Genomic DNA, 70,694 nt, shown 5'->3' with positions numbered 1-70,694 from the left:
AGCAGTGCAGAAAACAGCAGCAGGACCAGCGCAGTCGCCGACGCCTACGAGCAGAGCAGAAAACAGCAGCAGGATCAACGCAGTCACCGACGCCGATGAGCAGTGCAGAAAACAGCAGCAGGACCAGCGCAGTCGCCGACGAGCAGAGCAGAAAACAGCAGCATGATCAACGCAGTCGCCGACGAGCAGAGCAGAAAACAGCAGCAGGACCAGCGCAGTCGGCGACGCCTACGAGCAGAGCAGAAAACAGCAGCAGGATCAGCGCAGTCGCCGACGCCGATGAGCAGTGCAGAAAACAGCAGCAGGACCAGCGCAGTCGCCGACGCCTACGCCTACGAGCAGAGCAGAAAACAGCAGCAGGATCAACGCAGTCGCAGACGCCGATGAGCAGTGAAGAAAACAGCAGCAGGACCAGCGCAGTCGGCGACGCCTACGAGCAGAGCAGAAAACTGCAGCAGGATCAGCGCAGTCGCAGACGCTGATGAGCAGTGCAGAAAACAGCAGCAGGAACAGCGCAGTCGCAGACGACGATGAGCAGAGCAGACGCCGACGAGCAGAGGCGAAAACAACAGCAGGACCAGCGCAGTCGCTGACGCCGATGAGCAGTGCAGAAAACAGCAGCAGAACCAGCGCAGACACCGACAAGCAGAGCAGACGCCGACGAGCAGAGAAGAAAACAGCAGCAGGACCAGCGCAGTTGCCGACGCCGGCGATCAGAGCAGAAAACAACAGCAGGACCAGCGCAGCCGCCGACCGCGACGAGCAGTGCAGAAAACAGCAGCAGGATCAACGCAGTCGCCGACGCCGATGAGCAGTGCAGAAAACAGCAGCAGGACCAGCGCAGTCGCCGACGAGCAGAGCAGAAATCAGCAGCAGGATCAGCACAGTCGCCGACGCCGATGAGCAGTGCAGAAAACAGCAGCAGGACCAGCGCAGTCGCCGACGAGCAGAGCAGAAAACAGCAGCAGGATCAGCACAGTCGCCGACGCCGATGAGCAGTGCAGAAAACAGCAGCAGGACCAGCGCAGTTGCTGACGCCTACGAGCAGAGCAGAAAAAAGCAGTAGGAGTTGCGCAGTCGCGGACGCCAACGAGCAGAGCAGAAAACAGCAGCAGGATCAACTCAGTCGCCGACGCCGATGAGCAGTGCAGAAATCAGCAGCAGGACCAGCGCAGTCGCCGACGCCTACGAGCAGAGCAGAAAACAGCAGCAGGATCAACGCAGTCGCCGACGCCGATGAGCAGTGCAGAAAACAACAGCAGGACCAGCGCAGTCGCCGACGCCTACGAGCAGAGCAGAAAACAGCAGCAGGATCAGCGCAGTCGCCGACGCCGATGAGCAGTGCAGAAAACAGCAGCAGGACCAGCCCAGTCGCCAACGAGCAGTGCAGAAATAGCAGCAGGACCAGCGCAGTCGCCGACGAGCAGAGCAGAAAACAGCAGCATGATCAACGCAGTCGCCGACGAGCAGAGCAGAAAACAACAGCAGGACCAGCGCAGTTGGCAACGCCGACAAGCAGAGCAGAAAACAGCAGCAGGATCAGCGCAGTTGCCGACACCGATGAGCAGTGCAGAAATCAGCAGCAGGACCAGCGCAGTCGCCGATGCCTACGAGCAGAGCAGAAAACAGCAGCAGGTTCAACGCAGTCGCCGACGCCGATGAGCAGTGCAGAAAACAACAGCAGGACCAGCGCAGTCGCTGACGCCTACGAGCAGAGCAGAAAACAGCAGCAGGATCAGCGCAGTCGCCGACGCCAATGAGCAGTGCAGAAAACAGCAGCAGGGCCAGCGCAGTCGCCAAGGAGCAGAGCAGAAAACAGCAGCAGGACCAGCGCAGTCGCAGACGCCGATGAGCAGAGCAGACGCCGATGAGCAGAGCAGAAAACAGCAGCAGGATCAGCGCAGTCGCTGACGCCGACGTGCAGAGCAGAAAAAAGAGGCAGGAGATGCGCAGTCGAAGACGCCAACGAGCAGAGCAGAAAACAGCAGCAGGATCAACGCTGTCGCCAACGCCGATGAGCAGTGCAGAAAACAGCAGCAGGTCCAGCGCAGTCGCCGACGAGCAGAGCAGAAAACAGAAGCAGGATCAGCGCAGTCGCCGACGCCGATGAGCAGTGCAGAAAACAGCAGCAGGACCAGCGCAGTCGCCGACGACTACGAGCAGTGCAGAAAACAGCAGCAGGACCAGCACAGTCGCCAACGAGCAGAGCAGAAAAAAGCAGCAGGACCAGAGCAGCCGCCGACGCCGATGAGCAGTGCAGAAAACAGCAGCAGGACCAGCTCAGTCGCCGACGCCTACGAGCAGAGCAGAAAACAGCAGCAGGATCAGCGCAGTCGCAGACGCCGATGAGCAGTGCAGAAAACAGCAGCAGGACCAGCGCAGTCGCCGACGCCTACGCCTACGAGCAGAGCAGAAAACAGCAGCAGGATCAACGCAGTCGCAGACGCCGGTGAGCAGTGCAGAAAACAGCAGTAGGACCAGCGCAGTCGGCGACGCCTACGAGCAGAGCAGAAAACAGCAGCAGGATCAGCGCAGTCGCCGACGCTGATGAGCAGTGCAGAAAACAGCAGCAGGACCAGCGCAGTCGCCGACGCTGATGAGCAGTGCAGAAAACAGAAGCAGGACCAGCGCAGTCGCCGACGAGCAGAGCAGAAAACAGCAGCAGGACCAGCGCAGTCGCCGACGCCGATGAGCAGAGCAGAAAACAGCAGCAGGATCAGCGCAGTCGCCGACGCTGATGAGCAGTGCAGAAAACAGCAACAGGACCAGCGCAGTCGCCAACGAGCAGAGCAGAAAACAGCAGCAGGACCAGCGCAGTCGCAGACGACGATGAGCAGAGCAGACGCCGACGATCAAAGGCGAAAACAACAGCAGGACCAGCGCAGTCGCCGACGCCGATGAGCAGTGCAGAAAACACCAGTAGGACCAGCGCAGTCACCGACGAACAGAGCAGAAAACAGCAGCAGGATCAGTGCAGTCGCCGACGCTGATGAGCAGTGCAGAAAACAGCAGCAGGACCAGCGCAGTCGCCGATGAGCAGAGCAGAAAACAGCAGCAGGACCAGCGCAGTCGCAGACGACGATGAGCAGAGCAGACGCCGACGAGCAGAGGCGAAAACAACAGCAGGGCCAGCGCAGTCGCCGGCGCCGATGAGCAGTGCGGAAAACAGCAGCAGGACCAGCGCAGTCGCCGACGAGCAGAGCAGAAAACAGCAGCAGGACCAGCGCAGTCGCAGACGCCGATAAACAGTGCAGAAAACACCAGCAGGACCAGCACAGACGCCGACGAGCAGAGCAGACGCCGACGAGCAGAGAAGAAAACATCAGCAGGACCAGCGTAGTCGCCGACGCCGGCGATCAGAGCAGAAAACAACAGCAGGTCCAGCGCAGCCGCCGACCGCGACGAGCAGAGCAGGAAACAGCAGCAGGATCAGCGCATTTGCTGACGCAGATGAGCAGAGCAAAAAACAGCAGCAGGATCAGCCCAGTCGCTGATGCCGATGAGCAGAGCAGAAAAAAAAGCAGGATCAGCGCAGTCGCCGACGCCGACGAGCAGAGCAAAAAACAGCAGCAGGAGATGCGCAGTCGCAGACGCCGACGAGCAGAGCAGAAAACAGCAGCAGGATCAGCGCAGTCGCTGACGCCGACGAGCAGAGCAGAAAAAAGAAGCAGGAGATGCGCAGTTGCAGACGCCAACGAGCAGAGCAGAAAACAGCAGCAGGATCAACGCAGTCGCCGACGCCGATGAGCAGTGCAGAAAACAGCAGCAGGACCAGCTCAGTCGCCGACGAGCAGAGCAGAAAACAGCAGCAGGATCAGCACAGTCGCCGACGCCGATGAGCAGTGCAGAAAACAGCAGCAGGACCAGCGCAGTCGCCGACGAGCAGAGCAGAAAACAGCAGCAGGATCAGCACAGTCGCCGACGCCGATGAGCAGTGCAGAAAACAGCAACAGGACCAGCGCAGTCGCCGACGCCTACGAGCAGAGCAGAAAACAGCAGCAGGATCAGCGCAGTCGCTGATGCCGACGAGTAGAGCAAAAAAAAAGCAGTAGGAGTTGCGCAGTCCCGGACGCCAACGAGCAGAGCAGAAAACAGCAGCAGGATCAACGCAGTCACCGACGCCGATGAGCAGTGCAGAAATCAGCAGCAGGACCAGCGCAGTCGCCGACGCCTACGAGCAGAGCAGAAAACAGCAGCAGGATCAACGCAGTCGCCGACGCCGATGAGCAGTGCAGAAAACAACAGCAGGACCAGCGCAGTCGCCGACGCCTACGAGCAGAGCAGAAAACAGCAGCAGGACCAGCCCAGTCGCCAACGAGCAGAGCAGAAAACAGCAGCAGGACCTGCGCAGTCGCTGACGCCGGCGATCAGAGCAGAAAAAAACAGCAGGACCAGTGAAGTTGCCGATGGCGACGAGCAGAGCAGGAAACAGCAGCAGGATCAGCGCATTCGCTGACGCAGACGAGCACAGCAGAAAACAGCAGCAGGACCAGCCCAGTCGCTGACGCCGATGAGCAGAGCAGAAAACAGCAGCAGGATCAGCGCAGTTGCCGACGCCGACGAGCAGAGCAAAAAACAGCAGCAAGAGATGCGCAGTCGCAGACGCCGACGAGCAGAGCAGAAAACAGCAGCAGGATCAGCGCAGTCGAAGACGCCAACGAGCAGAGCAGAAAACAGCAGCAGGATCAACGCTGTCGCCAACGCCGATGAGCAGTGCAGAAAACAGCAGCAGGTCCAGCGCAGTCGCCGACGAGCAGAGCAGAAAACAGCAGCAGGATCAACGCAGTCACTGACGCCGATGAGCAGTGCAGAAAACAGCAGCAGGACCAGCGCAGTCGCCGACGAGCAGAGCAGAAAACAGCAGCAGTATCACCGCAGTCGCCGACGAGCAGAGCAGAAAACAGCAGCAGGACCAGCGCAGTCGGCGACGCCTATGAGCAGAGCAGAAAACAGCAGCAGGATCAGCGCAGTCGCCGACGCCGATGAGCAGTGCAGAAAACAGCAGCAGGACCAGCGCAGTCGCCGACGCCTACGCCTACGAGCAGAGCAGAAAACAGCAGCAGGATCAACGCAGTCGCAGACGCCGATGAGCAGTGAAGAAAACAGCAGCAGGACCAGCGCAGTCGGCGATGCCTACGAGCAGAGCAGAAAACAGCAGCAGGAGATGCGCAGTCACAGACGCTGATGAGCAGTGCAGAAAACAGCAGCAGGAACAGCGCAGTCGCCGACGAGCAGAGCAGAAATCAGCAGCAGGACCAGCGCAGTCGCAGACGACGATGAGCAGAGCAGACGCCGACGAGCAGAGGCGAAAACAACAGCAGGACCAGCGCAGTCGCCGACGCCGATGAGCAGTGCAGAAAACACCAGCAGGACCAGCGCAGTCGCCGACGCCGGCAATCAGAGCAGAAAACAACAGCAGGACCAGCGCAGCCGCCGACCGCGACGAGCAGTGCAGAAAACAGCAGCAGGATCAACGCAGTCGCCGACGCCGATGAGCAGTGCAGAAAACAGTAGCAGGACCAGCGCAGTCGCCGACGAGCAAAGCAGAAAACAGCAGCAGGATCAGCACAGTCGCCGACGCCAATGAGCAGTGCAGAAAACAGCAGCAGGACCAGCGCAGTCGCCGACGAGCAGAGCAGAAAACAGCAGCAGGATCAGCACAGTCGCTGACGCCGATGAGCAGTGCAGAAAACAGCAGCAGGACCAGCGCAGTCGCCGATGCCTACGAGCAGAGCAGAAAACAGCAGCAGGAGATGCGCAGTCTCAGACGCCGACGAGCAGAGCAGAAAACAGAAGCAGGATCAGCGCAGTCGCTGACGCCGACGAGTAGAGCAAAAAAAAGCAGTAGGAGTTGCGCAGTCGCGGACGCCAACGAGCAGAGCAGAAAACAGCAGCAGGATCAATGCAGTCGCCGACGCCGATGAGCAGTGCAGAAATCAGCAGCAGGACCAGCGCAGTCGCCGACGCCTACGAGCAGAGCAGAAAACAGCAGCAGGATCAACGCAGACGCCGACGCCGATGAGCAGTGCAGAAATCAGCAGCAGGACCAGCGCAGTCGCCGACGCCTACGAGCAGAGCAGAAAACAGCAGCAGGATCAACGCAGACGCCGACGCCGATGAGCAGTGCAGAAAACAACAGCAGGACCAGCGCAGTCGCCGACGCCTATGAACAGAGCAGAAAACAGCAGCACGATCAGCGCAGTCGCCGACGCCGATGAGCAGTGCAGAAAACAGCAGCAGGACCAGCCCAGTCGCCAACGAGCAGAGCAGAAAACAGCAGCAGGACCAGCGCAGTCGCTGACGCCGGCGATCAGAGCAGAAAACAACAGCAGGACCAGTGAAGTCGCCGATGGCGACGAGCAGTGCAGAAAACAGCAGCAGGATCAGCGCAGTCGCCGACGAGCAGAGCAGAAAACAGCAGCAGGATCAGCGCAGTCGCCGACGCTGATGAGCAGTGCAGAAAACAGCAGCAGGACCAGCGCAGTCGCCAACATTGATGAGCAGTGCAGAAAACAGCAGCAGGACCAGCGCAGTCGCCGACGAGCAGAGCAGAAAACAGCAGCAGGACCAGCGCAGTCGCCGACGCCGATGAGCAGAGCAGAAAACAGCAGCAGGATCAGCGCAGTCGCCGACGCTGATGAGCAGTGCAGAAAACAGCAACAGGACCAGCGCAGTCGCCAACGAGCAGAGCAGAAAACAGCAGCAGGACCAGCGAAGTCGCAGACGACGATGAGCAGAGCAGACGCCGACGATCAAATGCGAAAACAACAGCAGGACCAGCACAGTCGCCGACGCCGATGAGCAGTGCAGAAAACACCAGTAGGACCAGCGCAGTCACCGACGAGCAGAGCAGAAAACAGCAGTAGGATCAGTGCAGTCGCCGACGCTGATGAGCAGTGCAGAAAACAGCAGCAGGACCAGCGCAGTTGCCGACGAGCAGAGCAGAAAACAGTAGCAGGACCAGCGCAGTCGCAGACGATGATGAGCAGAGCAGACGCCGACGAGCAGAGGCGAAAACAACAGCAGAACCAGCGCAGACGCCGACGCCGATGAGCAGTGCGGAAAACAGCAGCAGGACCAGCGCAGTCGCTGACGAGCAGAGCAGAAAACAGCAGCAGGACCAGCGCAGTCGCAGACGCCGATAAACAGTGCAGAAAACACCAGCAGGACCAGCGCAGACGCCGACGAGCAGAGCAGACGCCGACGAGCAGAGAAGAAAACAGCAGCAGGACCAGGGTAGTCGCCGACGCCGGCGATCAGAGCAGAAAACAACAGCAGGTCCAGCGCAGCCGCCGACCGCGACGAGCAGAGCAGGAAACACCAGCAGGATCAGCGCATTTGCTGACGCAGATGAGCAGAGCAGAAAACAGCAGCAGGATCAGCCCAGTCGCTGACGCCGATGAGCAGAGCAGAAAAAAAAGCAGGATCAGCGCAGTCTCCGACGCCGACGAGCAGAGCAAAAAACAGCAGCAGGAGATGCACAGTCGCAGACGCCTACGAGCAGAGCAGAAAACAGCAGCAGGATCAGCGCAGTCGCTGACGCCGACGAGCAGAGCAGAAAAAAGAAGCAGGAGATGCGCAGTCGCAGACGCCAACGAGCAGAGCAGAAAACAGCAGCAGGATCAACGCAGTCGCCGACGCCGATGAGCAGTGCAGAAAACAGCTGCAGGACCAGCGCAGTCGCCGACGAGCAGAGCAGAAAACAGCAGCAGGATCAGCACAGTCGCCGACGCCGATGAGCAGTACAGAAAACAGCATTAGGACCAGCGCAGTCGCCGACGAGCAGAGCAGAAAACAGCAGCAGGATCAGCACAGTCGCCGACGCCGATGAGCAGTGCAGAAAACAGCAGCAGGACCAGCGCAGTCGCCGACGCATACGAGCAGAGCAGAAAACAGCAGCGGGAGATGTGCAGTCTCAGACGCCGACGAGCAGAGCAGAAAACAGCAGCAGGATCAGCGCAGTCGCTGACGCCGACGAGTAGAGCAAAAAAAAGAAGTAGGAGTTGTGCAGTTGCGGACGCCAACGAGCAGAGCAGAAAACAGCAGCAGGATCAACGCAGTCGCCGGCGCCGATGAGCAGTGCAGAAATCAGCAGCAGGACCAGCGCAGTCGCCGACGCCTACGAGCAGAGCAGAAAACAGCAGCAGGATCAACGCAGTCGCCGACGCCGATGAGCAGTGCAGAAAACAACAGCAGGACCAGTGCAGTCGCCGACGCCTAAGAGCAGAGCAGAAAACAGCAGCAGGATCAGCGCAGTCGCCAACGCCGATGAGCAGTGCAGAAAACAGCAGCAGGACCAGCCCAGTCGCCAACGAGCAGAGCAGAAAACAGCAGCAGGACCAGCGCAGTCGCTGACGCCGGCGATCAGAGCAGAAAACAACAGCAGGACCAGTGAAGTCGCCGATGTCGACAAGCAGAGCAGGAGACAGCAGCAGGATCAGCGCATTCACTGACGCAGATGAGCACAGCAGAAAACAGCAGCAGGATCAGCCCAGTCGCTGACGCCGATGAGCAGAGCAGAAAACAGCAGCAGGATCAGCGCAGTTGCCGACGCCGACGAGCAGAGCAAAAAACAGCAGCAAGAGATGCGCAGTCGCAGACGCTGACGAGCAGAGCAGAAAACAGCAGCAGGTCCAGCGCAGTCGCCGACGAGCAGAGCAGAAAACAGAAGCAGGATCAGCGCAGTCGCCGACGCCGATGAGCAGTGCAGAAAACAGCAGCAGGACCAGCGCAGTCGCCGACGCCTACGAGCAGAGCAGAAAACAGCAGCAGGATCAACGCAGTCACCGACGCCGATGAGCAGTGCAGAAAACAGCAGCAGGACCAGCGCAGTCGCCGACGAGCAGAGCAGAAAACAGCAGCATGATCAACGCAGTCGCCGACGAGCAGAGCAGAAAACAGCAGCAGGACCAGCGCAGTCGGCGACGCCTACGAGCAGAGCAGAAAACAGCAGCAGGATCAGCGCAGTCGCCGACGCCGATGAGCAGTGCAGAAAACAGCAGCAGGACCAGCGCAGTCGCCGACGCCTACGCCTACGAGCAGAGCAGAAAACAGCAGCAGGATCAACGCAGTCGCAGACGCCGATGAGCAGTGAAGAAAACAGCAGCAGGACCAGCGCAGTTGGCAACGCCTACGAGCAGAGCAGAAAACTGCAGCAGGATCAGCGCAGTCGCAGACGCTGATGAGCAGTGCAGAAAACAGCAGCAGGAACAGCGCAGTCGCAGACGACGATGAGCAGAGCAGACGCCGACGAGCAGAGGCGAAAACAACAGCAGGACCAGCGCAGTCGCTGACGTCGATGAGCAGTGCAGAAAACAGCAGCAGAACCAGCGCAGACACCGACAAGCAGAGCAGACGCCGACGAGCAGAGAAGAAAACAGCAGCAGGACCAGCGCAGTCGCCGACGCTGATGAGCAGTGCAGAAAACAGCAGCAGGACCAGCGCAGTTGCCGACGAGCAGAGCAGAAAACAGTAGCAGGACCAGCGCAGTCGCAGACGATGATGAGCAGAGCAGACGCCGACGAGCAGAGGCGAAAACAACAGCAGAACCAGCGCAGACGCCGACGCCGATGAGCAGTGCGGAAAACAGCAGCAGGACCAGCGCAGTCGCTGACGAGCAGAGCAGAAAACAACAGCAGGACCAGCGCAGTCGCCGACGCCGATGAGCAGTGCAGAAAACACCAGTAGGACCAGCGCAGTCACCGACGAGCAGAGCAGAAAACAGCAGCAGGACCAGCGCAGTCGCTGACGCCGGCGATCAGAGCAGAAAACAACAGCAGGACCAGTGAAGTCGCCGATGTCGACAAGCAGAGCAGGAGACAGCAGCAGGATCAGCGCATTCACTGACGCAGATGAGCACAGCAGAAAACAGCAGCAGGATCAGCCCAGTCGCTGACGCCGATGAGCAGAGCAGAAAACAGCAGCAGGATCAGCGCAGTTGCCGACGCCGACGAGCAGAGCAAAAAACAGCAGCAAGAGATGCGCAGTCGCAGACGCTGACGAGCAGAGCAGAAAACAGCAGCAGGTCCAGCGCAGTCGCCGACGAGCAGAGCAGAAAACAGAAGCAGGATCAGCGCAGTCGCCGACGCCGATGAGCAGTGCAGAAAACAGCAGCAGGACCAGCGCAGTCGCCGACGCCTACGAGCAGAGCAGAAAACAGCAGCAGGATCAACGCAGTCACCGACGCCGATGAGCAGTGCAGAAAACAGCAGCAGGACCAGCGCAGTCACCGACGAGCAGAGCAGAAAACAGCAGCATGATCAACGCAGTCGCCGACGAGCAGAGCAGAAAACAGCAGCAGGACCAGCGCAGTCGGCGACGCCTACGAGCAGAGCAGAAAACAGCAGCAGGATCAGCGCAGTCGCCGACGCCGATGAGCAGTGCAGAAAACAGCAGCAGGACCAGCGCAGTCGCCGACGCCTACGCCTACGAGCAGAGCAGAAAACAGCAGCAGGATCAACGCAGTCGCAGACGCCGATGAGCAGTGAAGAAAACAGCAGCAGGACCAGCGCAGTTGGCAACGCCTACGAGCAGAGCAGAAAACTGCAGCAGGATCAGCGCAGTCGCAGACGCTGATGAGCAGTGCAGAAAACAGCAGCAGGAACAGCGCAGTCGCAGACGACGATGAGCAGAGCAGACGCCGACGAGCAGAGGCGAAAACAACAGCAGGACCAGCGCAGTCGCTGACGTCGATGAGCAGTGCAGAAAACAGCAGCAGAACCAGCGCAGACACCGACAAGCAGAGCAGACGCCGACGAGCAGAGAAGAAAACAGCAGCAGGACCAGCGCAGTCGCCGACGCTGATGAGCAGTGCAGAAAACAGCAGCAGGACCAGCGCAGTTGCCGACGAGCAGAGCAGAAAACAGTAGCAGGACCAGCGCAGTCGCAGACGATGATGAGCAGAGCAGACGCCGACGAGCAGAGGCGAAAACAACAGCAGAACCAGCGCAGACGCCGACGCCGATGAGCAGTGCGGAAAACAGCAGCAGGACCAGCGCAGTCGCTGACGAGCAGAGCAGAAAACAACAGCAGGACCAGCGCAGTCGCCGACGCCGATGAGCAGTGCAGAAAACACCAGTAGGACCAGCGCAGTCACCGACGAGCAGAGCAGAAAACAGCAGTAGGATCAGTGCAGTCGCCGACGCTGATGAGCAGTGCAGAAAACAGCAGCAGGACCAGCGCAGTTGCCGACGAGCAGAGCAGAAAACAGTAGCAGGACCAGCGCAGTCGCAGACGATGATGAGCAGAGCAGACGCCGACGAGCAGAGGCGAAAACAACAGCAGAACCAGCGCAGACGCCGACGCCGATGAGCAGTGCGGAAAACAGCAGCAGGACCAGCGCAGTCGCTGACGAGCAGAGCAGAAAACAGCAGCAGGACCAGCGCAGTCGCAGACGCCGATAAACAGTGCAGAAAACACCAGCAGGACCAGCGCAGACGCCGACGAGCAGAGCAGACGCCGACGAGCAGAGAAGAAAACAGCAGCAGGACCAGGGTAGTCGCCGACGCCGGCGATCAGAGCAGAAAACAACAGCAGGTCCAGCGCAGCCGCCGACCGCGACGAGCAGAGCAGGAAACACCAGCAGGATCAGCGCATTTGCTGACGCAGATGAGCAGAGCAGAAAACAGCAGCAGGATCAGCCCAGTCGCTGACGCCGAAGAGCAGAGCAGAAAAAAAGCAGGATCAGCGCAGTCTCCGACGCCGACGAGCAGAGCAAAAAACAGCAGCAGGAGATGCACAGTCGCAGACGCCTACGAGCAGAGCAGAAAACAGCAGCAGGATCAGCGCAGTCGCTGACGCCGACGAGCAGAGCAGAAAAAAGAAGCAGGAGATGCGCAGTCGCAGACGCCAACGAGCAGAGCAGAAAACAGCAGCAGGATCAACGCAGTCGCCGACGCCGATGAGCAGTGCAGAAAACAGCTGCAGGACCAGCGCAGTCGCCGACGAGCAGAGCAGAAAACAGCAGCAGGATCAGCACAGTCGCCGACGCCGATGAGCAGTACAGAAAACAGCAGCAGGACCAGCGCAGTCGCCGACGAGCAGAGCAGAAAACAGCAGCAGGATCAGCACAGTCGCCGACGCCGATGAGCAGTGCAGAAAACAGCAGCAGGACCAGCGCAGTCGCCGACGCATACGAGCAGAGCAGAAAACAGCAGCGGGAGATGTGCAGTCTCAGACGCCGACGAGCAGAGCAGAAAACAGCAGCAGGATCAGCGCAGTCGCTGACGCCGACGAGTAGAGCAAAAAAAAGCAATAGGAGTTGCGCAGTCGCGGACGCCAACGAGCAGAGCAGAAAACAGCAGCAGGATCAACGCAGTCGCCGGCGCCGATGAGCAGTGCAGAAATCAGCAGCAGGACCAGCGCAGTCGCCGACGCCTACGAGCAGAGCAGAAAACAGCAGCAGGATCAACGCAGTCGCCGACTCCGATGAGCAGTGCAGAAAACAACAGCAGGACCAGCGCAGTCGCCGACGCCTAAGAGCAGAGCAGAAAACAGCAGCAGGATCAGCGCAGTCGCCAACGCCGATGAGCAGTGCAGAAAACAGCAGCAGGACCAGCCCAGTCGCCAACGAGCAGAGCAGAAAACAGCAGCAGGACCAGCGCAGTCGCTGACGCCGGCGATCAGAGCAGAAAACAACAGCAGGACCAGTGAAGTCGCCGATGGCGACGAGCAGAGCAGGAGACAGCAGCAGGATCAGCACATTCACTGACGCAGATGAGCACATCAGAAAACAGCAGCAGGATCAGCCCAGTCGCTGACGCCGATGAGCAGAGCAGAAAACAGCAGCAGGATCAGCGCAGTTGCCGACGCCGACGAGCAGAGCAAAAAACAGCAGCAAGAGATGCGCAGTCGCAGACGCTGACGAGCAGAGCAGAAAACAGAAGCAGGATCAGCGCAGTCGCCGATGCCGATGAGCAGTGCAGAAAACAGCAGCAGGACCAGCGCAGTCGCCGACGCCTACGAGCAGAGCAGAAAACAGCAGCAGGATCAACGCAGTCACCGACGCCGATGAGCAGTGCAGAAATAGCAGCAGGACCAGCGCAGTCGCCGACGAGCAGAGCAGAAAACAGCAGCATGATCAACGCAGTCGCCGACGAGCAGAGCAGAAAACAGCAGCAGGACCAGCGCAGTCGGCGACGCCTACGAGCAGAGCAGAAAACAGCAGCAGGATCAGCGCAGTCGCCGACGCCGATGAGCAGTGCAGAAAACAGCAGCAGGACCAGCGCAGTCGCCGACGCCTACGCCTACGAGCAGAGCAGAAAACAGCAGCAGGATCAACGCAGTCGCAGACGCCGATGAGCAGTGAAGAAAATAGCAGCAGGACCAGCGCAGTCGGCGACGCCTACGAGCAGAGCAGAAAACTGCAGCAGGATCAGCGCAATCGCAGACGCTGATGAGCAGTGCAGAAAACAGCAGCAGGAACAGCGCAGTCGCAGACGACGATGAGCAGAGCAGACGCCGACGAGCAGAGGCGAAAACAACAGCAGGACCAGCGCAGTCGCTGACGCCGATGAGCAGTGCAGAAAACAGCAGCAGAACCAGCGCAGACACCGACAAGCAGAGCAGACGCCGACGAGCAGAGAAGAAAACAGCAGCAGGACCAGCGCAGTTGCCGACGCCGGCGATCAGAGCAGAAAACAACAGCAGGACCAGTGCAGCCGCCGACCGCGACGAGCAGTGCAGAAAACAGCAGCAGGATCAACGCAGTCGCAGATGCCGATGAGCAGTGCAGAAAACAGCAGCAGGACCAGCGCAGTCGCCGACGAGCAGAGCAGAAATCAGCAGCAGGATCAGCACAGTCGCCGACGAGCAGAGCAGAAAACAGCAGCAGGACCAGCGCAGTCGCCGACGAGCAGAACAGAAAACAGCAGCAGGACCAGCGCAGTCGCCGACGAGCAGAGCAGAAAACAGCAGCAGGATCAGCACAGTCGCCGACGCCGATGAGCAGTGCAGAAAACAGCAGCAGGACCAGCGCAGTTGCTGACGCCTACGAGCAGAGCAGAAAACAGCAGCAGGAGATGCGCAGTCTCAGACGCCGACGAGCAGAGCAGAAAACAGCAGCAGGATCAGCGCAGTCGCTGACGCCGACGAGTAGAGCAAAAAAAAAGCAGTAGGAGTTGCGCAGTCGCTGACGCCAACGAGCAGAGCAGAAAACAGCAGCACGATCAACGCAGTCGCCGACGCCGATGAGCAGTGCAGAAATCAGCAGCAGGACCAGCGCAGTCGCCGACGCCTACGAGCAGAGCAGAAAACAGCAGCAGGATCAACGCAGTCGCCGACGCCGATGAGCAGTGCAGAAAACAACAGCAGGACCAGCGCAGTCGCCGACGCCTACGAGCAGAGCAGAAAACAGCAGCAGGATCAGCGCAGTCGCCGACGCCGATGAGCAGTGCAGAAAACAGCAGCAGGACCAGCCCAGTCGCCAACGAGCAGAGCAGAAAACAGCAGCAGGACCAGCGCAGTCGCTGACGCCGGCGATCAGAGCAGAAAACAACAGCAGGACCAGTGAAGTCGCCGATGGCGACGAGCAGAGCAGGAAACAGCAGCAGGATCAGCGCATTCGCTGACGCAGACGAGCACAGCAGAAAACAGCAGCAGGATCAGCCCAGTCGCTGACGCCGATGAGCAGAGCAAAACACAGCAGCAAGAGATGCGCAGTCGCAGACGCCGACGAGCAGAGCAGAAAACAGCAGCAGGATCAGCGCAGTCGCTGACGCCGACGAGCAGAGCAGAAAAAAGCGGCAGGATCAACGCTGTCGCCAACGCCGATGAGCAGTGCAGAAAACAGCAGCAGGTCCAGCGCAGTTGCCGACGAGCAGAGCAGAAAACAGAAGCAGGATCAGCGCAGTCGCCGACGCCGATGAGCAGTGCAGAAAACAGCAGCAGGACCAGCGCAGTCGCCGACGCCTACGAGCAGAGCAGAAAACAGCAGCAGGATCAACGCAGTCACCGACGCCGATGAGCAGTGCAGAAAACAGCAGCAGGACCAGCGCAGTCGCCGACGAGCAGAGCAGAAAACAGCAGCAGGATCAACGCAGTCGCCGACGAGCAGAGCAGAAAACAGCAGCAGGACCAGCACAGTCGGCGACGCCTACGAGCAGAGCAGAAAACAGCAGCAGGATCAGCGCAGTCGCCGACGCCGATGAGCAGTGCAGAAAACAGCAGCAGGACCAGCGCAGTCGCCGACGCCTACGCCTACGAGCAGAGCAGAAAACAGCAGCAGGATCAACGCAGTCGCAGACGCCGATGAGCAGTGAAGAAAACAGCAGCAGGACCAGCGCAGTCGGTGACGCCTACGAGCAGAGCAGAAAACAGCAGCAGGATCAGCGCAGTCGCAGACGCTGATGAGCAGTGCAGAAAACAGCAGCAGGAACAGCGCAGTCGCCGACGAGCAGAGCAGAAAACAGCAGCAGGACCAGCGCAGTCGCAAACGACGATGAGCAGAGCAGACGCCGACGAGCAGAGGCGAAAACAACAGCAGGACCAGCGCAGTCGCCGACGCCGATGAGCGGTGCAGAAAACACCAGCAGGACCAGCGCAGACGCCGACAAGCAGAGCAGACGCCGACGAGCAGAGAAGAAAACAGCAGCAGGACCAGCGCAGTCGCCGACGCCGGCGATCAGAGCAGAAAACAACAGCAGGACCAGCGCAGCCGCCGACCGCGACAAGCAGTGCAGAAAACAGCAGCAGGATCAACGCAGTCGCCGACGCTGATGAGCAGTGCAGAAAACAGCAGCAGGACCAGCGCAGTCGCCGACGAGCAGAGCAGAAAACAGCAGCAGGATCAGCACAGTCACCGACGCCGATGAGCAGTGCAGAAAACAGCAGCAGGACCAGCGCAGTCGCCGACGAGCAGAGCAGAATACAGCAGCAGGATCAGCACAGTCGCCGACGCCGATGAGCAGTGCAGAAAACAGCAGCAGGACAAGCGCAGTCGCCGACGCCTACGAGCAGAGCAGAAAACAGCAGCAGGAGATGCGCAGTCTCAGACGCCGACGAGCAGAGCAGAAAACAGCAGCAGGATCAGCACAGTCGCTGACGCCGACCAGTAGAGCAAAAAAAAGCAGTAGGAGTTGCGCAGTCGCGGACGCCAATGAGCAGAGCAGAAAACAGCAGCAGGATCAACGCAGTCACCGACGCCGATGAGCAGTGCAGAAATCAGCAGCAGGACCAGCGCAGTCGCGGACGCCGACGAGCAGAGCAGAAAAAAGCAGCAGGAGATGCGCAGTCGTAGACGCCAACCAGCAGAGCAGAAAACAGCAGCAGGATCAACGCAGTCGCCGACGCCGATGAGCAGTGAAGAAAACAGCAGCAGGACCAGCGCAGTCGCCGACGAGCAGAGCAGAAAACAGCAGCAGGACCAGCGCAGTCGGCGACGCCTACGAGCAGAGCAGAAAACAGCAGCAGGATCAGCGCAGTCGCCGACGCCGATGAGCAGTGCAGAAAACAGCAGCAGGACCAGCACAGTCACCGACGCCTACGAGCAGAGCAGAAAACAGCAGCAGGATCAGCGCAGTCGCCGACTCCGATGAGCAGTGCAGAAAACAGCAGCAGGACCAGCGCAGTCGCCGACGAGCAGAGGAGAAAACAGCAGCAAGACCAGCGCAGTCACAGACGCTGACAAGCAGAGCAGACGCCGACGAGCAGAGAAGAAAACAGCAGCAGGACCAGCGCAGTCGCCGACGATCAGAGCAGAAAACAGCAGCAGGAGATGCGCAGTCTCAGACGCCGACGAGCAGAGCAGAAAACAGCAGCAGGATCAGCGCAGTCGCTGACACCGACGAGTAGAGCAAAAAAAAAGCAGCAGGAGATGCGCAGTCGCAGACGCCAACGAGCAGAGCAGAAAACAGCAGCAGGATCAATGCAGTCGCCGACGCCGTTGAGCAGTGCAGAAAACAGAACCAGGACCAGCGCAGTCGCCGACGAGCAGAGCAGAAAACAGCAGCAGGACAAGCGCAGTCGGCGACGCCTACGAGCAGAGCAGAAAACAGCAGCAGGATCAGAACAGTCACCTACGCCGATGAGCAGTGCAGAAAACAGCAGCAGGACCAGCGCAGTCGCCGACGCCTACGAGCAGAGCAGAAAACAGCAGCAGGACCAGCGCAGTCGCCGACGCCTACGAGCAGAGCAGAAAACAGCAGCAGGATCAGCGCAGTCGCCGACGCCGATGAGCAGTGCAGAAAACAGCAGCAGGACCAGCGCAGTCGCCGACGCCTACGAGCAGAGCAGAAAAAAGCGGCAGGATCAACGCAGTCACCGACGCCGATGAGCAGTGCAGAAAACAGCAGCAGGACCAGCGCAGTCGCCGACGAGCAGAGCAGAAAACAGCAGCAGGATCAACGCAGTCGCCGACGAGCAGAGCAGAAAACAGCAGCAGGACCAGCACAGTCGGCGACGCCTACGAGCAGAGCAGAAAACAGCAGCAGGATCAGCGCAGTCGCCGACGCCGATGAGCAGTGCAGAAAACAGCAGCAGGACCAGCGCAGTCGCCGACGCCTACGCCTACGAGCAGAGCAGAAAACAGCAGCAGGATCAACGCAGTCGCAGACGCCGATGAGCAGTGAAGAAAACAGCAGCAGGACCAGCGCAGTCGCCGACGCCTACGCCTACGAGCAGAGCAGAAAACAGCAGCAGGATCAACGCAGTCGCAGACGCCGATGAGCAGTGCAGAAAACAGCAGCAGGAACAGCGCAGTCGCCGACGAGCAGAGCCGAAAACAGCAGCAGGACCAGCGCAGTCGCAAACGACGATGAGCAGAGCAGACGCCGACGAGCAGAGGCGAAAACAATAGCAGGACCAGCGCAGTCGCCGACGCCGATGAGCAGTGCAGAAAACACCAGCAGGACCAGCGCAGACGCCGACAAGCAGAGCAGACGCCGACGAGCAGAGAAGAAAACAGCAGCAGGACCAGCGCAGTCGCCAACGCCGGCGATCAGAGCAGAAAACAACAGCAGGACCAGCGCAGCCGCCGACCGCGACAAGCAGTGCAGAAAAACGCAGCAGGATCAACGCAGTCGCCGACGCCGATGAGCAGTGCAGAAAACAGCAGCAGGACCAGCGCAGTCGCCGACGAGCAGAGCAGAAAACAGCAGCAGGATCAGCACAGTCGCCGACGCCCATGAGCAGTGCAGAAAACAGCAGCAGGACCAGCGCAGTCGCCGATGAGCAGAGCAGAAAACAGCAACAAGATCAGCACAGTCGCCGACGCCGATGAGCAGTGCAGAAAACAGCAGCAGGACAAGCGCAGTCGCCGACGCCTACGAGCAGAGCAGAAAACAGCAGCAGGAGATGCACAGTCTCAGACGCCGACGAGCAGAGCAGAAAACAGCAGCAGGATCAGCACAGTCGCTGACGCCGACGAGTAGAGCAAAAAAAAGCAGTAGGAGTTGCGCAGTCGCGGACGCCAACGAGCAGAGCAGAAAACAGCAGCAGGATCAACGCAGTCGCCGACCGCGACAAGCAGTGCAGAAAAACGCAGCAGGATCAACGCAGTCGCCGACGCCGATGAGCAGTGCAGAAAACAGCAGCAGGACCAGCGCAGTCGCCGACGAGCAGAGCAGAAAACAGCAGCAGGATCAGCACAGTCGCCGACGTCGATGAGCAGTGCAGAAAACAGCAGCAGGACCAGCGCAGTCGCCGATGAGCAGAGCAGAAAACAGCAACAGGATCAGCACAGTCGCCGACGCCGATGAGCAGTGCAGAAAACAGCAGCAGGACAAGCGCAGTCGCCGACGCCTACGAGCAGAGCAGAAAACAGCAGCAGGAGATGCACAGTCTCAGACGCCGACGAGCAGAGCAGAAAACAGCAGCAGGATCAGCACAGTCGCTGACGCCGACGAGTAGAGCAAAAAAAAGCAGTAGGAGTTGCGCAGTCGCGGACGCCAACGAGCAGAGCAGAAAACAGCAGCAGGATCAACGCAGTCGCCGACGCCGATGAGCAGTGCAGAAATCAGCAGCAGGAACAGCGCAGTCGCCGACGCCTACGAGCAGAGCAGAAAACAGCAGCAGGATCAGCGCAGTCGCTGACGTCGACGAGCAGAGCAGAAAAAAGCAGCAGGAGATGCGCAGTCGTAGACGCCAACGAGCAGAGCAGAAAACAGCAGCAGGATCAACGCAGTCGCCGACGCCGATGAGCAGTGAAGAAAACAGCAGCAGGACCAATGCAGTCGCCGACGAGCAGAGCAGAAAACAGCAGCAGGACCAGCGCAGTCGGTGACGCCGATGAGCAGTGCAGAAAACAGCAGCAGGACCAGCACAGTCACCGACGCCTACGAGCAGAGCAGAAAACAGCAGCAGGATCAGCGCAGTCGCCGACTCCGATGAGCAGTGCAGAAAACAGCAGCAGGACCAGCGCAGTCGCCGACGAGCAGAGGAGAAAACAGCAGCAAGACCAGCGCAGTCACAGACGCTGACAAGCAGAGCAGACGCCGACGAGCAGAGAAGAAAACAGCAGCAGGACCAGCGCAGTCGCCGATGATCAGAGCAGAAAACAGCAGCAGGAGATGCGCAGTCTCAGACGCCGACGAGCAGAGCAGAAAACAGCAGCAGGATCAGCGCATTCGCTGACACCGACGAGTAGAGCAAAAAAAAGCAGCAGGAGATGCGCAGTCGCAGACGACAATGAGCAGAGCAGAAAACAGCAGCAGGATCAACTCAGTCGCCGACGCCGTTGAGCAGTGCAGAAAACAGAACCAGGACCAGCGCAGTCGCCGACGAGCAGAGCAGAAAACAGCAGCAGGACAAGCGCAGTCAGCGACGCCTACGAGCAGAGCAGAAAACAGCAGCAGGATCAGAACAGTCACCTACGCCGATGAGCAGTGCAGAAAACAGCAGCAGGACCAGCGCAGTCGCCGACGCCTACGAGCAGAGCAGAAAACAGCAGCAGGACCAGCGCAGTCGCCGACGCCTACGAGCAGAGCAGAAAACAGCAGCAGGATCAGCGCAGTCGCCGACGCCGATGAGCAGTGCAGAAAACACCAGTAGGAACAGCGCAGTCGCCGACGAGCAGAGCAGAAAACAGCAGCAGGACCAGCGCAGTCGCAGACGCCGACGAGCAGAGCAGACACAGACGAGCAGAGAAGAAAACAGCAGCAGGATCAGCACAGTAGCTGACGCCGACGAGCAGAGCAGAAAAAAGCAGCAGGAGATGCGCAGTCGCAGACGCCAACGAGCAGAGCAGAAAACAGCAGCACGATCAGCGCAGTCGCCGACGCCGATGAGCAGTGCAGAAAACAGCAGCAGGACCAGCGCAGTCACAGACGCCTACGAGCAGAGCAGAAAACAGCAGCAGGATCAGCGCAGTCGCCGACTCCGATGAGCAGTGCAGAAAACAGCAGCAGGACCAGCGCAGTCGCAGACGCCGACGAGCAGAGCAGATGCCGACGAGCAGAGAAGAATACAGCATTAGGACCAGCGCAGTCGCCGACGCCGACGATCAGAGCAGAAAACAGCAGCATGAGATGCGCAGTCTCAGACGCCGACGAGCAGAGCAGAAAACAGCAGCAGGATCAGCGCAGTCGCTGACACCGACGAGTAGAGCAAAAAAAAGCAGCAGGAGATGCGCAGTCGCAGACGCCAACGAGCAGAGCAGAAAACAGCAGCAGGATCAACGCAGTGGCCGACGCCGATGAGCAGTGCAGAAAACAGCAGCAGGACCAGCGCAGTCGCCGACGAGCAGAGCAGAAAACAGCAGCAGGACCAGCGCAGTCGGCGACTTCTACGAGCAGAGCAGAAAACAGCAGCAGGATCAGCGCAGTCGCCGACACCGATGAGCAGTGCAGAAAAGAGCAGCAGGACCAGCGCAGTCGCCGACAAGCAGAGCAGAAAACAGCAGCAGGACCAGCGCAGTCGCAGACGCCGGTGAGCAGAGCAGACGCCGACGAGCAGAGGCGAAAACAACAGCAGGACCAGCGCAGTCGCCGATGAGCAGTGCAGAAAACAGCAGCAGGACCAGCGCAGTCGCCGACGCCGATGAGCAGAGCAGAAAACAGCAGCAGGATCAGCGTAGTCGCTGACACCGACGAGCAGAGCAGAAAACAGCAGCAGGATCAGCGCAGTCGCTGACGCCGACGAGCAGAGCAGAATAAAGCAGCAGGAAATGCGCAGTCGCAGACGCCAACAAGCAGAGCAGAAAACAGCAGCAGGATCAACGCAGTCGCCGACGCCGATGAGCAGTGCAGAAAACAGCAGCAGGACCAGCGCAGTTGCAGACGCCGACGAGCAGAGCAGAAAACAGCAGCAGGATCAGCACAGTCGCTGACACCGACGAGCAGAGCAAAAAACAGCAGCAGGAGATGCGCAGTCGCAGACAATCAGAGCAGAAATCAGCAGCAGGGTCAGCGCAGTCGCAGACGCCGATGAGCAGAGCAGAAAACAGCAGCAGGACCAGCGCAGTCGCCGACGCCAACGATCAGAGCAGAAAACAACAGCAGGACGAGCGCAGTCGCCGACGGCGACGAGCAGAGCAGAAAACAGCAGCAGGATCAGCGCAGTTGCTGACCTCGACGAGCAGAGCATAAAACAGCATCAGAGCAGTCGCTGATGCCGACGAGCAGAGCAGAAAACAACAGCAGGACCAGCGCAGTCGCAGACGCCGACGAGCAGAGCAGAAAACAGCAGCAGGATCAGCGTAGTCGCCGACGCCGATGAGCAGTGCAGAAAACAGCAGCAGGACCAGCGCAGTCACAGACGCCTACGAGCAGAGCAGAAAACAGCAGCAGGATCAGTGCAGTCGCCGACTCCGATGAGCAGTGCAGAAAACAGCAGCAGGACCAGCGCAGTCGCAGACGCCGACGAGCAGAGCAGATGCCGACGAGCAGAGAAGAATACAGCATTAGGACCAGCGCAGTCGCCGACGCCGACGATCAGAGCAGAAAACAGCAGCATGAGATGCGCAGTCTCAGACGCCGACGAGCAGAGCAGAAAACAGCAGCAGGATCAGCGCAGTCGCTGACACAGACGAGTAGAGCTAAAAAAAGCAGCAGGAGATGCGCAGTCGCAGACGCCAACGAGCAGAGCAGAAAACAGCAGCAGGATCAACGCAGTCGCCGACGCCGATGAGCAGTGCAGAAAACAGCAGCAGGACCAGCGCAGTCGCCGACGAGCAGAGCAGAAAACAGCAGCAGGACCAGCGCAGTCGGCGACTTCTACGAGCAGAGCAGAAAACAGCAGCAGGATCAGCGCAGTCGCCGACACCGATGAGCAGTGCAGAAAAGAGCAGCAGGACCAGCGCAGTCGCCGACAAGCAGAGCAGAAAACAGCAGCAGGACCAGCGCAGTCGCAGACGCCGGTGAGCAGAGCAGACGCCGACGAGCAGAGGCGAAAACAACAGCAGGACCAGCGCAGTCGCCGATGAGCAGTGCAGAAAACAGCAGCAGGACCAGCGCAGTCGCCGACGCCGATGAGCAGAGCAGAAAACAGCAGCAGGATCAGCGTAGTCGCTGACACCGACGAGCAGAGCAGAAAACAGCAGCAGGATCAGCGCAGTCGCTGACGCCGACGAGCAGAGCAGAATAAAGCAGCAGGAAATGCGCAGTCGCAGACGCCAACAAGCAGAGCAGAAAACAGCAGCAGGATCAACGCAGTCGCCGACGCCGATGAGCAGTGCAGAAAACAGCAGCAGGACCAGCGCAGTTGCAGACGCCGACGAGCAGAGCAGAAAACAGCAGCAGGATCAGCACAGTCGCTGACACCGACGAGCAGAGCAAAAAACAGCAGCAGGAGATGCGCAGTCGCAGACAATCAGAGCAGAAATCAGCAGCAGGGTCAGCGCAGTCGCAGACGCCGATGAGCAGAGCAGAAAACAGCAGCAGGACCAGCGCAGTCGCCGACGCCAACGATCAGAGCAGAAAACAACAGCAGGACGAGCGCAGTCGCCGACGGCGACGAGCAGAGCAGAAAACAGCAGCAGGATCAGCGCAGTTGCTGACCTCGACGAGCAGAGCATAAAACAGCATCAGAGCAGTCGCTGATGCCGACGAGCAGAGCAGAAAACAACAGCAGGACCAGCGCAGTCGCAGACGCCGACGAGCAGAGCAGAAAACAGCAGCAGGATCAGCGTAGTCGCTGACACCGACGAGCAGAGCAGAAAACAGCAGCAGGATCAGCGTAGTCGCTGACACCGACGAGCAGAGCAGAAAACAGCAGCAGGATCAGCGCAGTCGCTGACGCCGACGAGCAGAGCAGAAAAAAGTAGCAGGAGATGCGCAGTCGCAGACGCCAACGAGCAGAGCAGAAAACAGCTGCAGGATCAACTCAGTCGCCGACGACGATGAGCAGTGCAGAAAACAGCAGCAGGACCAGCGCAGTCGCCGACGACCAGAGCAGAAAACAGCAGCAGGACCAGCGCAGTCGGCGACGCCTACGGGCAAAGCAGAAAACAGCAGCAGGAACAGCGCAGTCGCCGAGGAGCAGTGCAGAAAACAGCAGCAGGACCAGCGCAGTCGCCGACGCCTACGAGCAGAGCAGAAAACAGCAGCAGGATCAGCGCAGTCGTCGACGAGCAGAGCAGAAAACAGCAGCAGGATCAGCGCAGTCGCCGACGAGTAGAGCAGAAAACAGCAGCAGGACCAGCGCAGTCGCAGATGCCGACGAGCAGCGCAGAAAACAGCAGCAGGATCAGCTCAGTCACTGACACCGACGAGCAGAGCAAAAAACAGCAGCAGGAGATGCGCAGTCGCAGACGATCAGAGCAGAAATCAGCAGCAGGGTCAGCGCAGTCGCAGACGCCGATGAGCAGAGCAGAAAACAGCAGCAGGACCAGCGCAGTCGCCGACGCCGACGATCAGAGCAGAAAACAACAGCAGGACGAGCGCAGTCGCCGACAGGGACGAGCAGAGCAGAAAACAGCAGCAGGATCAGCGCAGTTGCTGACCTCGACGAGCAGAGCAGAAAACAGCAGCAGGACCAGCGCAGTCGCAGACGCCGACGAGCAGAGCAGAAAGCAGCAGCAGGATCAGCGCAGTCGCTGACGCGGACGAGCAGAGCAGAAAGCAGCAGCAGGATCAGCGCAGTCGCTGACGCCGACGAGCAGAGCAAAAAACAGCAGCAGGACCAGAGCAGTCGCAGACGCCGACGAGCAGAGCAGAAAACAGCAGCAGGATCAGCGTAGTCGCTGACACCGACGAGCAGAGCAGAAAACAGCAGCAGGATCAGCGCAGTCGCTGACGCTGAAGAGCAGAGCAGAAAAAAGCAGCAGGAGATGTGCAGTCGCAGACGCCGACGAGCAGAGCAGAAAACAGCAGCAGGATCAACGCAGTCGCCGACGCCGATGAGCAGTGCAGAAAACAGCAGCAGGACCAGCGCAGTCGCCGACGAGCAGAGCAGAAAACAGCAGCAGGACCAGCGCAGTTGGCGACGCCTACGAGCAAAGCAGAAAACAGCAGCAGGATCAGCGCAGTCGCCGACGCCGATGAGCAGTGCAGAAAACAGCAGGAGGACCAGCGCAGTCGCCGACGCCTACAAGCAGAGCAGAAAAGAGCAGCAGGATCAGCGCAGTCGCCGACGAGCAGAGCAGAAAACAGCAGCAGGACCAGCGCAGTCGCAGACACTGACGAGCAGAGCAGAAAACAGCAGCAGGATCAGCGCAGTCGCTGACACCGACGAGCAGAGCAAAAAACAGCAGCAGGAGATGCGCAGTCGCAGACGATCAGAGCAGAAATCAGCAGCAGGGTCAGCGCAGTCGCTGACGCCAACGAGCAGAGCAGAAAAAAGCAGCAGGAGATGCGCAGTCGCAGACGCCAATGAGCAGAGCAGAAAACAGCAGCATGAACAGCGCAGTCGCAGACGCCGATGAGCAGAGCAGACGACGACGAGCAGAGGCGAAAACAACTGCAGGACCAGAGCAGTCGCCGACGAGCAGAGCAGAAAACAGCAGCAGGACCAGCGCAGACGCCGACGAGCAGATCAGACGCCGACGAGCAGAGATGAAAACAGCAGCAGGACCAGCGCAGTCGCTGACGCCGGCGATCAGAGCAGAAAACAGCAGCAGGGGCAGCGCAGTCGCTGACGCTGACGAGCAGAGCAGAAAAAAGAAGCAGGAGATGCGCAGTCGCAGACGATCAGAGCAGAAAACAGCAGCAGGGTCAGCGCAGTCGCTGACGCCGACGAGCAGAGCAAAAAACAGCAGCAGGATCAGCGCAGTCGCTGACGCCGACGAGCAGAGCAGAAAAAAGCAGCAGGAGATGCGCAGTCGCAGACGCCAACGAGCAGAGCAGAAAACAGCTGCAGGATCAACTCAGTCGCCGACGCCGATGAGCAGTGCAGAAAACAGCAGCAGGACCAGCGCAGTCGCCGACGACCAGAGCAGAAAACAGCAGCAGGACCAGCGCAGTCGGCGACGCCTACGGGCAAAGCAGAAAACAGCAGCAGGAACAGCGCAGTCGCCGAGGAGCAGTGCAGAAAACAGCAGCAGGACCAGCGCAGTCGCCGACGCCTACGAGCAGAGCAGAAAACAGCAGCAGGATCAGCGCAGTCGCCGACGAGCAGAGCAGAAAACAGCAGCAGGATCAGCGCAGTCGCCGACGAGTAGAGCAGAAAACAGCAGCAGGACCAGCGCAGTCGCAGATGCCGACGAGCAGCGCAGAAAACAGCAGCAGGATCAGCTCAGTCACTGACACCGACGAGCAGAGCAAAAAACAGCAGCAGGAGATGCGCAGTCGCAGACGATCAGAGCAGAAATCAGCAGCAGGGTCAGCGCAGTCGCAGACGCCGATGAGCAGAGCAGAAAACAGCAGCAGGACCAGCGCAGTCGCCGACGCCGACGATCAGAGCAGAAAACAACAGCAGGACGAGCGCAGTCGCCGACGGCGACGAGCAGAGCAGAAAACAGCAGCAGGATCAGCGCAGTTGCTGACCTCGACGAGCAGAGCAGAAAACAGCATCAGCGCAGTCGCTGATGCCGACGAGGAGAGCAGAAAACAGCAGCAGGACCAGCGCAGTATGCAGACGCCGACGAGCAGAGCAGAAAGCAGCAGCAGGATCAGCGCAGTCGCTGACGCCGACGAGCAGAGCAGAAAGCAGCAGCAGGATCAGCGCAGTCGCTGACGCCGACGAGCAGAGCAAAAAACAGCAGCAGGACCAGAGCAGTCGCAGACGCCGACGAGCAGAGCAGAAAACAGCAGCAGGATCAGCGTAGTCGCTGACACCGACGAGCAGAGCAGAAAACAGCAGCAGGATCAGCGCAGTCGCTGACGCTGAAGAGCAGAGCAGAAAAAAGCAGCAGGAGATGCGCAGTCGCAGACGCCGACGAGCAGAGCAGAAAACAGCAGCAGGATCAACGCAGTCGCCAACGCCGATGAGCAGTGCAGAAAACAGCAGCAGGACCAGCGCAGTCGCCGACGAGCAGAGCAGAAAACAGCAGCAGGACCAGCGCAGTTGGCGACGCCTACGAGCAAAGCAGAAAACAGCAGCAGGATCAGCGCAGTCGCCGACGCCGATGAGCAGTGCAGAAAACAGCAGGAGGACCAGCGCAGTCGCCGACGCCTACAAGCAGAGCAGAAAAGAGCAGCAGGATCAGCGCAGTCGCCGACGAGCAGAGCAGAAAACAGCAGCAGGACCAGCGCAGTCGCAGACACCGACGAGCACAGCAGAAAACAGCAGCAGGATCAGCGCAGTCGCTGACACCGATGAGCAGAGCAAAAAACAGCAGCAGGAGATGCGCAGTCGCAGACGATCAGAGCAGAAATCAGCAGCAGGGTCAGCGCAGTCGCTGACGCCAACGAGCAGAGCAGAAAAAAGCAGCAGGAGATGCGCAGTCGCGGATGCCAATGAGCAGAGCAGAAAACAGCAGCATGAACAGCGCAGTCGCAGACGCCGATGAGCAGAGCAGACGACGACGAGCAGAGGCGAAAACAACTGCAGGACCAGAGCAGTCGCCGACGAGCAGAGCAGAAAACAGCAGCAGGACCAGCGCAGACGCCGACGAGCAGATCAGACGCCGACGAGCAGAGATGAAAACAGCAGCAGGACCAGCGCAGTCGCTGACGCCGGCGATCAGAGCAGAAAACAGCAGCAGGGGCAGCGCAGTCGCTGACGCTGACGAGCAGAGCAGAAAAAAGAAGCAGGAGATGTGCAGTCGCAGACGATCAGAGCAGAAAACAGCAGCAGGGTCAGCGCAGTCGCTGACGCCGACGAGCAGAGCAAAAAACAGCAGCAGGAGATGCACAGTCGCAGACGATCAGAGCAGAAAACAGCAGCAGGGTCAGCGCAGTCGCTGACGCCGACGAGCAGAGCAGAAAAAAGCAGCAGGAGATGCGCAGTCGCAGACGCCAATGAGCAGAGCAGAAAACAGCAGCAGGACCAGCGCAGTCGCAGACGCCAATGAGCAGAGCAGACGCCGACGAGCAGAAGCGAAAACAAGAGCAGGACCAGCGCAGTCGCCGACGGCGATGAGAAGAGCAGAAAACAGCAGCAGGATCAGCGCAGTTGCTGACCTCGACGAGCAGTGCAGAAAACAGCAGCAGGATCAGCGCAGTCGCCGACGAGCAGAGCAGAAAACAGCAGCAGGATCAGCGCAGTCGCCGACGAGCAGAGCAGAAAACAGCAGCAGGACCAGCGCAGTCGCAGACGCCGACGAGCAGAGCATAAAACAGCAGCAGGATCAGCGCAGTCGCAGACAATCAGAGCAGAAATCAGCAGCAGGGTCAGCGCAGTCGCAGACGCCGATGAGCAGAGCAGAAAACAGCAGCAGGACCAGCGCAGTCGCCGACGCCGACGATCAGAGCAGAAAACAACAGCAGGACGAGCACAGTCGCCGACGGCGACGAGCAGAGCAGAAAACAGCAGCAGGATCAGCGCAGTTGCTGACCTCGACGAGCAGAGCATAAAACAGCATCAGAGCAGTCGCTGATGCCGACGAGCAGAGCAGAAAACAACAGCAGGACCAGCGCAGTCGCAGACGCGGACGAGCAGAGCTAAAAACAGCAGTAGGATCAGCGTAGTCGCTGACACCGACGAGCCGAGCAGAAAACAGCAGCAGGATCAGCGCAGTCGCTGACGCCGACGAGCAGAGCAGAAAAAAGCTGCAGGATCAACTCAGTCGCCGACGCCGATGAGCAGTGCAGAAAACAGCAGCAGGACCAGCGCAGTCGCCGACGAGCAGAGCAGAAAACAGCAGCAGGACCAGCGCAGTCGGCGACGCCTACAGGCAAAGCAGAAAACAGCAGCAGGAACAGCACAGTCGCCGAGGAGCAGTGCAGAAAACAGCAGCAGGACCAGCGCAGTTGCCGCCGCCTACGAGCAGAGCAGAAAACAGCAGCAGGATCAGTGCAGTCTCCGACGAGCAGAGCAGAAAACAGCAGCAGGATCAGCGCAGTCGCCGACGAGTAGAGCAGAAAACAGCAGCAGGACCAGCGCAGTCGCAGACGCCGACGAGCAGAGCAGAAAACAGCAGCAGGATCAGCTCAGTCACTGACACCGACGAGCAGAGCAAAAAAAAGCAGCAGGAGATGCGCAGTCGCAGACGATCAGAGCAGAAATCAGCAGCAGGGTCAGTGCAGTCGCAGACGCCGATGAGCAGAGCAGAAAACAGCAGCAGGACCAGCGCAGTCGCCGACGCCGACGATCAGAGCAGAAAACAACAGCAGGACGAGCGCAGTCGCCGACGGCGACGAGCAGAGCAGAAAACAGCAGCAGGATCAGCGCAGTTGCTGACCTCGACGAGCAGAGCAGAAAACAGCATCAGCGCAGTCGCTGATGCCGACGAGCAGAGCAGAAAACAGCAGCAGGACCAGCGCAGTCGCAGACGCCGACGAGCAGAGCAGAAAGCAGCAGCAGGATCAGCGCAGTCGCTGACGCCGACGAGCAGAGCAGAAAGCAGCAGCAGGATCAGCGCAGTCGCTGACGCCGACGAGCAGAGCAAAAAACAGCAGCAGGACCAGAGCAGTCGCAGACGCCGACGAGCAGAGCAGAAAACAGCAGCAGGATCAGCGTAGTCGCTGACACCGACGAGCAGAGCAGAAAACAGCAGCAGGATCAGCGCAGTCGCTGATGCTGAAGAGCAGAGCAGAAAAAAGCAGCAGGAGATGCGCAGTCGCAGACGCCGACGAGCAGAGCAGAAAACAGCAGCAGGATCAACGCAGTCGCCGACGCCGATGAGCAGTGCAGAAAACAGCAGCAGGACCAGGGCAGTCGCCGACGAGCAGAGCAGAAAACAGCAGCAGGACCAGCGCAGTTGGCGACGCCTACGAGCAAAGCAGAAAACAGCAGCAGGATCAGCGCAGTCGCCGACGCCGATGAGCAGTGCAGAAAACAGCAGCAGGACCAGCGCAGTTGGCGACGCCTACAAGCAGAGCAGAAAAGAGCAGCAGGATCAGCGCAGTCGCCGACGAGCAGAGCAGAAAACAGCAGCAGGACCAGCGCAGTCGCAGACACCGACGAGCAGAGCAGAAAACAGCAGCAGGATCAGCGCAGTCGCTGACACCGACGAGCAGAGCAAAAAACAGCAGCAGGAGATGCGCAGTCGCAGACGATCAGAGCAGAAATCAGCAGCAGAGTCAGCGCAGTCGCTGACGCCAACGAGCAGAGCAGAAAAAAGCAGCAGGAGATGCGCAGTCGCAGACGCCAATGAGCAGAGCAGAAAACAGCAGCATGAACAGCGCAGTCGCAGACGCCGATGAGCAGAGCAGACGACGACGAGCAGAAGCGAAAACAAGAGCAGGACCAGCGCAGTCGCCGACGAGCAGAGCAGAAAACAGCAGCAGGACCAGCGCAGTCGGTGACGCCTATGAGCAAAGCAGAAAACAGCAGCAGGAACAGCGCAGTCACCGAGGAGCAGTGCAGAAAACAGAAGCAGGAGCAGCGCAGTCGCCGACGCCTACGAGCAGAGCAGAAAACAGCAGCAGGATCAGCGCAGTCGCCGAGGAGCAGAGCAGAAAACAGCAGCAGGATCAGCGCAGTCTCCGACGAGCAGAGCAGAAAACAGCAGCAGGACCAGCGCAGTCGCAGACGCCGACGAGCAGAGCAGAAAACAGCAGCAGGATCAGCTCAGTCGATGACACCGACGAGCAGAGCAAAAACAGCAGCAGGAGATGCGCAGTCGCAGACGATCAGAGCAGAAATCAGCAGCAGGGTCAGCGCAGTCGCTGACGCAGACAAGCAGAGCAGAAAACAGCAGCAGGATCAGCGTAGTCGCGGACACCGACGAGCAGAGCAGAAAACAGCAGCAGGATCAGCGCAGTCGCTGACGCTGAAGAGCAGAGCAGAAAAAAGCAGCAGGAGATGCGCAGTCGCAGACGCCAACGAGCAGAGCAGAAAACAGCAGCAGGATCAACGCAGTCACCGACGCCGATGAGCAGTGCAGAAAACAGCAGCAGGACCAGCGCAGTCGCCGACGAGCAGAGCAGAAAACAGCAGCAGGACCAGCGCAGTCGGCGACGCCTACGAGCAAAGCAGAAAACAGCAGCAGGATCAGCGCAGTCGCCGACGCCGATGAGCAGTGCAGAAAACAGCAGGAGGACCAGCGCAGTCGCCGACGCCTACGAGCAGAGCAGAAAACAGCAGCAGGATCAGCGCAGTCGCTGACGCAGACGAGCAGAGCAGAAAAAAAGCAGCAGGAGATGCGCAGTCGAAGACGCGAATGAGCAGAGCAGAAAACAGCAGCAGGATCAACGCAGTCGCCAACGCCAATGAGCAGTGCAGAAAACAGCAGCAGGACCAGCGCAGTCGCCGACGAGCAGAGCAGAAAACAGCAGCAGGACCAGCGCAGTCGCAGACGCCGGTGAGCAGTGCAGAAAACAGCAGCAGGACCAGCGCAGTCGCCGACGCCTACGAGCAGAGCAGAAAACAGCAGCAGGATCAGCAGAGTCGCCGACGAGCAGAGCAGAAAACAGCAGCAGGACCAGCGCAGTCGCAGACGCCGACGAGCAGAGGCGAAAACAACAGCAGGACCAGCACAGTCGCCGACGCCGATGAGTAGTGCAGAAAACAACAGCAGGACCAGCGCAGTCGCCGACGAGCAGAGCAAAAAACAACAGCAGGAGATGCGCAATCGCAGACGCCGACGAGCAGGGCAGAAAACAGCAGCAGGATCATCGCATTCGCTGACGCAGACAAGCAGAGCAGAAAACAGCAGCAGGATCAGCGCAGTAGCCGACGCCAAAGAGCAGAGCAGAAAACAGCAGCAGGACCCGCACAGTCGCCAAGGAGCAGAGCAAAAAACAGCAGCAGGAGATGCGCAGTCGCAGACGCCGATGAGCAGAGCAGAAAACAGCAGCAGGATCAGCGCAGTCGCTGACGCCGACGAGCAGAGCAAAAAACAGCAGCAGGAGATGCGCAGTCGCAGACGATCAGAGCAGAAAACAGTTGGAGGGTCAGTGCAGTTGCTGACGCCGACGAGTAGAGCAGAGAAAAGCAGCAGGAGATGCGCAGTCGCAGACGCCAATGAGCAGAGCAGAAAACAGCAGCAGGATCAACGTAGTCGCCGACGACGATGAGCAGTGCAGAAAACAGCAACAGGACCAGCGCAGTCGCCGACGAGCAGAGCAGAAAACAGCAGCAGGACCAGCGCAGTCGCAGACGCCGATGAGCAGTGCAGAAAACAGCAGCAGGACCAGCGCAGTCGCCGACGCCTACGAGCAGAGCAGAAAACAGCAGCAGGATCAGCACAGTCGCCGACGAGAAGAGCAGAAAACAGCAGCAGGACCAGCGCAGTTGCAGACGCCGACGAGCAGAGGCGAAAACAACAGCAGGACCAGCGCAGTCGCCGACGAGCAGAGGCGAAAACAACAGCAGGACCAGCGCAGTCGCCGACGGCGACGATCAGAGCAGGAAAAAACAGCAGGACCAGTGCAGTCGCCGACGGCGACGAGCAGAGCAGGAAACAGCAGCACGATCAGCGCATTCGCTGACGCAGACAAGCAGAGCAGAAAACAGCAGCAGGATCAGCGCAGTCGCAGACGCCGACGAGCAGAGGCGACAACAACAGCAGGACCAGCGCAGTCGCCGATGCCAATGAGCAGTGCAGAAAACACCAGCAGTACCAGCGCAGTCGCCGATGAGCAGCGCAGAAAACAGCAGCAGGACCAGCGCAGTCGCAGACGCCGACGAGCAGAGCAGACGCCGACGAGCAGAGAAGAAAACAGCAGCAGGACCAACGCAGTCGCCGACGGCGACGATCAGAGCAGAGAACAACAGCAGGACCAGTGCAGTCGCCGACGGCGACGAGCAGAGCAGGAATCAGCAGCAGGATCAGCGCATTCGCTGACGCAGACAAGCAGAGCAGAAAACAGCAGCAGGATCAGCGCAGTAGCCGACGGCGATGATCAGAGTAGAAAACAGCATTAGGACCAGCGCAGTCGCCGACGAGCAGAGCTAAAAACAGCAGCAAGAGATGCGCAGACGCCGATGAGCAGAGCAGAAAACAGCAGCAGGATCAGCGCAGTCGCTGACGCCGACGAGCAGAGCAAAAAACAGCAGCAGGAGATGTGCAGTCGCAGACGATCAGAGCAGAAAACAGCAGCAGGGTCAGCGCAGTCGCTGACGCCGACGAGCAGAGCAGAAAAAAGCAGCAGGAGATGCGCAGTCGCAGACGCTAATGAGCAGAGCAGAAAACAGCAGCAGGATCAACGTAGTCGCCGACGCCGATGAGCAGTGCAGAAAACATCAGGAGGACCAGCGCAGTCGCCGACGAGCAGAGCAGAAAACAGCAGCAGGACCAGCGCAGTTGCAGACGCCGATGAGCAGTGCAGAAAACAGCAGCAGGACCAGCACAGTTGCCGACGCCTATGAGCAGAGCAGAAAACAGCAGCAGGATCAGCACAGTCGCCGACGAGCAGAGCAGAAAACAGCAGCAGGACCAGCGCAGTCGCAGACACCGACGAGCAGAGGCGAAAACAACAGCAGGACCAGCGCAGTCGCCGACGCCGATGAGCAGTTCAGAAAACACCAGCAGGACCAGTGCAGCCGCCCGATGAGCAGAGCAGCAAACAGCAGCAGGACCAGCGCAGTCGCAGACGCCGACGAGCAGAGCAGACACCGACGAGCAGAGAAGAAAACAGCAGCAGGACCAGCGCAGTTGCCGACGCCGACGATCAGAGCAGAAAACAACAGCAGGACCAGCGCAGTAGCCGACGGCAACGAGCAGAGAAGGATACAGAAACAGGATCAGCGCATTCGCTGACGCAGACAAGCAGAGCAGAAAACAGCAGCAGGATCAGCGCAGTAGCCAACGCCGATGAGCAGAGCAGAAAACAGCAGCAGGACCAGCGCAGTCGCCGACGAGCAGAGCAAAAAACAACAGCAGGAGATGCGCAGTCGCAGACGCAGACAAGCAGAGCAGAAAACAGCAGCAGGATCAACACAGTAGCCGACGCCGATGAGCAGAGCAGAAAACAGCAGCAGGACCAGTGCAGTCGCCAACGAGCAGAGCAAAAAACAGCAGCAGGAGATGCGCAGTCGCTGACGCCGACGAGCAGAGCAAAAAACAGCAGCAGGAGATGCACAGTCGCAGACGATCAGAGCAGAAAACAGCAGCAGGGTCAGCGCAGTCGCTGACGCCGACGAGCAGAGCAGAAAAAGCAGCAGGATCAGCACAGTCGCAGACGCCAATGAGCAGAGCAGAAAACAGCAGCAGGATCAACGTAGTCGCCGACGACGATGAGCAGTGCAGAAAACAGCAGCAGGACCAGCGCAGTCGCCGATGAGCAGTGCAGAAAACAGCAGCAGGACCAGCGCAGTCGCCGACGCCTACGAGCAGAGCAGAAAACAGCAGCAGGATCAGCACAGTCGCCGACGAGCAGAGCAGAAAACAGCAGCAGGACCAGCGCAGTCGCAGACGCCGACGAGCAGAGGCGAAAACAACAGCAGGACCAGCACAGTCGCCGACGCCGATGAGTAGTGCAGAAAACAACAGCAGGACCAGCGCAGTCGCCGACGAGCAGAGCAAAAAAGGAGATGCGCAGTCGCAGACGCCGATGAGCAGAGCAGAAAACAGCAGCAGGATCAGCGCAGTGGCTGACGCCGACGAGCAGATTAAAAAACAGCAGCAGGAGATGCGCAGTCGCAGACGATCAGAGCAGAAAACAGCAGCAGGGTCAGTGCAGTCGCTGACGCCGACGAGCAGAGCAGAGAAAAGCAGCAGGAGATGCGCAGTCGCAGACGCCAATGAGCAGAGCAGAAAACAGCAGCAGGATCAACGTAGTCGCCGACGACGATGAGCAGTGCAGAAAACAGCAGCAGGACCAGCGCAGTCGCCGACGAGCAGAGCAGAAAACAGCAGCAGGACCAGCGCAGTCACAGACGCCGATGAGCAGTGCAGAAAACAGCAGCAGGACCAGCGCAGTCGCCGACGCCTACGAGCAGAGCAGAAAACAGCAGCAGGATCAGCACAGTCGCCGACGAGCAGAGCAGAAAACAACAGCAGGACCAGCGCAGTCGCCGACGCCAATGAGTAGTGCAGAAAACACCAGCAGGACAAGCGCAGTCGCCGACGAGCAGAGGCGAAAACAACAGAAGGACCAGCGCAGTCGCTGACGCCGATGAGCAGTGCAGAAAACAGCAGCAGGACCAGCGCAGTCGCTGACGAGCAAAGCAGAAAACAGCAGCAGGAGATGCGCAGTCGCAGACGCCAATGAGCAGAACAGAAAACAGCAGCAGGACCAGCGCAGTCGAAGACGCCGATGAGCAGAGCAGACGCCGACGAGCAGAGCAGAAAACAGCAGCAGGATCAGCGCAGTCGCTGACGCCGACGAGCAGAGCAAAAAACAGCAGCAGGACTAGCGCAGACGCCGACGAGCCGAGCAGACGCCGACGAGCAGAGCAGAAAACAGCAGCAGGATCAGCGCAGTCGCTGACGCCGACGAGCAGAGCAAAAAACAGCAGCAGGAGATGCGCAGTCGCAGACGATCAGAGCAGAAAACAGCAGCAGGGTCAGCGCAGTCGCCGACGAGCAGATCAGACGCCGACGAGCAGAGATGAAAACAGCAGCAGGACCAGAGCAGTCGCCGACGAGCAGAGCAGAAAACAGCAGCAGGACCAGCGCAGACGCCAACGAGCAGATCAGACGCCGACGAGCAGAGATGAAAACAGCAGCAGGACCAGCGCAGTCGCTGACGCCGGCGATCAGAGCAGAAAACAGCAGCAGGGGCAGCGCAGTCGCTGACGCTGACGAGCAGAGCAGAAAAAAGAAGCAGGAGATGTGCAGTCGCAGACGATCAGAGCAGAAAACAGCAGCAGGGTCAGCGCAGTCGCTGACGCCGACGAGCAGAGCAAAAAACAGCAGCAGGAGATGCACAGTCGCAGACGATCAGAGCAGAAAACAGCAGCAGGGTCAGCGCAGTCGCTGACGCCGACGAGCAGAGCAGAAAAAAGCAGCAGGAGATGCGCAGTCGCAGACGCCAATGAGCAGAGCAGAAAACAGCAGCAGGACCAGCGCAGTCGCAGACGCCAATGAGCAGAGCAGACGCCGACGAGCAGAAGCGAAAACAAGAGCAGGACCAGCGCAGTCGCCGACGGCGATGAGAAGAGCAGAAAACAGCAGCAGGATCAGCGCAGTTGCTGACCTCGACGAGCAGTGCAGAAAACAGCAGCAGGATCAGCGCAGTCGCCGACGAGCAGAGCAGAAAACAGCAGCAGGATCAGCGCAGTCGCCGACGAGCAGAGCAGAAAACAGCAGCAGGACCAGCGCAGTCGCAGACGCCGACGAGCAGAGCATAAAACAGCAGCAGGATCAGCGCAGTCGCAGACAATCAGAGCAGAAATCAGCAGCAGGGTCAGCGCAGTCGCAGACGCCGATGAGCAGAGCAGAAAACAGCAGCAGGACCAGCGCAGTCGCCGACGCCGACGATCAGAGCAGAAAACAACAGCAGGACGAGCACAGTCGCCGACGGCGACGAGCAGAGCAGAAAACAGCAGCAGGATCTGCGCAGTTGCTGACCTCGACGAGCAGAGCATAAAACAGCATCAGAGCAGTCGCTGATGCCGACGAGCAGAGCAGAAAACAACAGCAGGACCAGCCCAGTCGCAGACGCGGACGAGCAGAGCTAAAAACAGCAGCAGGATCAGCGTAGTCGCTGACACCGACGAGCCGAGCAGAAAACAGCAGCAGGATCAGCGCAGTCGCTGACGCCGACGAGCAGAGCAGAAAAAAGCTGCAGGATCAACTCAGTCGCCGACGCCGATGAGCAGTGCAGAAAACAGCAGCAGGACCAGCGCAGTCGCCGACGAGCAGAGCAGAAAACAGCAGCAGGACCAGCGCAGTCGGCGACGCCTACAGGCAAAGCAGAAAACAGCAGCAGGAACAGCACAGTCGCCGAGGAGCAGTGCAGAAAACAGCAGCAGGACCAGCGCAGTCGCCGCCGCCTACAAGCAGAGCAGAAAACAGCAGCAGGATCAGCGCAGTCGCCGACGAGCAGAGCAGAAAACAGCAGCAGGATCAGCGCAGTCGCCGACGAGTAGAGCAGAAAACAGCAGCAGGACCAGCGCAGTCGCAGACGCCGACGAGCAGAGCAGAAAACAGCAGCAGGATCAGCTCAGTCACTGACACCGACGAGCAGAGCAAAAAACAGCAGCAGGAGATGCGCAGTCGCAGACGATCAGAGCAGAAATCAGCAGCAGGGTCAGCGCAGTCGCAGACGCCGATGAGCAGAGCAGAAAACAGCAGCAGGACCAGCGCAGTCGCCGACGCCGACGATCAGAGCAGAAAACAACAGCAGGACGAGCGCAGTCGCCGACGGCGACGAGCAGAGCAGAAAACAGCAGCAGGATCAGCGCAGTTGCTGACCTCGACGAGCAGAGCAGAAAACAGCATCAGCGCAGTCGCTGATGCCGACGAGCAGAGCAGAAAACAGCAGCAGGACCAGCGCAGTCGCAGACGCCGACGAGCAGAGCAGAAAGCAGCAGCAGGATCAGCGCAGTCGCTGACGCCGACGAGCAGAGCAGAAAGCAGCAGCAGGATCAGCGCAGTCGCTGACGCCGACGAGCAGAGCAAAAAACAGCAGCAGGAACAGAGCAGTCGCAGACGCCGACGAGCAGAGCAGAAAACAGCAGCAGGATCAGCGTAGTCGCTGACACCGACGAGCAGAGCAGAAAACAGCAGCAGGATCAGCGCAGTCGCTGATGCTGAAGAGCAGAGCAGAAAAAAGCAGCAGGAGATGCGCAGTCGCAGACGCCGACGAGCAGAGCAGAAAACAGCAGCAGGATCAACGCAGTCGCCGACGCCGATGAGCAGTGCAGAAAACAGCAGCAGGACCAGGGCAGTCGCCGACGAGCAGAGCAGAAAACAGCAGCAGGACCAGCGCAGTTGGCGACGCCTATGAGCAAAGCAGAAAACAGCAGCAGGATCAGCGCAGTCGCCGACGCCGATGAGCAGTGCAGAAAACAGCAGGAGGACCAGCGCAGTCGCCGACGCCTACAAGCAGAGCAGAAAAGAGCAGCAGGATCAGCGCAGTCGCCGACGAGCAGAGCAGAAAACAGCAGCAGGACCAGCGCAGTCGCAGACACCGACGAGCAGAGCAGAAAACAGCAGCAGGATCAGCGCAGTCGCTGACACCGACGAGCAGAGCAAAAAACAGCAGCAGGAGATGCGCAGTCGCAGACGATCAGAGCAGAAATCAGCAGCAGGGTCAGCGCAGTCGCTGACGCCAACGAGCAGAGCAGAAAAAAGCAGCAGGAGATGCGCAGTCGCAGACGCCAATGAGCAGAGCAGAAAACAGCAGCATGAACAGCGCAGTCGCAGACGCCGATGAGCAGAGCAGACGACGACGAGCAGAAGCGAAAACAAGAGCAGGACCAGCGCAGTCGCCGACGAGCAGAGCAGAAAACAGCAGCAGGACCAGCGCAGTCGGTGACGCCTATGAGCAAAGCAGAAAACAGCAGCAGGAACAGCGCAGTCACCGAGGAGCAGTGCAGAAAACAGCAGCAGGAGCAGCGCAGTCGCCGACGCCTACGAGCAGAGCAGAAAACAGCAGCAGGATCAGCGCAGTCGCCGACGAGCAGAGCAGAAAACAGCAGCAGGATCAGCGCAGTCTCCGACGAGCAGAGCAGAAAACAGCAGCAGGACCAGCGCAGTCGCAGACGCCGACGAGCAGAGCAGAAAACAGCAGCAGGATCAGCTCAGTCGATGACACCGACGAGCAGAGCAAAAACAGCAGCAGGAGATGCGCAGTCGCAGACGATCAGAGCAGAAATCAGCAGCAGGGTCAGCGCAGTCGCTGACGCAGACAAGCAGAGCAGAAAACAGCAGCAGGATCAGCGTAGTCGCGGACACCGACGAGCAGAGCAGAAAACAGCAGCAGGATCAGCGCAGTCGCTGACGCTGAAGAGCAGAGCAGAAAAAAGCAGCAGGAGATGCGCAGTCGCAGACGCCAACGAGCAGAGCAGAAAACAGCAGCAGGATCAACGCAGTCACCGACGCCGATGAGCAGTGCAGAAAACAGCAGCAGGACCAGCGCAGTCGCCGACGAGCAGAGCAGAAAACAGCAGCAGGACCAGCGCAGTCGGCGACGCCTACGAGCAAAGCAGAAAACAGCAGCAGGATCAGCGCAGTCGCCGACGCCGATGAGCAGTGCAGAAAACAGCAGGAGGACCAGCGCAGTCGCCGACGCCTACGAGCAGAGCAGAAAACAGCAGCAGGATCAGCGCAGTCGCTGACGCTGACGAGCAGAGCAGAAAAAAAGCAGCAGGAGATGCGCAGTCGAAGACGCGAATGAGCAGAGCAGAAAACAGCAGCAGGATCAACGCAGTCGCCAACGCCAATGAGCAGTGCAGAAAACAGCAGCAGGACCAGCGCAGTCGCCGACGAGCAGAGCAGAAAACAGCAGCAGGACCAGCGCAGTCGCAGACGCCGGTGAGCAGTGCAGAAAATAGCAGCAGGACCAGCGCAGTCGCCGACGCCTACGAGCAGAGCAGAAAACATCAGCAGGATCAGCAGAGTCGCCGACGAGCAGAGCAGAAAACAGCAGCAGGACCAGCGCAGTCGCAGACGCCGACGAGCAGAGGCGAAAACAATAGCAGGACCAGCACAGTCGCCGACGCCGATGAGTAGTGCAGAAAACAACAGCAGGACCAGCGCAGTCGCCGACGAGCAGAGCAAAAAACAACAGCAGGAGATGCGCAATCGCAGACGCCGACGAGCAGGGCAGAAAACAGCAGCAGGATCATCGCATTCGCTGACGCAGACAAGCAGAGCAGAAAACAGCAGCAGGATCAGCGCAGTAGCCGACGCCAAAGAGCAGAGCAGAAAACAGCAGCAGGACCCGCACAGTCGCCAAGGAGCAGAGCAAAAAACAGCAGCAGGAGATGCGCAGTCGCAGACGCCGATGAGCAGAGCAGAAAACAGCAGCAGGATCAGCGCAGTCGCTGACGCCGACGAGCAGAGCAAAAAACAGCAGCAGGAGATGCGCAGTCGCAGACGATCAGAGCAGAAAACAGCAGGAGGGTCAGTGCAGTTGCTGACGCCGACGAGTAGAGCAGAGAAAAGCAGCAGGAGATGCGCAGTCGCAGACGCCAATGAGCAGAGCAGAAAACAGCAGCAGGATCAACGTAGTCGCCGACGACGATGAGCAGTGCAGAAAACAGCAACAGGACCAGCGCAGTCGCCGACGAGCAGAGCAGAAAACAGCAGCAGGACCAGCGCAGTCGCAGACGCCGATGAGCAGTGCAGAAAACAGCAGCAGGACCAGCGCAGTCGCCGACGCCTACGAGCAGAGCAGAAAACAGCAGCAGGATCAGCACAGTCGCCGACGAGAAGAGCAGAAAACAGCAGCAGGACCAGCGCAGTTGCAGACGCCGACGAGCAGAGGCGAAAACAACAGCAGGACAAGCGCAGTCGCCGACGAGCAGAGGCGAAAACAACAGCAGGACCAGCGCAGTCGCCGACGGCGACGATCAGAGCAGGAAAAAACAGCAGGACCAGTGCAGTCGCCGACGGCGACGAGCAGAGCAGGAAACAGCAGCACGATCAGCGCATTCGCTGACGCAGACAAGCAGAGCAGAAAACAGCAGCAGGATCAGCGCAGTCGCAGACGCCGACGAGCAGAGGCGACAACAACAGCAGGACCAGCGCAGTCGCCGATGCCAATGAGCAGTGCAGAAAACACCAGCAGTACCAGCGCAGTCGCCGATGAGCAGCGCAGAAAACAGCAGCAGGACCAGCGCAGTCGCAGACGCCGACGAGCAGAGCAGACGCCGACGAGCAGAGAAGAAAACAGCAGCAGGACCAACGCAGTCGCCGACGGCGACGATCAGAGCAGAGAACAACAGCAGGACCAGTGCAGTCGCCGACGGCGACGAGCAGAGCAGGAATCAGCAGCAGGATCAGCGCATTCGCTGACGCAGACAAGCAGAGCAGAAAACAGCAGCAGGATCAGCGCAGTAGCCGACGGCGATGATCAGAGTAGAAAACAGCATTAGGACCAGCGCAGTCGCCGACGAGCAGAGCTAAAAACAGCAGCAAGAGATGCGCAGACGCCGATGAGCAGAGCAGAAAACAGCAGCAGGATCAGCGCAGTCGCTGACGCCGACGAGCAGAGCAAAAAACAGCAGCAGGAGATGTGCAGTCGCAGACGATCAGAGCAGAAAACAGCAGCAGGGTCAGCGCAGTCGCTGACGCCGACGAGCAGAGCAGAAAAAAGCAGCAGGAGATGCGCAGTCGCAGACGCTAATGAGCAGAGCAGAAAACAGCAGCAGGATCAACGTAGTCGCCGACGCCGATGAGCAGTGCAGAAAACATCAGGAGGACCAGCGCAGTCGCCGACGAGCAGAGCAGAAAACAGCAGCAGGACCAGCGCAGTTGCAGACGCCGATGAGCAGTGCAGAAAACAGCAGCAGGACCAGCACAGTTGCCGACGCCTATGAGCAGAGCAGAAAACAGCAGCAGGATCAGCACAGTCGCCGACGAGCAGAGCAGAAAACAGCAGCAGGACCAGCGCAGTCGCAGACACCGACGAGCAGAGGCGAAAACAACAGCAGGACCAGCGCAGTCGCCGACGCCGATGAGCAGTTCAGAAAACACCAGCAGGACCAGTGCAGCCGCCCGATGAGCAGAGCAGCAAACAGCAGCAGGACCAGCGCAGTCGCAGACGCCGACGAGCAGAGCAGACACCGACGAGCAGAGAAGAAAACAGCAGCAGGACCAGCGCAGTTGCCGACGCCGACGATCAGAGCAGAAAACAACAGCAGGACCAGCGCAGTAGCCGACGGCAACGAGCAGAGAAGGATACAGAAAAAGGATCAGCGCATTCGCTGACGCAGACAAGCAGAGCAGAAAACAGCAGCAGGATCAGCGCAGTAGCCAACGCCGATGAGCAGAGCAGAAAACAGCAGCAGGACCATCGCAGTCGCCGACGAGCAGAGCAAAAAACAACAGCAGGAGATGCGCAGTCGCAGAAGCAGACAAGCAGAGCAGAAAACAGCAGCAGGATCAACACAGTAGCCGACGCCGATGAGCAGAGCAGAAAACAGCAGCAGGACCAGTGCAGTCGCCAACGAGCAGAGCAAAAAACAGCAGCAGGAGATGCGCAGTCGCTGACGCCGACGAGCAGAGCAAAAAACAGCAGCAGGAGATGCACAGTCGCAGACGATCAGAGCAGAAAACAGCAGCAGGGTCAGCGCAGTCGCTGACGCCGACGAGCAGAGCAGAAAAAGCAGCAGGATCAGCACAGTCGCAGACGCCAATGAGCAGAGCAGAAAACAGCAGCAGGATCAACGTAGTCGCCGACGACGATGAGCAGTGCAGAAAACAGCAGCAGGACCAGCGCAGTCGCCGATGAGCAGTGCAGAAAACAGCAGCAGGACCAGCGCAGTCGCCGACGCCTACGAGCAGAGCAGAAAACAGCAGCAGGATCAGCACAGTCGCCGACGAGCAGAGCAGAAAACAGCAGCAGGACCAGCGCAGTCGCAGACGCCGACGAGCAGAGGCGAAAACAACAGCAGGACCAGCGCAGTCGCCGACGCCGATGAGTAGTGCAGAAAACAACAGCAGGACCAGCGCAGTCGCCGACGAGCAGAGCAAAAAAGGAGATGCGCAGACGCAGACGCCGATGAGCAGGGCAGAAAACAGCAGCAGGATCATCGCATTTGCTGACGCAGACAAGCAGAGCAGAAAACAGCAGCAGGATCAGCGCAGTAGCCGACGCCGATGAGCAGAGCAGAAAACAGCAGCAGGACCAGCGCAGTCGCCAAAGAGCAGAGCAAAAAACAGCAGCAGGAGATGTGCAGTCGCAGACGCCGATGAGCAGAGCAGAAAACAGCAGCAGGATCAGCGCAGTGGCTGACGCCGACGAGCAGATTAAAAAACAGCAGCAGGAGATGCGCAGTCGCAGACGATCAGAGCAGAAAACAGCAGCAGGGTCAGTGCAGTCGCTGACGCCGACGAGCAGAGCAGAGAAAAGCAGCAGGAGATGCGCAGTCGCAGACGCCAATGAGCAGAGCAGAAAACAGCAGCAGGATCAACGTAGTCGCCGACGACGATGAGCAGTGCAGAAAACAGCAGCAGGACCAGCGCAGTCGCCGACGAGCAGAGCAGAAAACAGCAGCAGGACCAGCGCAGTCACAGACGCCGATGAGCAGTGCAGAAAACAGCAGCAGGACCAGCGCAGTCGCCGACGCCTACGAGCAGAGCAGAAAACAGCAGCAGGATCAGCACAGTCGCCGACGAGCAGAGCAGAAAACAACAGCAGGACCAGCGCAGTCGCCGACGCCAATGAGTAGTGCAGAAAACACCAGCAGGACAAGCGCAGTCGCCGACGAGCAGAGGCGAAAACAACAGAAGGACCAGCGCAGTCGCTGACGCCGATGAGCAGTGCAGAAAACAGCAGCAGGACCAGCGCAGTCGCTGACGAGCAAAGCAGAAAACAGCAGCAGGAGATGCGCAGTCGCAGACGCCAATGAGCAGAACAGAAAACAGCAGCAGGACCAGCGCAGTCGAAGACGCCGATGAGCAGAGCAGACGCCGACGAGCAGAGCAGAAAACAGCAGCAGGATCAGCGCAGTCGCTGACGCCGACGAGCAGAGCAAAAAACAGCAGCAGGACTAGCGCAGACGCCGACGAGCCGAGCAGACGCCGACGAGCAGAGCAGAAAACAGCAGCAGGATCAGCGCAGTCGCTGACGCCGACGAGCAGAGCAAAAAACAGCAGCAGGAGATGCGCAGTCGCAGACGATCAGAGCAGAAAACAGCAGCAGGGTCAGCGCAGTCGCTGACGCCGACGAGCAGAGCAGAAAACAGCAGCAGGACCAGCGCAGACGCCGATGAGCAGAGGCGAAAACAACAGCAGGACCAGCGCAGTCGCTGACGAGCAGAGCAGAAAACAGCAGCAGGACCAGCGCAGACGGCGACGAGCAGAGCAAAAAACAGCAGCAGTAGATGCGCAGTCGCAGACGATCAGAGCAGAAAACAGCAGCAGGGTCAGCGCAGTTGCTGACGCTGACGAGCAGAGCAGAAAAAAGCAGCAGGAGATGCGCAGTCGCAGACGCCAATGAGCAGAGCAGAAAACAGCAGCAGGATCAATGCAGTCGCCAACGCCGATGAGCAGTGCAGAAAACAGCAGCAAGACCAGCGCAGTCGCCGATGAGCAGAGCAGAAAACAGCAGCAGGATCAGCGCAGTCGCCGACGCTGACGAGCAGAGCAAAAAACAGCAGCAGGAGATGCGCAGTCGCAGACGCCGACGAGCAGAGCAGAAAACAGCAGCAGGATCAGCGCTGTCGCTGACGCCGACGAGCAGAGCAGAAAAAAGCGGCAGGAGATGCGCAGTCGCAGACGCCAATGAGCAGAGCAGAAAACAGCAGCAGGATCAACGCAGTCGCCGACGCCAATGAGCAGTGCAGAAAACAGCAGCAGGTCCAGTGCAGTCGCCGATGAGCAGAGCAAAAAACAGCACCAGGAGATGCGCAGTCGCAGACGCCGACGAGCAGAGGCGAAAACAACAGCAGGACCAGCGCAGTCGCCAATGCCGACGAGCAGTGCAGAAAACACCAGCAGGACCAGCACAGTCACAGACGCCGACGAGCAGAGCAGACGCCGATGAGCAGAGAAGAAAACAACAGCAGGACCAGCGCAGTCGCCGACGCCGACGATCAGAGCAGAAAACAACAGCAGGACCAGCGCAGTTGCCGACGGCGACGAGCAGAGCAGGAAACAGCAGCAGGATCAGCGCATTCACTGACGCAGACAAGCAGAGCAGAAAACAGCAGAAGGATCAGCGCAGTAGCCGACGCCGATGAGCAGAGCAGAAAACAGCAGCAGGACCAGCGCAGTCGCTGACGCCGACGAGCAGAGCAAAAAACAGCAGCAAGAGATGTGCAGTCGCAGACGCCAATGAGCAGAGCAGAAAACAGCAGCAGGATCAACGCAGTCGCCGACGCACATGAGCAGTGCAGAAAAACGCAGCAGGACTAGTGCACTCGCGGACGAGCAGAGCAGAAAACAGCAGCAGGACCAGCGCAGTCGCCGACGCCTACGAGCAGAGTAGAAAACAGCAGCAGGATCAGCACAGTCGCCGACGCCAATGAGCAGTGCAGAAAACAGCAGCAAGACCAGCGCAGTAGCCGTCGAGCAGAGCAGAAAACAGCAGCAGGACAAGCGCAGTAGCAGACGCCGACGAGCAGAGGCGAAAACAACAGCAGGAACAGTGCAGTCGCCGACGCCGATGAGCAGTGCAGAAAACACCAGCAGGACCAGCGCAGTCGCCGATGAGCAGAGCAGAATACAGCAGCAGGACCAGCGCAGTCGCCGACAGCGACGAGCAGAGCAGGAAACAGCAGCAGGATCAGCGCATTCGCTGACGCAGACAAGCAGAGCAGAAAACAGCAGCAGGATCAGCGCAGTAGCCGACGCCGATGAGCAGAGCAGAAAACAGCAGCAGGACCAGCGCAGTCGACGACGAGCAGAGCAAAAAAACAGCAGCAGGAGATGTGCAGTCGCAGACGCCGAATGTGCAGAGCAGAAAACAGCAGCAGGATCAGCGCAGTCGCTGACGCCGACGAGCAGAGCAAAAAAACAGCAGCAGGAGATGCGCAGTCGCAGACGATTAGAGCAGAAAACAGCAGCAGGGTCAGCGCAGTCGCTGACGCTGACGAGCAGAGCAGAAAAAAAGCAGCAGGAGATGCGCAGTCGCAGACGCGAATGAGCAGAGCAGAAAACAGCAGCAGGATCAACGCAGTCGCCAACGCCAATGAGCAGTGCAGAAAACAGCAGAAGGACTAGCGCAGTCGCCGATGAGCAGAGCAGAAAACAGCAACAGGATCAGCGCAGTCGCGGACGCCGACGAGCAGAGCAAAAAACAGCAGAGGGAGATGCGCAGTCGCAGACGCCGACGAGCAGAGCAGAAAACAGCAGCAGGATCAGCGCAGTCGCTGACGCCGACAAGCAGAGCAGAAAAAAGCGGCTGGAGATGCGCAGTCGCAGACGCCAACGAGCAGAGCAGAAAACAGCAGCAGGATCAACGCAGTCGCCGACGCCGATGAGCAGTGCAGAAAACAGCAGCAGGTCCAGCGCAGTCGCCGACGAGCAGAGCAGAAAACAGCAGCAGGAGATGTGCAGTCGCAGACGCCGACGTGCAGAGCAGAAAACAGCAGCAGGATCAGCGCAGTAGCAGACGCTGATGAGCAGAGCAGAAAACAGCAGCAGGACCAGCGCAGTCGCCGACGCCGACGATCAGAGCAGAAAACAACAGCAGGACGAGCGCAGTCGCCGACGGCAATGAGAAGAGCAGAAAACAGCAGCAGGATCAGCGCAGTCACTGACGAGCAGAGCAGAAAACAGCAGCAGGACCAGCGCAGACGGCGACGAGCAGAGCAAAAAACAGCAGCAGTAGATGCGCAGTCGCAGACGATCAGAGCAGAAAACAGCAGCAGGGTCAGCGCAGTTGCTGACGCTGATGAGCAGAGCAGAAAAAAGCAGCAGGAGATGCGCAGTCGCAGACGCCAATGAGCAGAGCAGAAAACAGCAGCAGGATCAATGCAGTCGCCAACGCCGATGAGCAGTGCAGAAAACAGCAGCAAGACCAGCGCAGTCGCCGATGAGCAGAGCAGAAAACAGCAGCAGGATCAGCGCAGTCGCCGACGCTGACGAGCAGAGCAAAAAACAGCAGCAGGAGATGCGCAGTCGCAGACGCCGACGAGCAGAGCAGAAAACAGCAGCAGGATCAGCGCTGTCGCTGACGCCGACGAGCAGAGCAGAAAAAAGCGGCAGGAGATGCGCAGTCGCAGACGCCAATGAGCAGAGCAGAAAACAGCAGCAGGATCAACGCAGTCGCCGACGCCAATGAGCAGTGCAGAAAACAGCAGCAGGTCCAGTGCAGTCGCCGATGAGCAGAGCAGAAAACAGCAGCAGGATCAGCGCAGTCGCCAACGCCGACGAGCAGAGCAAAAAACAGCAGCAGGAGATGCGCAGTCGCAGACGCCGACGAGCAGAGGCGAAAACAACAGCAAGACCAGCGCAGTCGCCAACGCCGACGAGCAGTGCAGAAAACACCAGCAGGACCAGCACAGTCACAGACGCCGACGAGCAGAGCAGACGCCGACGAGCAGAGAAGAAAACAACAGCAGGACCAGCGCAGTCGCCGACGCCGACGATCAGAGCAGAAAACAACAGCAGGACCAGCGCAGTTGCCGACGGCGACGAGCAGAGCAGGAAACAGCAGCAGGATCAGCGCATTCACTGACGCAGACAAGCAGAGCAGAAAACAGCAGAAGGATCAGCGCAGTAGCCGACGCCGATGAGCAGTGCAGAAAACAGCAGCAGGACCAGCGCAGTCGCTGACGCCGACGAGCAGAGCAAAAAACAGCAGCAAGAGATGTGCAGTCGCAGACGCCAATGAGCAGAGCAGAAAACAGCAGCAGGATCAACGCAGTCGCCGACGCACATGAGCAGTGCAGAAAAACGCAGCAGGACTAGTGCACTCGCGGACGAGCAGAGCAGAAAACAGCAGCAGGACCAGCGCAGTCGCCGACGCCTACGAGCAGAGTAGAAAACAGCAGCAGGATCAGCACAGTCGCCGACGCCAATGAGCAGTGCAGAAAACAGCAGCAAGACCAGCGCAGTAGCCGTCGAGCAGAGCAGAAAACAGCAGCAGGACAAGCGCAGTAGCAGACGCCGACGAGCAGAGGCGAAAACAACAGCAGGACCAGTGCAGTCGCCGACGCCGATGAGCAGTGCAGAAAACACCAGCAGGACCAGCGCAGTCGCCGATGAGCAGAGCAGAATACAGCAGCAGGACCAGCGCAGTCGCCGACAGCGACGAGCAGAGCAGGAAACAGCAGCAGGATCAGCGCATTCGCTGACGCAGACAAGCAGAGCAGAAAACAGCAGCAGGATCAGCGCAGTAGCCGACGCCGATGAGCAGAGCAGAAAACAGCAGCAGGACCAGCGCAGTCGACGACGAGCAGAGCAAAAAAACAGCAGCAGGAGATGTGCAGTCGCAGACGCCGAATGTGCAGAGCAGAAAACAGCAGCAGGATCAGCGCAGTCGCTGACGCCGACGAGCAGAGCAAAAAAACAGCAGCAGGAGATGCGCAGTCGCAGACGATCAGAGCAGAAAACAGCAGCAGGGTCAGCGCAGTCGCTGACGCTGACGAGCAGAGCAGAAAAAAAGCAGCAGGAGATGCGCAGTCGCAGACGCGAATGAGCAGAGCAGAAAACAGCAGCAGGATCAACGCAGTCGCCAACGCCAATGAGCAGTGCAGAAAACAGCAGAAGGACTAGCGCAGTCGCCGATGAGCAGAGCAGAAAACAGCAACAGGATCAGCGCAGTCGCCGACGCCGACGAGCAGAGCAAAAAACAGCAGAGGGAGATGCGCAGTCGCAGACGCCGACGAGCAGAGCAGAAAACAGCAGCAGGATCAGCGCAGTCGCTGACGCCGACAAGCAGAGCAGAAAAAAGCGGCTGGAGATGCGCAGACGCCAACGAGCAGAGCAGAAAACAGCAGCAGGATCAACGCAGTCGCCGACGCCGATGAGCAGTGCAGAAAACAGCAGCAGGTCCAGCGCAGTCGCCGACGAGCAGAGCAGAAAACAGCAGCAGGATCAGCGCAGTTGCCGACGCCGATGAGCAGTGCAGAAAACAGCAGCAGGACCAGCACAGTCGCCGACGCCTACGAGCAGGGCAGAAAACAGCAGCAGGATCAGCACAGTCGCCGACGCCGATGAGCAGTGCAGAAAAAAGCAGCAGGACCAGCGCAGTCGCCGACGAGCAGAGCAGAAAACAGCAGCAGGAGATGTGCAGTCGCAGACGCCGACGTGCAGAGCAGAAAACAGCAGCAGGATCAGCGCAGTCGCTGACGCCGACGAGCAGAGCAAAAAACAGCAGCAGGAGATGCGCAGTCGCAGACTATCAGAGCAGAAAACAGCAGCAGGGTCAGCGCAGTCGCTGACGCTGACGAGCAGAGCAGAAAAAAGCAGCAGGAGATGCGCAGTCGCAGACGCCAATGAGCAGAGCAGAAAACAGCAGCAGGATCAACACAGTCACCGACGCCGATGAGCAGTGCAGAAAACAGAAGCAGGTCCAGCGCAGTCGCCGACGAGCAGAGCAGAAAACAGCAGCAGGATCAGCGCAGTCGCCGACGCCGATGAGCAGTGCAGAAAACAGCAGCAGGACCAGCACAGTCGCCGACGCCTACGAGCAGGGCAGAAAAAAGCAGCAGGATCAGCACAGTCGCCGACGCCGATGAGCAGTGCAGAAAAAAGCAGCAGGACCAGCGCAGTCGCCGACGAGCAGAGCAGAAAACAGCAGCAGGACCAGCGCAGTCGAAGACGCCGACGAGCAGAGCAGACGCCGACGAGCAGAGCAGACGCCGACGAGCAGAGAAGAAAACAGCAGCAGGACCAGCGCAGTCGCCGACGCTGACGATCAGAGCAGAAAAAAACAGCAGGACCAGCGCAGTCGCCGACGGCGACGAGCAGAGCAGGAAACAGCAGCAGGATCAGCACATTCGCTGACGCAGACGAGCAGAGCAGAAAACAGCAGCAGGATCAGCACAGCAGCCGACGAGCAGAGCAGAAAACAGCAGCAGGACCAGCGCAGTCGCCGACGCGTACGAGCAGAGCAGAAAACAGCAGCAGGATCAGCGCAGTCGCCGACGCCAATTAGCAGTGCAGAAAACTGAAGCAGGATCAGCGCAGTCACCGACGAGCAGAGCAGAAAACAGCAGCAGGACCAGCGCAGTCGCTGACGCCGACGAGCAGAGCAGACGCCGACGAGCAGAGAAGAAAACAACAGCAGGACCAGCGCAGTCGCCGTCGGCGACGAGCAGAGCAGGAAACAGCAGCAGGATCAGCGCTGACGGAGAAGAGCAGAGCAGAAAACAGCAGCAGGATCAGCGCATTCGCTGACGCAGACGAGCAGAGCAGAAAACAGCAGCAGGATCAGCCCAGTCGCTGACGCCGATGAGCAGAGCAGAAAATAGCAGCAGGATCAGCGCAGTAGCAGACGCCGATGAGCAGAGCAGAAAACAGCAGCAGGACCAGCGCAGTCACCGACGCCGACGATCAGAGCAGAAAACAACAGCAGGACGAGCGCGGTCGCCGACGGCAATGAGAAGAGCAGAAAACAGCAGCAGGATCAGCGCAGTTGCTGACCTCGACGAGCAGAGCAGAAAACAGCATCAGCGCAGTCGCTGATGCCGACGAGCAGAGCAGAAAACAGCAGCAGGACCAGTGCAGTCGCAGACTCCGACGAGCAGAGCAGAAAGCAGCAGCAGGATCAGCGCAGTCGCCGACGCCGACGCGCAGAGCAAAAAACAGCAGCAGGACCAGCGCAGTCACCGACGAGCAGAGCAGAAAACAGCAGCAGGACCAGCGCAGTCGCTGACGCCGACGAGCAGAGCAGACGCCGACGAGCAGAGAAGAAAACAACAGCAGGACCAGCGCAGTCGCCGACGGCGACGAGCAGAGCAGGAAACAGCAGCAGGATCAGCGCTGACGGCGACGAGCAGAGCATAAAACAGCAGCAGGATCAGCGCATTCGCTGACGAAGACGAGCAGAGCAGAAAACAGCAGCAGGATCAGCCCAGTCGCTGACGCCGATGAGCAGAGCAGAAAATAGCAGCAGGATCAGCGCAGTAGCAGACGCCGATGAGCAGAGCAGAAAACAACAGCAGGACCAGCGCAGTCGCCGACGCCGACGATCAGAGCAGATAACAACAGCGGGATCAGCGCAGTCGCCGACGCCGACGAGCAGAGCAAAAAACAGCAGCAGGACCAGCGCAGTCGCAGACTTCGATGAGCAGAGCAGAAAACAGCAGCAGGAACAGCGTAGTCGCTGACACCGACGAGCAGAGCAGAAAACAGCAGCAGGATCAGCGCAGTCGCTGACGCCGACGAGCAGAGCAGAAAAAAAGCAGCAGGAGATGCGCAGTTGCAGACGCCAACAAGCAGAGCAGAAAACAGCAGCAGGATCAACGCAGTCGCCGACTCCGATGAGCAGTGCAGAAAACAGCAGCAGGACCAGCGCAGTCGCCGACGAGCAGAGCAGAAAACAGCAGCAGGACCAGCGCAGTCGGCGACGCCTACAAGAAAAGCAGAAAACAGCAGCAGGAACAGCGCAGTCGCCGAGGAGCAGTGCAGAAAACAGCAGCAGGACCAGCGCAGTCGCCGACGCCTACGAGCAGAGCAGAAAACAGCAGCAGGATCAGCGCAGTCGCCGACGAGCAGAGCAGAAAACAGCAGCAGGATCAGCGCAGTCACTGACGAGCAGAGCAGAAAACAGCAGCAGGACCAGCGCAGTCGCAGACGCCGACGAGCAGAGCAGAAAACAGTAGCAGGATCAGCGCAGTCGCTGACACCGACGAGCAGAGCAAAAAACAGCAGCAGGAGATGCGCAGTCGCAGACAATCAGAGCAGAAATCAGCAGCAGGGTCAGCGCAGTCGCAGACGCCGATGAGCAGAGCAGAAAACAGCAGCAGGACCAGCGCAGTCGCCGACGCCAACGATCAGAGCAGAAAACAACAGCAGGACGAGCGCAGTCGCCGACGGCGACGAGCAGAGCAGAAAACAGCAGCAGGATCAGCGCAGTTGCTGACCTCGACGAGCAGAGCATAAAACAGCATCAGAGCAGTCGCTGATGCCGATGAGCAGAGCAGAAAACAACAGCAGGACCAGCGCAGTCGCAGACGCTGACGAGCAGAGCAGAAAACAGCAGCAGGACCAGCGCAGACGCCGATGAGCAGAGGCGAAAACAACAGCAGGACCAGCGCAGTCGCTGACGAGCAGAGCAGAAAACAGCAGCAGGACCAGCGCAGACGGCGACGAGCAGAGCAAAAAACAGCAGCAGTAGATGCGCAGTCGCAGACGATCAGAGCAGAAAACAGCAGCAGGGTCAGCGCAGTTGCTGACGCTGACGAGCAGAGCAGAAAAAAGCAGCAGGAGATGCGCAGTCGCAGACGCCAATGAGCAGAGCAGAAAACAGCAGCAGGATCAATGCAGTCGCCAACGCCGATGAGCAGTGCAGAAAACAGCAGCAAGACCAGCGCAGTCGCCGATGAGCAGAGCAGAAAACAGCAGCAGGATCAGCGCAGTCGCCGACGCTGACGAGCAGAGCAAAAAACAGCAGCAGGAGATGCGCAGTCGCAGACGCCGACGAGCAGAGCAGAAAACAGCAGCAGGATCAGCGCTGTCGCTGACGCCGACGAGCAGAGCAGAAAAAAGCGGCAGGAGATGCGCAGTCGCAGACGCCAATGAGCAGAGCAGAAAACAGCAGCAGGATCAACGCAGTCGCCGACGCCAATGAGCAGTGCAGAAAACAGCAGCAGGTCCAGTGCAGTCGCCGATGAGCAGAGCAAAAAACAGCACCAGGAGATGCGCAGTCGCAGACGCCGACGAGCAGAGGCGAAAACAACAGCAGGACCAGCGCAGTCGCCAATGCCGACGAGCAGTGCAGAAAACACCAGCAGGACCAGCACAGTCACAGACGCCGACGAGCAGAGCAGACGCCGATGAGCAGAGAAGAAAACAACAGCAGGACCAGCGCAGTCGCCGACGCCGACGATCAGAGCAGAAAACAACAGCAGGACCAGCGCAGTTGCCGACGGCGACGAGCAGAGCAGGAAACAGCAGCAGGATCAGCGCATTCACTGACGCAGACAAGCAGAGCAGAAAACAGCAGAAGGATCAGCGCAGTAGCCGACGCCGATGAGCAGAGCAGAAAACAGCAGCAGGACCAGCGCAGTCGCTGACGCCGACGAGCAGAGCAAAAAACAGCAGCAAGAGATGTGCAGTCGCAGACGCCAATGAGCAGAGCAGAAAACAGCAGCAGGATCAACGCAGTCGCCGACGCACATGAGCAGTGCAGAAAAACGCAGCAGGACTAGTGCACTCGCGGACGAGCAGAGCAGAAAACAGCAGCAGGACCAGCGCAGTCGCCGACGCCTACGAGCAGAGTAGAAAACAGCAGCAGGATCAGCACAGTCGCCGACGCCAATGAGCAGTGCAGAAAACAGCAGCAAGACCAGCGCAGTAGCCGTCGAGCAGAGCAGAAAACAGCAGCAGGACAAGCGCAGTAGCAGACGCCGACGAGCAGAGGCGAAAACAACAGCAGGAACAGTGCAGTCGCCGACGCCGATGAGCAGTGCAGAAAACACCAGCAGGACCAGCGCAGTCGCCGATGAGCAGAGCAGAATACAGCAGCAGGACCAGCGCAGTCGCCGACAGCGACGAGCAGAGCAGGAAACAGCAGCAGGATCAGCGCATTCGCTGACGCAGACAAGCAGAGCAGAAAACAGCAGCAGGATCAGCGCAGTAGCCGACGCCGATGAGCAGAGCAGAAAACAGCAGCAGGACCAGCGCAGTCGACGACGAGCAGAGCAAAAAAACAGCAGCAGGAGATGTGCAGTCGCAGACGCCGAATGTGCAGAGCAGAAAACAGCAGCAGGATCAGCGCAGTCGCTGACGCCGACGAGCAGAGCAAAAAAACAGCAGCAGGAGATGCGCAGTCGCAGACGATTAGAGCAGAAAACAGCAGCAGGGTCAGCGCAGTCGCTGACGCTGACGAGCAGAGCAGAAAAAAAGCAGCAGGAGATGCGCAGTCGCAGACGCGAATGAGCAGAGCAGAAAACAGCAGCAGGATCAACGCAGTCGCCAACGCCAATGAGCAGTGCAGAAAACAGCAGAAGGACTAGCGCAGTCGCCGATGAGCAGAGCAGAAAACAGCAACAGGATCAGCGCAGTCGCGGACGCCGACGAGCAGAGCAAAAAACAGCAGAGGGAGATGCGCAGTCGCAGACGCCGACGAGCAGAGCAGAAAACAGCAGCAGGATCAGCGCAGTCGCTGACGCCGACAAGCAGAGCAGAAAAAAGCGGCTGGAGATGCGCAGTCGCAGACGCCAACGAGCAGAGCAGAAAACAGCAGCAGGATCAACGCAGTCGCCGACGCCGATGAGCAGTGCAGAAAACAGCAGCAGGTCCAGCGCAGTCGCCGACGAGCAGAGCAGAAAACAGCAGCAGGAGATGTGCAGTCGCAGACGCCGACGTGCAGAGCAGAAAACAGCAGCAGGATCAGCGCAGTAGCAGACGCCGATGAGCAGAGCAGAAAACAGCAGCAGGACCAGCGCAGTCGCCGACGCCGACGATCAGAGCAGAAAACAACAGCAGGACGAGCGCAGTCGCCGACGGCAATGAGAAGAGCAGAAAACAGCAGCAGGATCAGCGCAGTCACTGACGAGCAGAGCAGAAAACAGCAGCAGGACCAGCGCAGACGGCGACGAGCAGAGCAAAAAACAGCAGCAGTAGATGCGCAGTCGCAGACGATCAGAGCAGAAAACAGCAGCAGGGTCAGCGCAGTTGCTGACGCTGATGAGCAGAGCAGAAAAAGCAGCAGGAGATGCGCAGTCGCAGACGCCAATGAGCAGAGCAGAAAACAGCAGCAGGATCAATGCAGTCGCCAACGCCGATGAGCAGTGCAGAAAACAGCAGCAAGACCAGCGCAGTCGCCGATGAGCAGAGCAGAAAACAGCAGCAGGATCAGCGCAGTCGCCGACGCTGACGAGCAGAGCAAAAAACAGCAGCAGGAGATGCGCAGTCGCAGACGCCGACGAGCAGAGCAGAAAACAGCAGCAGGATCAGCGCTGTCGCTGACGCCGACGAGCAGAGCAGAAAAAAGCGGCAGGAGATGCGCAGTCGCAGACGCCAATGAGCAGAGCAGAAAACAGCAGCAGGATCAACGCAGTCGCCGACGCCAATGAGCAGTGCAGAAAACAGCAGCAGGTCCAGTGCAGTCGCCGATGAGCAGAGCAGAAAACAGCAGCAGGATCAGCGCAGTCACCAACGCCGACGAGCAGAGCAAAAAACAGCAGCAGGAGATGCGCAGTCGCAGACGCCGACGAGCAGAGGCGAAAACAACAGCAAGACCAGCGCAGTCGCCAACGCCGACGAGCAGTGCAGAAAACACCAGCAGGACCAGCACAGTCACAGACGCCGACGAGCAGAGCAGACGCGACGAGCAGAGAAGAAAACAACAGCAGGACCAGCGCAGTCGCCGACGCCGACGATCAGAGCAGAAAACAACAGCAGGACCAGCGCAGTTGCCGACGGCGACGAGCAGAGCAGGAAACAGCAGCAGGATCAGCGCATTCACTGACGCAGACAAGCAGAGCAGAAAACAGCAGAAGGATCAGCGCAGTAGCCGACGCCGATGAGCAGTGCAGAAAACAGCAGCAGGACCAGCGCAGTCGCTGACGCCGACGAGCAGAGCAAAAAACAGCAGCAAGAGATGTGCAGTCGCAGACGCCAATGAGCAGAGCAGAAAACAGCAGCAGGATCAACGCAGTCGCCGACGCACATGAGCAGTGCAGAAAAACGCAGCAGGACTAGTGCACTCGCGGACGAGCAGAGCAGAAAACAGCAGCAGGACCAGCGCAGTCGCCGACGCCTACGAGCAGAGTAGAAAACAGCAGCAGGATCAGCACAGTCGCCGACGCCAATGAGCAGTGCAGAAAACAGCAGCAAGACCAGCGCAGTAGCCGTCGAGCAGAGCAGAAAACAGCAGCAGGACAAGCGCAGTAGCAGACGCCGACGAGCAGAGGCGAAAACAACAGCAGGACCAGTGCAGTCGCCGACGCCGATGAGCAGTGCAGAAAACACCAGCAGGACCAGCGCAGTCGCCGATGAGCAGAGCAGAATACAGCAGCAGGACCAGCGCAGTCGCCGACAGCGACGAGCAGAGCAGGAAACAGCAGCAGGATCAGCGCATTCGCTGACGCAGACAAGCAGAGCAGAAAACAGCAGCAGGATCAGCGCAGTAGCCGACGCCGATGAGCAGAGCAGAAAACAGCAGCAGGACCAGCGCAGTCGACGACGAGCAGAGCAAAAAAACAGCAGCAGGAGATGTGCAGTCGCAGACGCCGAATGTGCAGAGCAGAAAACAGCAGCAGGATCAGCGCAGTCGCTGACGCCGACGAGCAGAGCAAAAAAACAGCAGCAGGAGATGCGCAGTCGCAGACGATCAGAGCAGAAAACAGCAGCAGGGTCAGCGCAGTCGCTGACGCTGACGAGCAGAGCAGAAAAAAAGCAGCAGGAGATGCGCAGTCGCAGACGCGAATGAGCAGAGCAGAAAACAGCAGCAGGATCAACGCAGTCGCCAACGCCAATGAGCAGTGCAGAAAACAGCAGAAGGACTAGCGCAGTCGCCGATGAGCAGAGCAGAAAACAGCAACAGGATCAGCGCAGTCGCCGACGCCGACGAGCAGAGCAAAAAACAGCAGAGGGAGATGCGCAGTCGCAGACGCCGACGAGCAGAGCAGAAAACAGCAGCAGGATCAGCGCAGTCGCTGACGCCGACAAGCAGAGCAGAAAAAAGCGGCTGGAGATGCGCAGACGCCAACGAGCAGAGCAGAAAACAGCAGCAGGATCAACGCAGTCGCCGACGCCGATGAGCAGTGCAGAAAACAGCAGCAGGTCCAGCGCAGTCGCCGACGAGCAGAGCAGAAAACAGCAGCAGGATCAGCGCAGTTGCCGACGCCGATGAGCAGTGCAGAAAACAGCAGCAGGACCAGCACAGTCGCCGACGCCTACGAGCAGGGCAGAAAACAGCAGCAGGATCAGCACAGTCGCCGATGCCGATGAGCAGTGCAGAAAAAAGCAGCAGGACCAGCGCAGTCGCCGACGAGCAGAGCAGAAAACAGCAGCAGGAGATGTGCAGTCGCAGACGCCGACGTGCAGAGCAGAAAACAGCAGCAGGATCAGCGCAGTCGCTGACGCCGACGAGCAGAGCAAAAAACAGCAGCAGGAGATGCGCAGTCGCAGACTATCAGAGCAGAAAACAGCAGCAGGGTCAGCGCAGTCGCTGACGCTGACGAGCAGAGCAGAAAAAAGCAGCAGGAGATGCGCAGTCGCAGACGCCAATGAGCAGAGCAGAAAACAGCAGCAGGATCAACACAGTCACCGACGCCGATGAGCAGTGCAGAAAACAGAAGCAGGTCCAGCGCAGTCGCCGACGAGCAGAGCAGAAAACAGCAGCAGGATCAGCGCAGTCGCCGACGCCGATGAGCAGTGCAGAAAACAGCAGCAGGACCAGCACAGTCGCCGACGCCTACGAGCAGGGCAGAAAAAAGCAGCAGGATCAGCACAGTCGCCGACGCCGATGAGCAGTGCAGAAAAAAGCAGCAGGACCAGCGCAGTCGCCGACGAGCAGAGCAGAAAACAGCAGCAGGACCAGCGCAGTCGCAGACGCCGACGAGCAGAGCAGACGCCGACGAGCAGAGCAGACGCCGACGAGCAGAGAATAAAACAGCAGCAGGACCAGCGCAGTCGCCGACGCTGACGATCAGAGCAGAAAAAAACAGCAGGACCAGCGCAGTCGCCGACGGCGACGAGCAGAGCAGGAAACAGCAGCAGGATCAGCACATTCGCTGACGCAGACGAGCAGAGCAGAAAACAGCAGCAGGATCAGCACAGCAGCCGACGAGCAGAGCAGAAAACAGCAGCAGGACCAGCGCAGTCGCCGACGCGTACGAGCAGAGCAGAAAACAGCAGCAGGATCAGCGCAGTCGCCGACGCCAATTAGCAGTGCAGAAAACTGAAGCAGGATCAGCGCAGTCACCGACGAGCAGAGCAGAAAACAGCAGCAGGACCAGCGCAGTCGCTGACGCCGACGAGCAGAGCAGACGCCGACGAGCAGAGAAGAAAACAACAGCAGGACCAGCGCAGTCGCCGTCGGCGACGAGCAGAGCAGGAAACAGCAGCAGGATCAGCGCTGACGGAGAAGAGCAGAGCAGAAAACAGCAGCAGGATCAGCGCATTCGCTGACGCAGACGAGCAGAGCAGAAAACAGCAGCAGGATCAGCCCAGTCGCTGACGCCGATGAGCAGAGCAGAAAATAGCAGCAGGATCAGCGCAGTAGCAGACGCCGATGAGCAGAGCAGAAAACAGCAGCAGGACCAGCGCAGTCGCCGACGCCGACGATCAGAGCAGAAAACAACAGCAGGACGAGCGCAGTCGCCGACGGCAATGAGAAGAGCAGAAAACAGCAGCAGGATCAGCGCAGTTGCTGACCTCGACGAGCAGAGCAGAAAACAGCATCAGCGCAGTCGCTGATGCCGACGAGCAGAGCAGAAAACAGCAGCAGGACCAGTGCAGTCGCAGACTCCGACGAGCAGAGCAGAAAGCAGCAGCAGGATCAGCGCAGTCGCCGACGCCGACGCGCAGAGCAAAAAACAGCAGCAGGACCAGCGCAGTCACCGACGAGCAGAGCAGAAAACAGCAGCAGGACCAGCGCAGTCGCTGACGCCGACGAGCAGAGCAGACGCCGACGAGCAGAGAAGAAAACAACAGCAGGACCAGCGCAGTCGCCGACGGCGACGAGCAGAGCAGGAAACAGCAGCAGGATCAGCGCTGACGGCGACGAGCAGAGCATAAAACAGCAGCAGGATCAGCGCATTCGGTGACGAAGACGAGCAGAGCAGAAAACAGCAGCAGGATCAGCCCAGTCGCTGACGCCGATGAGCAGAGCAGAAAATAGCAGCAGGATCAGCGCAGTAGCAGACGCCGATGAGCAGAGCAGAAAACAACAGCAGGACCAGCGCAGTCGCCGACGCCGACGATCAGAGCAGATAACAACAGCGGGATCAGCGCAGTCGCCGACGCCGACGAGCAGAGCAAAAAACAGCAGCAGGACCAGCGCAGTCGCAGACGCCGATGAGCAGAGCAGAAAACAGCAGCAGGAACAGCGTAGTCGCTGACACCGACGAGCAGAGCAGAAAACAGCAGCAGGATCAGCGCAGTCGCTGACGCCGACGAGCAGAGCAGAAAAAAAGCAGCAGGAGATGCGCAGTTGCAGACGCCAACAAGCAGAGCAGAAAACAGCAGCAGGATCAACGCAGTCGCCGACTCCGATGAGCAGTGCAGAAAACAGCAGCAGGACCAGCGCAGTCGCCGACGAGCAGAGCAGAAAACAGCAGCAGGACCAGCGCAGTCGGCGACGCCTACAAGAAAAGCAGAAAACAGCAGCAGGAACAGCGCAGTCGCCGAGGAGCAGTGCAGAAAACAGCAGCAGGACCAGCGCAGTCGCCGACGCCTACGAGCAGAGCAGAAAACAGCAGCAGGATCAGCGCAGTCGCCGACGAGCAGAGCAGAAAACAGCAGCAGGATCAGCGCAGTCACTGACGAGCAGAGCAGAAAACAGCAGCAGGACCAGCGCAGTCGCAGACGCCGACGAGCAGAGCAGAAAACAGTAGCAGGATCAGCGCAGTCGCTGACACCGACGAGCAGAGCAAAAAACAGCAGCAGGAGATGCGCAGTCGCAGACAATCAGAGCAGAAATCAGCAGCAGGGTCAGCGCAGTCGCAGACGCCGATGAGCAGAGCAGAAAACAGCAGCAGGACCAGCGCAGTCGCCGACGCCAACGATCAGAGCAGAAAACAACAGCAGGACGAGCGCAGTCGCCGACGGCGACGAGCAGAGCAGAAAACAGCAGCAGGATCAGCGCAGTTGCTGACCTCGACGAGCAGAGCATAAAACAGCATCAGAGCAGTCGCTGATGCCGATGAGCAGAGCAGAAAACAACAGCAGGACCAGCGCAGTCGCAGACGCTGACGAGCAGAGCAGAAAACAGCAGCAGGATCAGCGTAGTCGCTGACACCGACGAGCAGAGCAGAAAACAGCAGCAGGATCAGCGCAGTCGCTGACGCCGACAAGCAGAGCAGAAAAAAGCAGCAGGAGATGCGCAGTCGCAGACGCCAACGAGCAGAGCAGAAAACAGCTGCAGGATCAACTCAGTCGCCGACGCCGATGAGCAGTGCAGAAAACAGCAGCAGGACCAGCGCAGTCGCCGACGAGCAGAGCAGAAAACAGCAGCAGGACCAGCGCAGTCGCCGAGGAGCAGTGCAGAAAACAGCAGCAGGACCAGCGCAGTCGCCGACGCCTACGAGCAGAGCAGAAAACAGCAGCAGGATCAGCGCAGTCGCCGACGAGCAGAGCAGAAAACAGCAGCAGGATCAGCGCAGTCGCCGACGAGTAGAGCAGAAAACAGCAGCAGGAACAGCGCAGTCGCCGAGGAGCAGTGCAGAAAACAGCAGCAGGACCAGCGCAGTCGCCGACGCCTACGAGCAGAGCAGAAAACAGCAGCAGGATCAGCGCAGTCGCCGACGAGCAGAGCAGAAAACAGCAGCAGGATCAGCTCAGTCACAGACACCGACGAGCAGAGCAAAAAACAGCAGCAGGAGATGCGCAGTCGCAGACGATCAGAGCAGAAATCAGCAGCAGGGTCAGCGCAGTCGCAGACGCCGATGAGGAGAGCAGAAAACAGCAGCAGGACCAGCGCAGTCGCCGACGCCGACGATCAGAGCAGAAAACAACAGAGGACGAGCGCAGTCGCCGACGGCGACGAGCAGAGCAGAAAACAGCAGCAGGATCAGCGCAGTTGCTGACCTCGACGAGCAGAGCAGAAAAAAGCATCAGCGCAGTCGCTGATGCCGACGAGCAGAGCAGAAAACAGCAGCAGGACCAGCGCAGTCGCAGACGCCGACGAGCAGAGCTGAAAGCAGCAGCAGGATAAGCGCAGTCGCTGACGCCGACGAGCAGAGCAGAAAGCAGCAGCAGGATCAGCGCAGTCGCTGACGCCGACGAGCAGAGCAAAAAACAGCAGCAGGACCAGAGCAGTCGCAGACGCCGACGAGCAGAGCAGAAAACAGCAGCAGGATCAGCGCAGTCGCTGACGCTGAAGAGCAGAGCAGAAAAAAGCAGCAGGAGATGCGCAGTCGCAGACGCCGACGAGCAGAGCAGAAAACAGCAGCAGGATCAACGCAGTCGCCGACGCCGATGAGCAGTGCAGAAAACAGCAGCAGGACCAGCGCAGTCGCCGACGAGCAGAGCAGAAAACAGCAGCAGGACCAGCGCAGTTGGCGACGCCTACGAGCAAAGCAGAAAACAGCAGCAGGATCAGCGCAGTCGCCGGCGCCGATGAGCAGTGCAGAAAACAGCAGGAGGACCAGCGCAGTCGCCGACGCCTACAAGCAGAGCAGAAAAGAGCAGCAGGATCAGCGCAGTCGCTGACGAGCAGAGCAGAAAACAGCAGCAGGACCAGCGCAGTCGCAGACACCGACGAGCAGAGCAGAAAACAGAAGCAGGATCAGCGCAGTCGCTGACACCGACGAGCAGAGCAAAAAACAGCAGCAGGAGATGCGCAGTCGCAGACGATCAGAGCAGAAATCAGCAGCAGGGTCAGCGCAGTCGCTGACGCCAACGAGCAGAGCAGAAAAAAGCAGCAGGAGATGCGCAGTCGCAGACGCCAATGAGCAGAGACGAAAACAGCAGCATGAACAGCGCAGTCGCAGACGCCGATGAGCAGAGCAGACGACGACGAGCAGAGGCGAAAACAACTGCAGGACCAGAGCAGTCGCCGACGAGCAGAGCAGAAAACAGCAGCAGGACCAGCGCAGACGCCGACGAGCAGAGCAGACGCCGACGAGCAGAGATGAAAACAACAGCAGGAGCAGAGCAGTCGCTGACGCCGGCGATCAGAGCAGAAAACAGCAGCAGGGGCAGCGCAGTCGCTGACGCTGACGAGCAGAGCAGAAAAAAGCAGCAGGAGATGCGCAGTCGCAGACGATCAGAGCAAAAAACAGCAGCAGGGTCAGAGCAGTCGCTGACGCCGACGAGCAGAGCAAAAAACAGCAGCAGGAGATGCACAGTCGCAGACGATCAGAGCAGAAAACAGCAGCAGGGTCAGCGCAGTCGCTGACGCCGACGAGCAGAGCAGAAAAAAGCAGCAGGAGATGCGCAGTCGCAGACGCCAATGAGCAGAGCAGAAAACAGCAGCAGGACCAGCGCAGTCGCAGACGACAATGAGCAGAGCAGACGCCGACGAGCAGAAGCGAAAACAAGAGCAGGACCAGCGCAGTCGCCGACGGCGATGAGAAGAGCAGAAAACAGCAGCAGGATCAGCGCAGTTGCTGACCTCGACGAGCAGTGCAGAAAACAGCAGCAGGATCAGCGCAGTCGCCGACGAGCAGAGCAGAAAACAGCAGCAGGATCAGCGCAGTCGCCGACGAGCAGAGCAGAAAACAGCAGCAGGACCAGCGCAGTCGCAGACGCCGACGAGCAGAGCAGAAAACAGCAGCAGGATCAGCGCAGTCGCTGACACCGACGAGCAGAGCAAAAAACAGCAGCAGGAGATGCGCAGTCGCAGACAATCAGAGCAGAAATCAGCAGCAGGGTCAGCGCAGTCGCAGACGCCGATGAGCAGAGCAGAAAACAGCAGCAGGACCAGCGCAGTCGCCGACGCCGACGAGCAGAGCAGAAAACAACAAGCGGACCAGCGCAGTCGCAGACGCCGACGAGCAGAGCAGAAAACAGCAGCAGGATCAGCGTAGTCGCTGACACCGACGAGCAGAGCAGAAAACAGCAGCAGGATCAGCGCAGTCGCTGACGCCGACGAGCAGAGCAGAAAAAAGCAGCAGGAGATGCGCAGTCGCAGACGCCAACGAGCAGAGCAGAAAACAGCTGCAGGATCAACTCAGTCGCCGACGCCGATGAGCAGTGCAGAAAACAGCAGCAGGACCAGCGCAGTCGCCGACGAGCAGAGCAGAAAACAGCAGCAGGACCAGCGCAGTCGGCGACGCCTACGGGCAAAGCAGAAAACAGCAGCAGGAACAGCACAGTCGCCTAGGAGCAGTGCAGAAAACAGCAGCAGGACCAGCACAGTCGCAGACGCCGACGAGCAGAGCAGAAAACAGTAGCAGGATCAGCGCAGTCGCTGACACCGACGAGCAGAGCAAAAAACAGCAGCAGGAGATGCGCAGTCGCAGACAATCAGAGCAGAAATCAGCAGCAGGGTCAGCGCAGTCGCCGATGAGCAGAGCAGAAAACAGCAGCAGGACCAGCGCAGTCGCCGACGCCAATGAGCAGAGCAGACGCCGACGAGCAGAAGCGAAAACAAGAGCAGGACCAGCGCAGTCGCCGACGGCGATTAGAAGAGCAGAAAACAGCAGCAGGATCAGCGCAGTTGCTGACCTCGACGAGCAGTGCAGAAAACAGCAGCAGGACCAGCGCAGTCGACGACGAGCAGAGCAGAAAACAGCAGCAGGACCAGCGCAGTCGGCGACGCCTACGAGCAAAGCAGAAAACAGCAGCAGGAACAGCGCAGTCGCCGAGGAGCAGTGCAGAAAACAGCAGCAGGAGCAGCGCAGTCGCCGACGCCTACGAGCAGAGCAGAAAACAGCAGCAGGATCAGTGCAGTCGCCGACGAGCAGAGCAGAAAACAGCAGCAGGATCAGCGCAGTCGCCGACGAGCAGAGCAGAAAACAGCAGCAGGACCAGCGCAGTCGCCGACGAGCAGAGCAGAAAACAGCAGCAGGACCAGCGCAGTCGCAGACGCCGACGAGCAGAGCAGAAAACAGCAGCAGGATCAGCTCAGTCGCTGACACCGACGAGCAGAGCAAAAACAGCAGCAGGAGATGCGCAGTCGCAGACGATCAGAGCAGAAATCAGCAGCAGGGTCAGCACAGTCGCAGACGCTGATGAGCAGAGCAGAAAACAGCAGCAGGACCAGCGCAGTCGCCGACGCCAACGATCAGAGCAGAAAACAACAGCAGGACGAGCGCAGTCGCCGACGGCGACGAGCAGAGCAGAAAACAGCAGCAGGATCAGCGCAGTTGCTGACCTCGACGAGCAGAGCAGAAAACAGCATCAGCGCAGTCGCTGATGCCGACGAGCAGAGCAGACAACAGCAGCAGGACCAGCGCAGTCGCAGACGCCGACGAGCAGAGCAGAAAGCAGCAGCAGGATCAGCGCAGTCGCTGACGCCGACGAGCAGAGCAAAAAAACAGCAGCAGGACCAGAGCAGTCGCAGACGCCGACGAGCAGAGCAGAAAACAGCAGCAGGATCAGCGTAGTCGCGGACACCAACGAGCAGAGCAGAAAACAGCAGCAGGATCAGCGCAGTCGCAGACGCTGAAGAGCAGAGCAGAAAAAAGCAGCAGGAGATGCGCAGTCGCAGACGCCAACGAGCAGAGCAGAAAACAGCAGCAGGATCAACGCAGTCACCGACACCGATGAGCAGTACAGAAAACAGCAGCAGGACCAGCGCAGTCGCCGACGAGCAGAGCAGAAAACAGCAGCAGGACCAGCGCAGTCGGCGACGCCTACGAGCAAAGCAGAAAACAGCAGCAGGATCAGCGCAGTCGCCGACGCCGATGAGCAGTGCAGAAAACAGCAGGAGGACCAGCGCAGTCGCCGACGCCTACGAGCAGAGCAGAAAACAGCAGCAGGATCAGCGCAGTCGCTGACGCTGACGAGCAGAGCAGAAAAAAAGCAGTAGGAGATGCGCAGTCGCAGACGCGGATGAGCAGAGCAGAAAACAGCAGCAGGATCAACGCAGTCGCCAACGCCAATGAGCAGTGCAGAAAACAGCAGAAGGACCAGCGCAGTCGCCGACGCCGATGAGCAGTGCAGAAAACAGCAGCAGGATCAGCGCAGTCGCTGACGCCGACAAGCAGAGCAGAAAAAAGCGGCTGGAGATGCGCAGTCGCAGACGCCAACGAGCAGAGCAGAAAACAGCAGCAGGATCAACGCAGTCGCCGACGCCGATGAGCAGTGCAGAAAACAGCAGCAGGTCCAGCGCAGTCGCCGATGAGCAGAGCAGAAAACAGCAGCAGGATCAGCGCAGTCGCCGACGCCGATGAGCAGTGCAGAAAACAGCAGCAGGACCAGCACAGTCGCCGACGCCTACCAGCAGGGCAGAAAACAGCAGCAGGATCAGCACAGTCGCCGACGCCGATGAGCAGTGCAGAAAAAAGCCACAGGACCAGCGCAGTCGCCGACGAGCAGAGCAGAAAACAGCAGCAGGAGATGTGCAGTCGCAGACGCCGACGTGCAGAGCAGAAAACAGCAGCAGGATCAGCGCAGTCGCTGACGCCGACGAGCAGAGCAAAAAACAGCAGCAGGAGATGCGCAGTCGCAGACTATCAGAGCAGAAAACAGCAGCAGGGTCAGTGCAGTCGCTGACGCTGACGAGCAGAGCAGAAAAAAGCAGCAGGAGATGCGCAGTCGCAGACGCCAATGAGCAGAGCAGAAAACAGCAGCAGGATCAACGCAGTCGCCAACGCCGATGAGCAGTGCAGAAAACAGCAGAAGGACCAGCGCAGTCGCCGATGAGCAGAGCAGAAAACAGCAGCAGGATCAGCGCAGTCGCCGACGCCGACGAGCAGAGCAAAAAACAGCAGAGGGAGATGCGCAGTCGCAGACGCCGACGAGCAGAGCAGAAAACAGCAGCAGGACCAGCGCAGTCGCTGACGCCAACGAGCAGAGCAGACGCCGACGAGCAGAGAAGAAAACAACAGCAGGACCAGCGCAGTCGCAGACGCCGACGAGCAGAGCAGAAAACAGCAGCAGGATCAGCGTAGTCGCGGGCACCGACGAGCAGAGCAGAAAACAGCAGCAGGATCAGCGCAGACGCTGACGCTGAAGAGCAGAGCAGAAAAAAGCAGCAGGAGATGCGCAGTCGCAGACGCCAACGAGCAGAGCAGAAAACAGCAGCAGGATCAACGCAGTCACCGACACCGATGAGCAGTGCAGAAAACAGCAGCATGACCAGCGCAGTCGCCGACGAGCAGAGCAGAAAACAGCAGCAGGACCAGCGCAGTCGGCGACGCCTACGAGCAAAGCAGAAAACAGCAGCAGGATCAGCGCAGTCGCCGACGCCAATGAGCAGTGCAGAAAACAGCAGGAGGACCAGCGCAGTCGCCGACGCCTACGAGCAGAGCAGAAAACAGCAGCAGGATCAGCGCAGTCGCTGACGCTGACGAGCAGAGCAGAAAAAAAGCAGCAGGAGATGCGAAGTCGCAGACGCGAATGAGCAGAGCAGAAAACAGCAGCAGGATCAACGCAGTCGCCAACGCCAATGAGCAGTGCAGAAAACAGCAGAAGGACCAGCGCAGTCGCCGATGAGCAGAGCAGAAAACAGCAACAGAATCAGCGCAGTCGCCGACGCCAACGAGCAGAGCAAAAAACAGCAGAGGGAGATGCGCAGTCGCAGACGCCGACGAGCAGAGCAGAAAACAGCAGCAGGATCAGCGCAGTCGCTGACGCCGACAAGCAGAGCAGAAAAAAGCGGCTGGAGATGCGCAGTCGCAGACGCCAACGAGCAGAGCAAAAAACAGCAGCAGGATCAACGCAGTCGCCGACGCCGATGAGCAGTGCAGAAAACAGCAGCAGGTCCAGCGCAGTCGCCGATGAGCAGAGCAGAAAACAGCAGAAGGATCAGCGCAGTCGCCGACGCCGATGAGCAGTGCAGAAAACAGCAGCAGGACTAGCACAGTCGCCGACGCCTACGAGCAGGGCAGAAAACAGCAGCAGGATCAGCACAGTCGCCGACGCCGATGAGCAGTGCAGAAAAAAGCAGCAGGACCAGCGCAGTCGCCGACGAGCAGAGCAGAAAACAGCAGCAGGAGATGTGCAGTCGCAGACGCCGACGTGCAGAGCAGAAAACAGCAGCAGGATCAGCGCAGTCGCTGACGCCGACGAGCAGAGCAAAAAACAGCAGCAGGAGATGCGCAGTCGCAGACTATCAGAGCAGAAAACAGCAGCAGGGTCAGAGCAGTCGCTGACGCTGACGAGCAGAGCAGAAAAAAGCAGCAGGAGATGCGCAGTCGCAGACGCCAATGAGCAGAGCAGAAAACAGCAGCAGGATCAACGCAGTCGCCAACGCCGATGAGCAGTGCAGAAAACAGCAGAAGGACCAGCGCAGTCGCAGATGAGCAGAGCAGAAAACATCAGCAGGATCAGCGCAGTCGCTGACGCCGACGAGCAGAGCAAAAAACAGCAGAGGGAGATGCGCAGTCGCAGACGCCGACGAGCAGAGCAGAAAACAGCAGCAGGATCAGCGCAGTCGCTGACGCCGACGAGCAGAGCAGAAAAAAGCGGCAGGAGATGCGCAGTCGCAGACGCCAACGAGCAGAGCAGAAAACAGCAGCAGGATCAACGCAGTCGCCGACGCCGATGAGCAGTGCAGAAAACAGCAGCAGGTCCAGCGCAGTCGCCGACGAGCAGAGCAGAAAACAGCAGCAGGATCAGCGCAGTCGCCGACGCCGATGAGCAGTGCAGAAAACAGCAGCAGGACCAGCACAGTCGCCGACGCCTACGAGCAGGGCAGAAAACAGCAGCAGGATCAGCACAGTCGCCGACGCCGATGAGCAGTGCAGAAAAAAGCAGCAGGACCAGCCTAGTCGCCGACGAGCAGAGCAGAAAACAGCAGCAGGACCAGCGCAGTCGCAGACGCCGACAAGCAGAGCAGACGCCGACGAGCAGAGCAGACGCTGACGAGCAGAGAAGAAAACAGCAGCAGGACCAGCGCAGTCGCCGACGCTGACGATCAGAGCAGAAAACAACAGCAGGACCAGCGCAGTCACCGACGGCGACAGGCAGAGCAGGAAACAGCAGCAGGATCAGCGCATTCGCTGACGCAGACGAGCAGAGCAGAAAACAGCAGCAGGATCAGCGCAGCAGCCGACGAGCAGAGCAGAAAACAGCAGCAGGACCAGCGCAGTCGCCGACGCGTACGAGCAGAGCAGAAAACAGCAGCAGGATCAGCGCAGTCGCCGACGCCAATTAGCAGTGCAGAAAACTGAAGCAGGATCAGCGCAGTCACCGACGAGCAGAGCAGAAAACAGCAGCAGGACCAGCGCAGTCGCTGACGCCGACGAGCAGAGCAGACGCCGACGAGCAGAGAAGAAAACAACAGCAGGACCAGCGCAGTCGCCGTCGGCGACGAGCAGAGCAGGAAACAGCAGCAGGATCAGCGCTGACGGAGAAGAGCAGAGCAGAAAACAGCAGCAGGATCAGCGCATTCGCTGACGCAGACGAGCAGAGCAGAAAACAGCAGCAGGATCAGCAGAGTCGCTGACGCCGATGAGCAGAGCAGAAAATAGCAGCAGGATCAGCGCAGTAGCAGACGCCGATGAGCAGAGCAGAAAACAGCAGCAGGACCAGCGCAGTCGCCGACGCCGACGATCAGAGCAGAAAACAACAGCAGGACGAGCGCAGTCGCCGACGGCGATGAGAAGAGCAGAAAACAGCAGCAGGATCAGCGCAGTTGCTGACCTCGACGAGCAGAGCAGAAAACAGCATCAGCGCAGTCGCTGATGCCGACGAGCAGAGCAGAAAACAGCAGCAGGACCAGTGCAGTCGCAGACTCCGACGAGCAGAGCAGAAAGCAGCAGCAGGATCAGCGCAGTCGCCGACGCCGACGCGCAGAGCAAAAAACAGCAGCAGGACCAGCGCAGTCACCGACGAGCAGAGCAGAAAACAGCAGCAGGACCAGCGCAGTCGCTGACGCCGACGAGCAGAGCAGACGGCGACGAGCAGAGAAGAAAACAACAGCAGGACCAGCGCAGTCGCCGACGGCGATGAGCAGAGCAGGAAACAGCAGCAGGATCAGCGCTGACGGCGACGAGCAGAGCAGAAAACAGCAGCAGGATCAGCGCATTCGCTGACGCAGACGAGCAGAGCAGAAAACAGCAGCAGGATCAGCCCAGTCGCTGACGCCGATGAGCAGAGCAGAAAATAGCAGCAGGATCAGCGCAGTAGCAGACGCCGATAAGCAGAGCAGAAAACAACAGCGGGACCAGCGCAGTCGCCGACGCCGACGATCAGAGCAGATAACAACAGCGGGATCAGCGCAGTCGCCGACGCCGACGAGCAGAGCAAAAAACAGCAGCAGGACCAGCGCAGTCGCAGACGCCGATGAGCAGAGCAGAAAACAGCAGCAGGATCAGCGTAGTCGCTGACACCGACGAGCAGAGCAGAAAACAGCAGCAGGATCAGCGCAGTCGCTGATGCCGACGAGCAGAGCAGAAAAAAGCAGCAGGAGATGCGCAGTCGCAGACGCCAACAAGCAGAGCAGAAAACAGCAGCAGGATCAACGCAGTCGCCGACGCCGATGAGCAGTGCAGAAAACAGCAGCAGGACCAGCGCAGTCGCCGACGAGCAGAGCAGAAAACAGCAGCAGGACCAGCGCAGTCGGCGACGCCTACAATCAAAGCAGAAAACAGCAGCAGGAACAGCACAGTCGCCGAGGAGCAGTGCAGAAAACAGCAGCAGGACCAGCGCAGTCGCCGACGCCTACGAGCAGAGCAGAAAACAGCAGCAGGATCAGCGCAGTCGCCGACGAGCAGACAAGAAAACAGCAGCAGGATCAGCGCAGTCGCCGACGAGCAGAGCAGAAAACAGCAGCAGGACCAGCGCATTCGCAGACGCCGACGAGCAGAGAAGAAAACAGCAGCAGGATCAGCGCAGTCGCTGACACCGACGAGCAGAGCAAAAAACAGCAGCAGGAGATGCGCAGTCGCAGACAATCAGAGCAGAAATCAGCAGCAGGGTCAGCGCAGTCGCAGACGCCGATGAGCAGAGCAGAAAAAAGCAGCAGGACCAGCGCAGTCGCCGACGCCGACGATCAGAGCAGAAAACAACAGCAGGACGAGCGCAGTCACCGACGGCGACGAGCAGAGCAGAAAACAGCAGCAGGATCAGCGCAGTTGCTGACCTCGACGAGCAGAGCATAAAACAGCATCAGAGCAGTCGCTGATGCCGACGAGCAGAGCAGAAAACAACAGCAGGACCAGCGCAGTCGCAGACGCCGACGAGCAGAGCAGAAAACAGCAGCAGGATCAGCGTAGTCGCTGACACCGACGAGCAGAGCAGAAAACAGCAGCAGGATCAGCGCAGTCGCTGACGCCGACGAGCAGAGCAGAAAAAAGCAGCAGGAGATGCGCAGACGCCAACGAGCAGAGCAGAAAACAGCAGCAGGATCAGCGCAGTCGCTGACGCCGACGAGCAGAGCAAAAAACAGCAGCAGGAGATGCGCAGTCGCAGACTATCAGAGCAGAAAACAGCAGCAGGGTCAGCGCAGTCGCTGACGCTGACGAGCAGAGCAGAAAAAAGCAGCAGGAGATGCGCAGTCGCAGACGCCAATGAGCAGAGCAGAAAACAGCAGCAGGATCAACGCAGTCGCCAACGCCGATGAGCAGTGCAGAAAACAGCAGAAGGACCAGCGCAGTCGCCGATGAGCAGAGCAGAAAACAGCAGCAGGATCAGCGCAGTCGCCGACGGCGACGAACAGAGCAAAAAACAGCAGAGGGAGATGCGCAGTCGCAGACGCCGACGAGCAGAGCAGAAAACAGCAGCAGGATCAACGCAGGCGCTGACGCCGACGAGCAGAGCAGAAAAAAGCGGCAGGAGATGCGCAGTCGCAGACGCCAACGAGCAGAGCAGAAAACAGCAGCAGGATCAACGCAGTCGCCGACGCCGATGAGCAGTGCAGAAAACAGCAGCAAGTCCAGCGCAGTCGCCGACGAGCAGAGCAGAAAACAGCAGCAGGATCAGCGCAGTCGCCGACGCCGATGAGCAGTGCAGAAAACAGCAGCAGGACCAGCACAGTCGCCGACGCCTACGAGCAGGGCAGCTAACAGCAGCAGGATCAGCACAGTCGCCGACACCGATGAGCAGTGCAGAAAAAAGCAGCAGGACCAGCGCAGTCGCCGACGAGCAGAGCAGAAAACAGCAGCAGGACCAGCGCAGTCGCAGACGCCGACAAGCAGAGCAGACGCCGACGAGCAGAGCAGACGCCGACGAGCAGAGAAGAAAACAGCAGCAGGACCAGCGCAGTCGCCGACGCTGACGATCAGAGCAGAAAACAGCAGCAGGATCAGCGCATTCGCTGACGCAGACGAGCAGAGCAGAAAACAGCAGCAGGATCAGCGCAGCAGCCGACGAGCAGAGCAGAAAACAGCAGCAGGACCAGCGCAGTCGCCGACACGTACGAGCAGAGCAGAAAACAGCAGCAGGATCAGCGCAGTCGCCGACGCCAATTAGCAGTGCAGAAAACTGAAGCAGGATCAGCGCAGTCACCGACGAGCAGAGCAGAAAACAGCAGCAGGACCAGCGCAGTCGCTGACGCCGACGAGCAGAGCAGACGCCGACGAGCAGAGAAAAAAACAACAGCAGGACCAGCGCAGTCGCCGTCGGCGACGAGCAGAGCAGGAAACAGCAGCAGGATCAGCGCATTCGCTGACGCAGACGAGCAGATCAGAAAACAGCAGCAGGATCAGCCCAGTCGCTGACGCCGATGAGCAGAGCAGAAAATAGCAGCAGGATCAGCGCAGTAGCAGACGCCGATGAGCAGAGCAGAAAACAGCAGCAGGACCAGCGCAGTCGCCGACGCCGACGATCAGAGCAGAAAACAACAGCAGGACGAGCGCAGTCGCCGACGGCGATGAGAAGAGCAGAAAACAGCAGCAGGATCAGCGCAGTTGCTGACCTCGATGAGCAGAGCAGAAAACAGCAT

This window comes from Nothobranchius furzeri, chromosome 8, assembly GCF_043380555.1.
Source record: "Nothobranchius furzeri strain GRZ-AD chromosome 8, NfurGRZ-RIMD1, whole genome shotgun sequence".
Taxonomy (NCBI): Eukaryota; Metazoa; Chordata; class Actinopteri; order Cyprinodontiformes; family Nothobranchiidae; genus Nothobranchius; species Nothobranchius furzeri.
This window is presented reverse-complemented; position numbering follows the sequence as displayed.